This window comes from Anoplopoma fimbria, chromosome 19, assembly GCF_027596085.1.
Source record: "Anoplopoma fimbria isolate UVic2021 breed Golden Eagle Sablefish chromosome 19, Afim_UVic_2022, whole genome shotgun sequence".
NCBI classification, from domain to species: Eukaryota; Metazoa; Chordata; class Actinopteri; order Perciformes; family Anoplopomatidae; genus Anoplopoma; species Anoplopoma fimbria.
In genome coordinates this window covers 11,383,041-11,455,129 of record NC_072467.1, presented here as the reverse complement: position 1 = coordinate 11,455,129, position 72,089 = coordinate 11,383,041, and the positions used below count along the sequence as shown (strand labels likewise).

At 40.6% G+C, this 72,089-nt stretch overlaps 2 protein-coding genes across 3 annotated transcripts; both read left to right on the top strand.

Moving 5' to 3' along the window:
- Positions 1–18,792: 18,792 nt before the first annotated feature.
- n4bp1 (nedd4 binding protein 1) lies at positions 18,793–37,360 on the top strand. Its single transcript, XM_054620297.1, is given in 13 exon segments — positions 18,793–19,328; positions 22,091–22,318; positions 22,483–22,656; positions 24,677–25,206; positions 26,110–26,473; positions 27,024–27,359; positions 28,109–28,335; positions 32,682–32,812; positions 33,133–33,229; positions 33,844–33,951; positions 34,529–34,630; positions 34,815–34,933; positions 34,936–37,360. Coding segments are annotated over 13 exon segments (2,982 nt in total). The 5' UTR covers positions 18,793–19,016; the 3' UTR covers positions 35,190–37,360.
- Positions 37,361–47,695: 10,335 nt separating this feature from the next.
- On the top strand, positions 47,696–68,203 carry siah1 (siah E3 ubiquitin protein ligase 1). 2 transcript variants are annotated; one of them, XM_054620316.1, is made up of 5 exons: positions 47,696–47,841; positions 60,868–60,924; positions 65,298–65,479; positions 66,517–66,813; positions 67,235–68,203. In XM_054620316.1, exons 2-5 carry the CDS (start codon positions 60,915–60,917, stop codon positions 67,604–67,606), a joined length of 861 nt encoding a protein of 286 aa, XP_054476291.1. In that variant the 5' UTR covers positions 47,696–47,841; positions 60,868–60,914; the 3' UTR covers positions 67,607–68,203. The 2 variants fall into 2 exon arrangements, with proteins under 2 accessions (XP_054476291.1, XP_054476290.1); XM_054620315.1 differs by lacking the exon at positions 47,696–47,841 and adding an exon at positions 56,506–56,964.
- The last annotated feature ends 3,886 nt before the right edge of the window (positions 68,204–72,089 follow it).

Below are 72,089 nucleotides of genomic sequence, written 5' to 3'. Positions count from 1 at the left end.
AGAGAATTTTTTATGTGTTTTCTTTGTCAAAGCAAAGGTTAAATGAAAAAAAAGACTGTTTGAAAAAAGGAGAGCTTTTTAGTTGGCCAAGGTCATCAGTCAGTCCTGAATCTTTTATAGCACAGCTGAATGACCTATTGCTCTCTCACCCCCAGCATCACACACACACACACACACACACACACACACACACACACACACACACACACACACACACACACACACACACACACACACACACACACACACACACACACACACACTTCCTGAAGATGGTCCGTCAGACACTGTAAACCACAAGCACACACACCTTCCCACACACACTGACTGGAGATGGGCAGTCAATATAAATGGGCGTACACATACAGTAGCCTGCTGTTAGCCGCACTCACAGGTAGTCCCTGGTCGGATGGGCAATGAGAGTTCACCACACACACACACACCGACACACACACACACACACACACACACATAGCATGCACCCAGAGCGATAGTGCCGGTTTGAAGGGCAGAGGGGCAGAGTTGAGAGGTGACCAGTGTCCAGGTGTGCCTCTCCAATTATCTGCCGCTGCCTGCTCTCAAAACTACACACACACACACACACACACAGATGCATTTACTCACAGAAACACACCCTCCCATCTCCAATTCCCCTCTCATCTCTCCCCACCACACAATTAAAGCACATCCCCGCTCCAGCACCTGGTCTCTCACTGTAGGGAGGCAGGTACAGGAGGAGAGAGATCAATTTGATATCCTGTTTGTATTGCCCTTCTCTCTCTCTCTCTCCCTCTCTTGTCAGCATCTCAGGCTGTCTTTTATTTCTTCTTTATTTGAAGTGAGATGGCAACCTGAGTGAGGCGACCCGCGCGGTCCTATTTGGCATGCCAGTGACTGCTATTTGACTTTGAAAATATGGAATCCGTGAGGAACAGGGGGATACGGCTATGGAGGAGGAGGAGGAGGATGGGGAGGAGCGGAAGAAAAGATTGAGAAGGAGGGACGTGAACACACTGATGGGTTCCTGTGAAGAGGAGAAAGAGTACAGGTGATGGAAACAATGTGGAGGAGGCAGGAGAGAGAGAGAGTGAGGGAGAGAGGGGTGGAGGTGAACAGGGAAGAAAAAAAAGTTAAACAAACAGAGAAAGTAATGACGGGAGTTGAACGTTAGAACATTGTGGGGGATGAAAAGAAATGGGGGAATGGGAGCAGATCAAAGCGCAGAAGGGCGAGGAGTGAAATTGTGAGATGAAACAGGAAGCGGAGAAAAGACAGAGTAACAAAACAGGCGAGGCAGCATCTGGGGGGAGGCGACAAGAAGAGAGGCCGCTTTCCATCCACGGGGTCAGAGGTTACGATAGCACACACACTTCCTGAGGCCAGTGCTGCAAAGCAGGATCTGCGGTTAGCAAGTTTACTTCAGGTTTAACCCTGGCTTTTCAGTCCTCCAACGGTGGTTTACTTCTTATCGTGGTAGATCGCCGTGGTAACTTTTGCGGCAGACCTTTCCTGCTCCGCAGATAACAGATCAACTAGTTAGTTTTTCTAGTTTCAAGTCCTCTTCAATACAGCATGATGTTCATTCAGTAAATTATGATCCTGTTTAGAGTAAAATTGATGACTACATTGCTATTGACAGTTCGCTAACACAGCGTTGTCCTGTCTGGGAGTTGTCCGTGTTTTAGTCTTACAACTTTAAAGTTAATTGTAACCTTTTTGGTCCCTAAAAACTGTCTTATTCAGCTCCACCCTATCAAGTCTCTTCTGGTTGTAAAATACCAAGATGTCGACGGACAAAATGCCGAAACCGAGGCTTTGAAACGGCAGCCCACAAACCAATGGGTGACATCATGGTGACTACGTCCACTTCCTATATACTGAATCTATTTTAGAGATAGAGAGAAAGGGACAGAGGGGAAGAGAAGGTGGACTATTACACAACAAAGTTTCAGTTAATTATTCATAGCGGGTTGATTATAAATAATAATTTGAATGTCAACGTTATGAATATAGCTTCGAACTATTTGGTAGGCTGCAGCCAGACAGTGCAAGCCACACAAAACTGTTTTGAATTTGACAAATGCGGAATTTGGATCGACCCGCTTTATTTTCTTCTTTTAGACCGCTTCTTCATTTAACTTATTTTAAAATGATTTCAAATGCATTATATGGCTATTTAAAACATGTCCGACTACAACCACATTGGTTGTCAAAAAAAAAAGTAGTCATGAACCCCAGGCATGCCTTATACGTCTAAACGTTAAAGATGCCATATTGTGTGTCACTACTATTGTAATCTTTAATACAGTGTAAAACCCGGACACCTACGCACAACTGTGGCGCTTTTTTTGTTCTGACTGTCATGCACACTTTAACCACAGGGTGGTGCAATGATTAAGCAGTTGAAACAAGACAATCAGTAACAGTCTGTCATAAAATCTAAGTTACTTTTTTTAACCAATTAATTTCTTTAATTAAAAATGAATTATGTTCTAGCCCACCATCTAATGGTGAATGGTGGCCTTGCAGACCACTGCATTCAACCGTTAAAGAACATACATGCTAACACATTAGCATACACAGTGTTATGCTACCCTCTCTCTCTTCCTCACACATGCACAGCTGGTAGCTCCTGCAGCCATGGTGATGTGTGTATGTGTCTCTAATGTAAGTGTGATTAACAGTGTAAATCAGCCCTCTGATGTGGAGCGGTCCTTGTCGCTTTAAGTTATTAATAACAGACCTTAATCTTGGTGTCACGAGTGTGTGCATATATTTGTCTTTATTTGTCTGCCATCTGCAGTGTTTCTGAGCATGAACCGCGCGCGCGAACGCATGTTTGTGTGTGTGTGTGTGTGTGTGGGTGTGGGTGTATGGGTGTGTGTGTGTGTGTGTGTCTGCCCCCGGATGTGCGTAACGTCATTAACGATGGAACCGTCCTCTCAGGTAAGTGAAGTGGTCCATCTCTGTCAACTTAGCTTCTCACCTGCACCCTCCCCCACCACCCGCTGCTACACGCACACGCACACGCACACACACACACACACACACACAAGGAACAATGATGGGCACACGCAGTACAACAAAGAGCCGCTCATACATAAACACCGAGACCGTCATATGAGAAAGCGGGATTAATGAAATGAGCCTATGTGAATGGACAGATGCTGTAGTGCCTGAATCTCCAGTTGGCTCTGCTCACTTTGGCTGCAGATGTCTAACTGCACTCCAGTCGCAGAAAGCACATTACACACAGTCTAGTTTGTTGTTCCCACTGCTAAAAGATGTTGTGTATTTTTTCACCTATATTTTCACAGGCATCTGTTGAAAATGTAATTGTCTGATCTTTCTCCACTGTAGTTTTTTCTATTTTTAATCAATATTATATATATATATAGAAGATTTTGAAGTGGTGGTATACTTCAACACTGATCAATTTGATATTGTTACGGGTCTCTGTACATGCTTAATTGTTGTACCAGCATTTATTCTTTAGTTGTTTCAGTATAATTTAATATTTAATGAAGTGGGGTGTTTTTTCATCCTTGTATGTCTGTAGTGTAATTAAGGGTGTCGTGGTATATCGGCATTGACAATAATCGTGACAATTGAATGAAACTCTGTTATGGGAAATGCAAATCGTTAGAGACCAGTAAATAACCACAGGTTCACTCACAAAGTTTGAATGGTGTTCTGTACATGCACACTATCATCCGCTTCATTGTGGACCATGTATTTTGCGGTGAAAGCACAGACAGGTATGTGCCCTTTATGTAGCAAAGCGGATTGTAAGTGTGTGGAGGTCTGGGTGGAGGATAATGAGATTCATAAAGGAGAGTAGAGTTCATGTCCCGTCACAGAACTACAGTTACCATTTGTCCTTTTTATTAATCATAAACATGATCTTTCCCAACCATAAAAGCCCTGCAAACCTATTTTCCGGATCAGTGTCCAACGTTTGAATCTGAGTTTTCTGACAGTTGTGGGCTTATTTGCTGATGTCTCCAAGCATTTCTTTCCTAACTTTAGTTTGTTGCTCATTAAGTCATGACAATGTCATATGATGAAAAAAACATTTAGTTTTGAAACTGAGTTTAATTGGTGGAATGTAGTTAAGCACTTTACTCAAGTACTGAACTACACATTTTAGGTACTTGTATTTAACTTTAGTATTTCCATTTCAAGCTACTTTATACTTCTACCCACTATATTTCAGAGGCAAATATTGAACTTTCTTCTCCTTTGCATTTTCTGACAGTTTAAGTTACAACTGTTCATAACCTTCCTGTCCAGTAAAAACCAAGTGTCTCTAAATTATACAAATCTACCACAAGATTGCTTTTTTCTAATAAACTGAAGGATGAAGTGTTCCTTCTTAAGCTACATAAACTTTTTTTAGAAAAAAACATGGCGTTGAACGTCAAAGAGTGTAGAGTTTCTTAAAATCTTACAGTAAAGACATTTTTTGTATACAAATAGGGTTGTTTGTTGAAACATTGTGAGGCATTGTAGGTTTAGTTTTTCCATTCTAACACAGGACAAAAGAGATGTCATGCCGAATGCTTGTATTCATTATGAACGTCTGTCAAATCTGCCAATTATCCAGCTGATATTGTGTAGTCAGATCCCAGCTGTAAAGATTTATTTGTTCATAGATTTTACATCTTGTAAAAGGTAAAATAACATGGAGACCTACCATGGGCCAAAGCAATGAATTGCCAGAAATGTTAAATTGTGTTGCAAAAAGTTAAGCAAGGCTGAGACACTGTGCTTTTGTCGGTCAGAATGCACCCTGAACATTCTGGTTATATTGCATATATAAAGTGTGAAACAGATGCTTTGTAACTAAATGAAATCTTCACAGAAGTCTTTCATCAAAGAAACTTAGATACATATTTGTCTTATAATAACTTTTGGCATTAATCTGAATCTGACTATTTTGAAATGTCAGAAACATTAATCAGTTCTTTGTAATAGATTTCACCTGGTTTCTGTTCGAACATCCTGCAGCAGACACATAATATAAGGAGTTATATGTCATAAATTCTTAATGCGTGAGGCGAAACCAGACAGTCACAACACACATACATACACACACACACTGCACAGACCTCTGTAGGTCTTTACTTAATGAGCTTCATGCTGCTCTCCCCTACTGCGCTGAATAGGGAGAGAAAGATGGATGCATTAGAGAGGAGATGAGGGAGGAGGAGAGCAAAAGAGGGAGAGAGGGAGAGGTGGAGATGGAGAAGAGGTGTGGATGAGGAAAATGGAAGGAGAGAGTGGGGAATGTGATGTCTGAAGTGTCTGGATGAGTTATCGCCATATGTATGTTTGTTGGTCTTTATGTTGTGTTATTGTGAGTAAATATATTTTTTTCTTCTCTGTGGAATTTGAATGTCTCAGTATAAAGGATCTGAAAGGGAAGTATGCCGCGTACTAGAGTTCCTGTCATTTTTGGAGAAAGAAAATGCAATTTCACATCTGGCTTCACAGATGTAGATTAAAATCCAGGTGGAAATACACCATTGAATCCTGATTAGTTTCTGATTTTAAACAAGTTTGAAGTGTTATTACTATAGGTATATCTATATCTGCAAATGCACTGTACAACATTTTTGAGTTTTGGATCTTATGAGTTGGTTAATCATGGCCTGCATTCATTTTTTAAAACAGAGCAGCGAGTTTAAGTGACAGGAGAGACAAACACAAAATGACTGTAGATCTGTTTTAATGCCTATGTATAGTGACACTTATAACACATTTTAACTCAAGTTTATGTGAGTGATTCCCAAAGAGTTTGTCGCTGTCCTCTTTAAGTCACCCAGTGTTAAGCTCTGACACTTTGTTTTTCAGTTAACTAGAGTTAAAAGTCTCTCCATCAATTACCAAACCTGCCACCATGACAGCACTATGTCATTGCAACACCTTATTTTTCCACTCAGTACTAAAAAATAGCACGTGTAGGGTTACAATTTATTTTTATTAACATTTGACATAACATAGTACTCCCGCTCCTCTCAGCTCATGTCTGTTGGCATTGATTTTTATAGTTTATCCCATATGTGTTGCACAAACACATTTTATTTGTGTCAAATGATTCATACTTAAAAAATGGTGTTTGGAGCCAGATGTGTGTGGAAGTATACAGAACAAACAAGGTTACTATAGAAAAAGATCCTTCAAGGAAAAAGTTTACTAGCAAAAAATATTCATTTGTAACATAAAAGTGCTGGAAAACCTTAAATGTAACAATAACTGCGAGAAAACGTATTTTTCATGATGATTTTCTCATTATTACAAAAAGAAAAACTTAAAATATATGTCTTATAAGTTATTATTATGAATTGACTGAAATCCATGACATACTTGGATGACTATCTTTGATTAAAAAAAAAAAAAATAAATATATATATATATATATATATATATATATATTAATTGTAGCTATTGAATAAATCACTTTATTGTTTAGGCCGAACAGGTCCAGTATAATCGCAATAAACAAGACATTATAAATAAACAAACAGGAACAAATACAAAGTTATAATGTAACCATGAAACTGTAAAATTATCAATATCATGAAATTTGATGGTCCGTCTCACATTACTTGATCTATCTTGTTTTTTTTAACTTGATTAACAGAAAAAGACTGTGATTCAAGGTGGCGTTATAAATTAAAACAGGGTTGTTGTTTTTTATTTGGACTGACTTTAGAAAAAGGATGAACTACTATTATATATATATTTTATTACCGGTTATTAATACTGCAACAAAGAAACAGGATGAATGAATTAAATAAATACAAAAATGTTTTTAATAATTTCTCAATTCCATGCCTACAAATATGTTTTGTCTGTATGTATTAACATCAATCATTTTCTATAATGTCTTGATTATCAAATATTGAAAAACTTTGGTCTCCATTAGTTGAAAATACTTTGAAAACTATAATTAGGATACGACTATTGTGTCCAACTGATAATTTACACTTCAGTCAAACAAAGATTGCAAAAATGGCTCGATCTGCAAGCTCATGTTTGTTATGCAGTCTTAACTTTAGCTCTCTTGTTGTTGGTATTTTTCTCCCCCAGACTCGTGTCTGTAGCAGCTGTGTGACGCTCTCTGCCTCTTTCCATTTAACTTCCTTCTCCTGAGCTCTGCAGTTGCTGTGAAAATCACGTTGGCGCACCGTGGCAGCCTTGACATGCTCAAACACACACGTGGTTAGTGTGTGTCACTACCTTAGTCTCACTTCTACACACACACACACACACACACACACACACACACACACATTATGACCCATGTTCTCTGCTGGTCCTGGCTCCATCTCCAATTACCTGTTGGCTACGGCGGCAGGGCCATAAATGGGTTGTAGCACCGAGCAAGCATGTCTGCAACGGATCGCCCAGTGGGAGGGAAGGAAGACGAGGAGGAGGAGGAGAGAAAAGAGAATGCCGGGCTAGAGAAAAAAAAATGAAGAGTGAAAAACAAAAGGGGTTGAAAAAAACTGGAAGGTTAGACCGAGAAATACGAGAGGAGGTAGAGGAGAGAAATGCAAGACAGGTAAAGAGGAGGAGGTCCTTGAGAAGATTCAGAAGCAGGGCGGAGGAGGGGGAGGAGGAGGAGAAATGTGCCTCCCCCAGCAGAGAATTGAAGAAGAGGAGAAGACGAGGAGGCGTACAAGACGGAGGAACGTTGCAAATTTATCGAAGTTTTGTTTATTCTATATTTGAAACAATCATGAATGCAGGTTTGAATGGTGTACATGCATGTTAATACAATGATGGTGGTCGGTGTGTTTTATTCTCGTTCTCTCAGGTGTGACATCTTTGTATCATTCCTCATTTTTTCTCCCATCTCACAGTCCCACATTATTAATCTCTGTATTTTCTGTCATGCCCCTGCCATTCTGTATGTTTTTTCTCTAATGCCTCTTTTCTCGTCTCTACCCTCTTGTCTTTTTTCAGCGTGTGAGGAGGTAAAGGATAAAGGGAGGAGGAGGAGGAGGAGGAGGAGACAGAGGAGAAGGAAAGCAAGCGGAATAAAGACCAGGAGTGGGTGAGAATGAAAAGGAGCTGTCATTTCCTACCCAGCTTAAGAAAATTATCTTACTGGGCCTAATGCAAAAAACAATTTGTGTGATTGGAGGTAAAGGCAAATTGGCTTTATTGGGCTATTTTTGTAACCAAAAAAAAAGCGACATCAAAAGAGCATTATACTGAAAACCCGCTGGATACTTTCAACAATGTTAATATAACTGTAGCTGTCCTGCCTTTACAGCGATTCTGTTGGTTCCATTGAGAATACATCAAGAATTGAATTAGCTTCAGCCTCACAAAACAGCAGCATAGGTTCTCGAGACAGGAAGTTATTTGATAGGTAAAGTCTTATTTTTAATTGTCCCATTAAACAAAATGAAATTATTATATTTTAACATTACACCAATGTGGTTACACTTAAGTATTCATACGCTGAACACTTAAGGATATTTGTAAAGTGTTAATTAATATATTAACAATGAATGAACAATTGATAACACAGAATTCTATAAGTCACATAATACAATTTGATTATACCCAAATAATACAGTTTGTAACCACTTACTGCAGTTTCAAATTTCCAAAACTCAAGGTCCACTTACAACATTTTTGTGGGCTTTCAGTCAGATCTAATGGCTTTCATCAGTGGTCGGAATATTCTTGTTTGTCATGAAAAGTGGGAAAAAAAAATACATCTATAGATAATTCAATTCCTCATGATTAAATAATATCATAGATACATGTGACAAATGAATACATATTTCATATTCCATATCAATGTAAAATAGAAAGACATATTTTATGTGATTATCATATTGTCAATCACTCATTATCTTTTTCAGATGTTTCAAAAAAATGCACTTTAATTCTTGACAAATAGTAAATATCCTTATATCTCCTTATAATTACAGTGTGTAATAAACAATATAGTAATGGATATTTTCTGCCTATGAATGTGAAACATTGACATGTTGCAATTGAAACTCTCTGAGTTTGTGTGCAGCCGGTATCATGTCAAACATGTTATGTCAAAATTACAATTTCATTCTTTGTTATTTGTTATTCTTAATAACAGAGACTTTCCAACTGAGGCCAAGGTTGTTTTTTTTATTTCCAAAAAGCACCATCCATTCATACAAATCAGACCATTGGTGCGCAAGATTCCATCTGAACATTAAAATCTCTGCCGAGCGGTTATCAAGCATTCACAGGTTGATAGATCCAGGAACTCATTATTCAAAGTTAAGTGAAACGCGCGCTGGTGTAGCATCCGGTGTCTCTGAGAGTACTTTGTGTTGTTACTGCTGACAATCAACATTTTACATTTTACTACCTGCCATCTCTTATAAACTGAGGCTTGCTAAATTATGTGGTGATCTGTCTTGTGTTTCTTGGTTTTTATCCTTCAAACTGTGGTTTTATTTTAAATCCTTTTTTCTTTACATGGGCAATAAAGCTGTGTGTGTGTGTGTGTGTGTGTGTGTGTGTGTGTGTGTGTGTGTGTGTGTGTGTGTGTGTGTGTGTGTGTGTGTGTGTGTGTGTGTGTGTGTGTGTGTTTGTGTGTCCGTGTAGATATTTTTCACCCCTCTTCTACACTAGAAATATTAGACCTGTGGTGATTTTTAAGACAACATTAAAGTGAGGGCCGGCTGAGTAGTATGTTGGTGAAGATCAGGGTTATAAATTAATAAAAAATGTGTATGTGGTCCTCTCTGTGTAGTAAACACATAAGGTAATATAATGCAACATAGATTATACATTAAGTGACATTAAAGAGGACATCATGTGTCAATATAATTGCATCATTCAACTCATTTTAAAGATGTACAGATGCTGACAGAATTAATGGTGGAGAGGAAACAGGAACACCTGAGTCTCTGTGAAAAGTGTCATACACCGTAGTAACCAGTGTGATTTTTTTACTAAAATAAAAGTGACCAAAGATTGTATATATAACAGGATGCAACACTGTTCAGATGCTCTGATAATGTTGGAGGTCTGTATTACTTTCAGTCGTACTCAAGATACCTAATAACAGATGCCTGGAAATTACATTGACCTCAACTTTCTAGTGGCAATTATGGCATTTCCTATGTATCTGAAAGCTACACTGACTTGGCGGAAAATGTCTGACGTGTAAACAAACATGGGTGCTTCAAGTCATCATTAAAGGTACGACAGCCCTAATTTCATTACATTTCATTTCATTTTATCTTGAATAAAAGCACTCACAATGTCCCTTTTTATAGTATTATACATATTTGTGGATTGCTTTTATTATTGAAGAAACCAGTCCTCTAGAGGATATTAATAAATTACCTATCAAATAGAAATATGAACAACCACCGAAAATATAATGATATTATTGGATTACACTAAAAAAAGTGTTATTCTGGCTTTTAAGGACACTGAGGTCATGCCTTTGGTATTTGGTGTATTTGAATGTTTTATAAGAGTTGAAATATATACTTTCAACAAAATTTTAGGCCAATAATGACGTAAAAGTGTAATACCTGGTAGTGTTGAGAAGGCCTTGAGACAGCATTTCGATCTTCATCCTGGTACAGACCTGAATTTAAGTCATATAGAATCAAATCAAATTATTTTCTTAAAGCTGATACAATCCATATTTTACATTATCAGTGAATCAGTTTCCTTAGGAATGATCAACCCACAGAGAATCATCACCTGGCTGCAGGTCCCTCAGCTCTATGGGGTATTTTAGCATCTTTCTGCTGATTGTTCTGGTTTTCCAGCCCGCAATTTACTGCTGGTTGGTCAGTGAGCTCTAAAAAACCCACTGTGCAGTACCTGCCGAGCACCAAGCAGACAGACAAACAAAGTCAGCGGCAGGTTGCTGAACATAGTGGAATGTTTAGCTGCTAAAGAGCCAGATATTTCCCTCAGGAGTTGGTAGAGAGAGACACACACACACCAACACAGCTACTAAAAGGAGAGTGAACATTAGATTTAAATTCATCAGGCAGCTATGAACACGGATCCAAACAAATGCAAATATATCTCCATATCTGCAGGATGCGTTAATAAGCAATTGCTTGCGTACAAGTTGGCCGTATGAATTTAAAAGGTGATAAAATGTCAGCTTGTTTCTGCTTCCCCCATGTGGCCAAACAAACCAAAAACATCTCAATCAAGATGTTAAACTTTAGACCCTTTCTTCCTGTTTTAGTGGGCGGGTATGTACCCTTCAACTGGATCTACCTCATCAAAAGTGAAGGAGAGTGATCACAGTTTGATTTGTGGTCATGGTAGAAAAATAGATGCCTTTTTTCACTCTGCATCAGTTTACAGTCCATTTTGCCTTCTTACAAATCAACCTGTCACATGACACACAATTCATTCCTTGGTCAGTTTTGGTCACCTCTCATCCTGCACCCTCAGCGGTGCACGTAAGAGTTGCACGGGTCGGTTTTTATTCATCCTCCTCTCTGTCACACAACCATACTGTTTTTGACTCACAACGCTGCCACTTAATGTTCCCTCTTTCTTCTCTCTGTTATATCACCCAGTGAGTGTGTTTTTCCACGTCTCCATATTTTCAGCATGAATCTCTCATGTTCTTCTTTAGCACGTGTGGGCGGGTGTCTGTCTGTCTGTGTGAGTGTGTGTGTGTGTGTGTGTGTGTGTGTGTGTGTGTGTGTGTGTGTGTGTGTGTGTGTGTGTGTGGGTAAGTGACTGTTTGGGGTGTGTGTCCAACACCAGTCCCACATTCTGCATCACCATTCATCTCGATTTAACAGTGCTCAATGCGTGACTCGCCGCCGTGCATGTGCGTATGCGTGTGTGTGTGCGTGTTTGTGTGTGTGCACGGCCATCAGAGCCTGTAGATGTATAAATCATTGGTCGAGATTACGGCTGTTTTATTATTCATGATGCAGGCCTTTTATTGCCAGCGATATTTATCTCTTCGCTATCTCCCATGACCTGCGAAAGAAAGAGGGAGGAGGAGAAGGAGAAAGAGGGAGGCGGGGGGAAGTCGGTGTGTATGGAGGGGGTGGGAGGCTTTAGCTGAGCTGTACATAAATAAATTTGTTAAGTGGGCGGGTGTGGTTGAGTATTTGTGTGTGAGCATGTGTGTGTGTGTGTGTGTTTTTTGTTGTTGTGAGTGTTACCTTCGATTCTCCCACCATGAGGCCGAGAAACCACAGGCAGCAGTCCTGCATGACACATTTTGCTTTTCCCTCCCTTTCGCTTTTCTTCCTCTTTGCAGATGCAGTATTGTTTTTGTAAAAGAGATTTTTTGGGGGGGATGAATTAATTATAAGTGCGTGTGTATTTCCCATGTTGTAAGTGAAGGTGCACTGTTTAATCTGCTGTAATACAATCACTCATTACTGCATAATCCTTTTGTACTATTGTAATGTTGATCTGTTTCCTGCCTTTTCTTTCTTTATTCAGAGGTTGTATATGATGCGTCAATGTTTTACTATTTAGCCCCACTAGCGAGGCCTGAACTTTGCATAGTTGCTCATTAGTTTGCTCAGTCTATTCAAATCACTTTGGTCCAGTATTAGTCTTTAAGAGACGGCGGTGGGACGGTTTGTCTTTTTTTTCTGAACAGATTTGACATGAGCTCCAGTGTCAACTAGACATGACTGAACAACCTGATTGTGCATCAAGAATCTTTATATAGGATGATTCTGCAAAACGTTGGATAGAGTTCAATGATAATAATAATTCTTGTTTAGTCTCCATGCTCCATCACTGAAAACAGCAAATAGCATTGGCATGAATGTATAAGCTGAGTGAAAGGGAGTCAGGTTACAAATATAAATACATTTCAAAAATCCCAGCTGGCGTTATAACTTGTCATAGTTGGAAAAGTCCAGGTGATATTAATAGCATTAACTCTCAGTAAATCATGTACAGGGATGTGTCTAAAACCTGGCCCCTTGTTGTCTCACTCTCTGCTACCTGGGAGCCTAACGCAGGGTCAGCCATTTATTCAATAGCTAACAGTAAGTTGTGATTTCTGATACTCCTCCTTCCACATCCATAAAATGCGGCAGATTGCATTGTTGGATTTTCTGCAGAAAGAGTGTCAGAGTGTCAGTTTTGAGCGCTCTATATAGTGGACACATTTACGTATAGTAAATGTAGTGCACTTTATAGTAAATAGGGAGAGATTTCAGACACTACAAGTCTTTCTTGCTTAGGAAGATTCCTGACTGAGTGAAATGACCAGGAAGTGTCTAATTGGCAGCCATGAAGAGGAAAGATGCTTGATTGTTTCCCATCTTACGTCCTTTACCACAGGATACACTTGCTCATCCTTTTTGAAAGCTAAGGAGATAATGCTGTCCCACAATTCCTTCCTGCAGCACCATTAAAAGCGATGCACCATTTAAAATTTAAAATTTCCCCGCTGCGGGACTAATAAGGATTATCTTATCTTATCTTATCTTATCTTATCTTATTTTGCTTGCCACAACATCTGCTCTTGCTGTTCAATTGTACATTATGGCTAAATTGAGAATATCTTGTGTTAATTTCCTTTCCATTTCCAAACAGTGCAGCAGTGTTTCTATTGGTCGTACAAGCACATAAGAGTTAAACAAAGGGAAAGTCTGACCTGTGAAACTTTACTTAAACAGTAAAAAATATGAGACAGAGAAAATATTCGTATGCAAAATGTAATATGACCATGCCATAATTATTCCCTATTGCATGTTTGTATATGCCACTTTTTCCACCAATGTCTATCAGGCAAACACAGCCAGAAGATATCTGTTACCACATTGATCATAAATTAACTTTTCAATATGCTTGTAAAGCTCCTAAAATGTCAGCAAAGCAATGTACAGGTTCCACGAGTGGAAAGGTGGCTGCTGAAAAAGAAACTGCTGGAGCAAGCTGCTTCTGAAACACTTGGAGTGTTTTGATTACACAAATAAATATTGCCGGTCCACTGGGCTCTGAGTTCTTCTCTTTGGCTAAATTTGCTTTTTGAGTCATTGTCAAGCAGAATGCAATTAATAATAAATAAAGATGAAGGACCTGCTTCTGCCTTAACACGCTTGCATCGTCCTATGAAAATATTCAACCATAACTGCAAAATTCATCTTCGGTGGATTCTGCTGGGTTTTAAAGCCATTTGAACTAAGAGGTTCCCAAGATACTGTAGTCTGTCTCCCTACCTGAGTCTCTCTCTTCCTGTCTCTCCACCTCTATCACACTTACACAATCATACACACACACAAACACACACACACGATCACACATTCATGTGGAACTAAAGAGGAGCATGTGTCGCAGGTCAGCCTTTCTTTCACCTCACAGGTGGCAGTCACAGCTGTTCTTGCACACACACACACACACACACACACACACACGCACAAACACACACACACACACTGCTGGAATATGGAGCCCCCTGGTGAAGCACCAAGGCGATGGGAGAGTGTTCACTCTGTTTCACTGGAAGCCCAGTTTACTATTTAGACTCCTTAATATTTCCACTGACAGCAACTCAACTTGAATTTGACATTTATTATGTCGGTAAATGTTTGCTGTGTTTTCCTGTATTCTAGAATTTGAAACATGATGAGTTAATCCACTTTCCCGCCATTCTTTTGTCTGCCTGTCCACAAAATGAAGTTTAATGTCTTCTACACAAAACCACTGGCAGGATTTCAACAACTCTGTAGACTGAAAGCACAACACATCACAGGCTCACTGGCAGAACTACAGTAAAACTAGGCAGTGCAGTACAACAGAGGTTATTGCTGTTACCTCCGTCTCTGTCTTTCTCCCCCTCTCGCCACATAATACAACACAATGAACTTTAATAAAGACAATATTCCTTTGCTGCTGCGTCTGGACCTCAAATAATGAAAAATATTGATTTGAAACATCTTTAAGTCGATATTACTCTCTGCCATCAGGGAGCACAGACAGACGAGAGCTCAGTATCAAGTAGCATTCTGAAGCTTACAGCACCATCTAGTGGCTGCTGATGATGAAAGTTTGATGAACAGATTGGAACAGGAATGGGTTGTAGGACTGTATTTCAGGCTCGAATATCATATCTATGTATTGTATGTACTGAACTGTTTTTTAGGATTAAAGACAATTCCATTCTATTTAGATGCTTTTAGCGTCTAATGTGCGTATGTGTTTATTAACCTTCATCCTGCCAACATGTTTAAAATACAAGGACTAAACTACTGTAGAAGAACAACCATCGTAGCAATATGTTAACTTATGACTTCTCAAAATATTATTAGTTATTTAATTAATCTCATATGAAAAAGTAATAAGTAAAAGATAAAAAAAATTGAGAAGAGTGGTGCAGATAGCTTTAGTCACAATTCACTGTCACATGGTTGCTGTTGTTTTCAGGCCCTGAGCAGCAGTGATGCATATCACAGCTTCCTGTAGAGTAACCCAAATATGGAAAATTCTTCCAATCTGTCAGCGCAAAAATATACTGATGCATACATACTGCCAGTAATCAAACTCTGTATTCACATGGTGGGAACTTCACTAAAAGAAGCATAATACATTTTTAATAATACATAATGATTGAAGGGCAAGACAGCAATCCAGTCAAGGTAACTTTATTGATAAAAATCTTTTTATCTTATTTTATTCCTATTTTTATTTTCTATACATTTTTGAAGAGACGGTTGAAATTAACCTGCCTGACCCCTCAATTATTTTTAGACAGTCCATTAAGAACATTTACCCCAAAGTGTTTCAGACCTTAGCAGCAAATAAGGTCATGGCAACAGTAGCAGAGCTGATATCAACAGAAAGTTGACACTTACTAACTGTAACCCTACCACTGGTCTGAAAGCTTGACTTTATCATGAAATACTTGCATTGGATGTACATGTGCAGTTCCTTCCATTCTCCATGCTGCATGTTGTTTACTGACTTGTACCTCTGTTGTTTCATGAGTGTGATGATCTTCTCAAAAAAATGCAAACTAGATTTCAAGCCAGCAGGGTCAAATGTTCCCATGGCCCCAAACGTTTCAAGAGTGATGGTAAGGGCGGAACAAGGTGGGTGAGAGGCTCTGAGTGTCGGCCTACTGTAAGTGTAGGTGCAGTGGAGATGATGAGCTCTGACTGTACTTAGTGGAGGATGTGGGTTTTCAAAGCATTTTTTTTTTTTTTTTTTTTGTTATTCAGCCTTTTGTGATATTGTGTACCTGGCTGAATAAAACCCGTGGGATGGAAGTCACCAGCTTGGCAACTGCATGCTTTCACTCACCCTCCTACCTTTTCTTTAAAGTCAGAGAAAGTAACTTTAGAGTTCAGTAAACTCATGGATGATGTCATCAAAGCTTTACTTGGTCTGGTATGACCAGTAGCTCATGGATTAATTTGCATGTTTCCATGGTTCCAGCAGGTGATAGTCAGGCGACCTGTCCAGGGTGAACCCTTCGCTCAATGTCAGCTGGGATCGGCACCATGCAACCCTAAATAGGACAAACGGTTACAGAAATGCAGTGATTCCCAAGGTGGGGTCCGGGGCAGTCTGCCAAGGGGTTTAAAAAAATAATTAGTTATGAACCATAAGATTGTCCTGGTCATAGAATGAGACCATTTGCACCAAAAAACAAGCATATTGTGTCCATAACTCCCAGTAGCTTTGGGCTCGCTCTAATACAAATATTCCAGTCAGAATGTTCTCAAGTAAAAGGCTTAATTATTACTAAGTGTTCTGTAACACTGTTATGAAAACTTCTGTTGTGATTTGTTTAGCATTTTCTGCCAATTATTTTAATAAAGAGTAATATGTTGATTATTTTCAAGTTGAAGCACTTTTTAGTTTAAATGTCTGGATTTATTAGGACAATGCCTGTCTTACAACATTTTCTAAAAGCTTTTAAGATCAATTACTTGAAGGTATAGATGCTGTCTAGTTGATTCCAAATGCAATTTGAATGAAATGACCCTCTGTTTAAAAGTGTACAAGCGGTGTTAACATGATTCAAATTGAAATGTGTTTCTTTTTATCAATATGAAACAGGTCTGAAGTATTAAGGTTGAAAATTTTGGAATACAAATAGTTCCAATAGGCATCTTATGTTGGATTTGATTATTAAGTCACATGACTAATTGATTGTCCGTAAAGAAACCAATAACAACGTCAGATACAACCCTGATGAAGCAAAGCTTACTGAGATGTTTAATTTTGATACGCGTACATGCAGGTTGGCTAGATTTAGTTTCCATTAATGAGGGGAAGTACAAAACATCCACATGGTGATTGGGTTACAACACAAAGTTATTTTACTTTGCCAATGTCATGAAATCTTATTCCAGTTCGATCATTCAAACTGCTTGATTTCAACTTCATATTTGGTTTACTTTAGAGAACATATTGTCAGATAACAAGGGCCTTTGTCTACGTTTATCATTCTTGCTTGTAAAAACAAATAAGGGATGAGGTTGTTATGACAAATGGTGTCTTATGTTTTAGAACTGCAAAAAAAAGAATTATTATTAAATTGGTGCAGATTAGAATTAGTAATTATTTCCAGCAGCATTTATGTTCAAACATTCCATATATAATGTAACACTCGGCTTAAGCTTAAGTTGCTTTGTAAGGTGTGAAGAGTGTTACCATAATTGACCATCAAAAACGGCATGTGTGAATGAACTAATTAAACTGATTTAATATTAGCTTTGTTCGTTATTTGAGGGTGGGGTGTACTTGATTTATGTTTATTAAAATTAACTAGAAAAGCACTACATTATTCCTAAAAAAAAAAGATACATTTGACTTACAATATACTGCAAAAGGCCCAAATACACTGGATGACAACAGATCTATCTTTTCGCTCACTTTTTTATTGTCTGCTTTCTACACATGGTTAGCAAAGTAGGATCTATATGGTGTCACGTTATGTACCCAGTTCATGGCCATGTTTAACTTAGTCCACATTCAGCCATTTTTTAATAAAGTTAATATTTAATTAGCTTAACTGGATCTATTAAAAGCCTCTGTGCTCTGATGTTTGCAGTGTTTGCTGTTGCAGTATATGTATATGCTTATACCCTTCTTATGCAACAGTTCCTGTAGTCTGTAGGAACTACTAAGTTTTGTTGTGAAATATTGTAAGTGATTGAAAAACAGCAACCTCATGCTCTAAATGCTGTTGATGAAGGAACGGTAGTGTTTCCACAAGCGTCAATGCAACAAAATACAATTTTGATGCATGCACACACTATAACTAATATTGTAATTTAATAATACATATTTGCAAATAATCAAATTAGCAATATAAGTGACTCTAGGTGTTTTTTTTGTATTGTTTGTTTTCACATCACAACAACAGATAAGCAATGGTGGAAAGAAAATAAGTAAGCTACATTTACTCAAGTACTGTATCTCCATTTTCTGCTTCTTTATACTTCTGCTTTACTTCAATTATATTTTTAAAATATTATATTTCTATATTATAATTATTTTCCACAACTGCATTTTGATAACTTGAGTTAAATTCAGATCAATGTAAACATTATTGCATCAACAATCCTAATCCAACAGTATAATATAGACCTACATTATTCTGAAATGGGCTACTCTGCTAAATAAAGACTTTTACTTTGGTACCTTTAGTATATTTTGATGCTAATCTTATGTACTTTTACTTACAATTTAAAATGCATGACTTTTTTTTTTGCAATTTTACGTAAAAGATCCGAGTACTTTCACAACTGCAGATAAGCATCTTAGCCGTGCCGTGAGGAGCTCCACTGTCGGGTTTTGATGACGCCATCACTGGGACTTTCCGGATACGTCATTCGGGGCTTCCGAGTTATTAAGCTAGCTCTACCTCTGTGTTCATGTCGTTAGACACTGTAAACGTCGCCTCGCTGCTCTGGAGTACATGCCAATAGAGACCATGAAAACGCCAAAGGCTCCCTCCAGCGCCGAAAGGTTTGGATATTGAAACGTCGGTGTCGGGAGCGACGGTCGGACCAAGAAGCGGAATGTCAACAACGCGGCCCCTCCTCGGGATGAGACGAGTCACCGAGGTAACGTGCGCTGAGCAGCCGACCAGCAGGCTCCCTACGTCGGCCGGAAGGCAGCTGGTAGAGGGCCCCACTGTGGACGAGTTTACGGTGCTAGAGGAGAAACAAGACGAGCTGATATGTGCCAAGCCTCGAGTGGAGCAGGTTTTTAAAGTAACATTCACCATCATCGGTCTGTTGGACCACACGGGACAGCCGCGAGGCAGCAAAACAACACGGCAGATATGGCTGCAGCTCAGAGGAAACAGAGACGACGTGTCAAAGGCAAAGGTGAGGGTCTTGTTATACCGTTTCACTTGCATTTTCCCACTGTGACACACAGTTGTTGTTGTTGTTGTTGTTTTTAATCTTAAGATAAGACTGAATAATTGGCACTGGCAGTACCGCTCAATGTCTGATGAACAGGTGTATGGGTGTTCCTTGACTGGCACCTGTCTGCTCTATGATCACACTCCTCAACACCAGAAGGTTCACTGTTAAAGCCCCAAAGCTGGGAGATGAAGTGGTATTGAGGCTAGGTATGGTGAAGATAGTTTGTTGGATGTTTTTGTTTGTGTTTTGCTGGTCTCCAAAGTTTGTTGTATAGCTAAGAGATACAGTAAAGCATTTATGTCACCATGACATAATATCAACCACCCCTTGTTTGGATCAGATATTAACTGAAAGCAACAGTACTCATACCATTACCGATATAAAACCTCACTGTTGACATTGATTTTGTATTGTTGGAGAGTTGTCACTGGCCATCAGTTAGCAAAGAAACCACCAAATGATGTTTTGAGTCACACCCATGGACATACACAGGTCATTTCAGTTTCGTAATGTTTCTGTTTATCATGTTGCGTTTGTTTGTGCTGAAAATAATTCAGACTCTGACCAGTTTGCTACACACTCATTTTGGGGAGACATTACAACATACTGTATGATTCTCTTTCTCAGTTAGGATTTCTTTTATTGTGACGATGTTGATATCAAGGACAGTGTATTGTAGTAATATCAGTTATACAACCCTTATTTCTAAATTAAGGATTTAGGATTTAAGGTCCTGTCGATGTCCATATGGGAAGTGTTGTTGCTGATTTATTGTAGAATTACCGGTATATCTGACATCTAAGTAGGCTGATGTATTGTCAGTACAATAGTCATGTAGTCATGTATACACACAATTCCTTTATGTCTTTTTGTGTTTCATACACTAATCAAATCATCATGAAATGAATGCATTACATTCATTAATTTCCTGAGGACTATCTCAAATGACTTCAAAGACTCTCCATTCACAACTTCACAACAACAGTCAATTTTAAAAGGCACCTGGGCCTTCAACGCATTTAGAGATTATACACTACACTTACATATGCAAAAGAGCTGTCAGCACCTGTGGCATTTATTTATCCCCGTGTGATTTCCCATGAATCCGTCACACTTCTGCATCTCGTGTCATGGGTCCCTTTAGTGCGTAAGCTGCTCCCCCCCCATAACCAGCTGCTCCATGCTCTGTCAGTCAACCAAAGAATGCTGTGGAAATTTTAACTTTGCTGTCAGGCTGTCCAAGTCATGATAAGAATGACACAGGAGTCATAAATGGCTTCCTGCCTAATCATACTAAGGTGGTGGTTCCTCTAGTTGGGAAATCACTGCCATTATTCCCATGACAACCTTTCTTGTAATGTAGTTTCACCAGTTTGAATCTCACTTTAATCACGAGAACAAACGCTGCACATGATTGAAAATACTCCCGTGTGTTACTTTCTCTTTCAATAATTTGCCACAGCACTAGCGATGAAACTCTATCTACTTGACTTTTAGAAGGTGCATTACAGTTTGTGACTGACTGTAATAAGTTTAGTATGGCAGCCAAGCATTTGCTTTTTACATGCATATATCATATGTTGCTTTGTAGTGTATTTTGGCTTTGACTTAACAGAGGCAGACTTTCTGTCCAATTAGTCACTTTGGTTTAATGTTTTGAAATTAAACTTGAATGTTGATTCCTTGAAGTATAACTCCACAGAAAGCCACTCTGTTTCCTCTCTATAGCCGTGAAATGTCTGACCAGAATTTAATTACCGGAGCTTCTTGCATCCTGTTTGATTGGTGTGTTGTGAGCTTTACTAGAATAGTCCCCAACTGTTTTTAGAAGAATATACATTTTTTTTTACCATTTATTTAGCACTCTGTTTGTAACAGGCAGATGCCTGCCTATTTGTGCTGCTGTTTAATATAATTTCCAATAAATGGTTGAAAGTTGTAGGGTGAGCTTTAAGGTAAAATACCATGGCATACTTAAAATATTTAATACTGCAGTACTCTTAAAAAATCAAAGACTAGATTTATTTTAATAGTTATATTCCAACTACAATATCGCAGCCCATTTGGAGGTTATTGCAGAAGGCCATACCTATTTAGAATCTCGACTCATTTCATTGGTTGTTTGCTTTCGAAAGCCACGCCCAAATATTTGTGATCTAGTTCTCTTTCAAGTCTGACGTCCTTTCTTTCTTTCTCTCCCACTGCGTCACTGTTGAGTCATTTTACAGCCATTCTCAGTATTGAGTTCTTTTTTTACACATTAATGCTAAAGCAATGTGACACAGTATCTGTTAGGCAACCGCACCCACCTACAGCTGATTCATCTGGACATTTCCCGTAGCCAGGAGATTCCCTGAATCAATGACAAGTGTTTAGTTTTAGCGTGTGTCAGCTCCACTGCTCTACAGTAAAGTGTGTGGGCGTTTGTGTGTGCTCATGAACTGAGGAAGCACATACAAGCAATTGTGGCACAAATCTTATAGAATAAATGTTTATATTTAATTTTCCTTATATGCCTTATTCAGAATTTTTCTGAAATTACAGATAGATTTTTAGATGGATGTGTCTCAAAAAGTCTTGTATCGTAGGAGCACTGTTCGACTTCTGTTTTGATTTTTGTTCCAGGTTATTTTTATTAGCCAAAGAGTGCTTGTTTGTGGAGCTGCAAAAAGCAATACAGTCACATATAATCACAGTATTTTCCTCTCCTTGTCGTGCAGGAATATGTTCGAGGACTCTGTGACCCAGAACTACAGAAAGAAGAGAGGTACCCAGCGGACATGCACTGTATTTTTGCTGGTGCCCGGGGCCTCTTCCTGGACAGGCTCATACGCGACACAAGTGCTGAAGTTGTGGTGCCTGAGCCGGGCCGCCTGCGGTTGTTGGGCCGGGCTGAACCCGTAGTGATGGCCCAGAGCAGAGTTCAGCAGTTTGTAGCACTATTCCAGGTAGGGGTGCTAATGACCTGTGGCTTTACTACACAGTAGTTAAGTCCAGTTGTTGGATAGACATTTCTGTTAAGTGCACAGGGGACTGTAAATCTAGTAGTTGTAGAAGGCTTTCCATCAACTTTCCTAGTCGAATTGAAAATCTGTGTTTGTGATGTATCCAGGAAAAGCAAAGTCTGCCAAGTGACAGAGAGCCCACAGTGAAGCGAGCGTTCAAGTCCTTTGTGGAGGAAAGGGATGACAAGTACACTATGGAGCTTCTTCTGCTGCCCAGTGCCCTGAAGGAAGAGTTACTGGGACTGGCTCATAGCCCCACTACCACAAACACATCCTCCCTGGTTGGTGTATTCCTTTTATTTCTTTTTTAAATATGATTTATTACAGTTCAGCAATAACCACTGTGTCCAGCTGAAATTTCTCTAGAGTGTCTTTGGATAACTATAGAAAATTAAGAAAATAGTGGCTGGGTTCCAAATCGCTTATAGTACATACTTCAGCTGCCATTGCAAAGTACATACTGTGGCAGGCATTATGCATTCAGTTGGGACATACATCCTTATAAGATCGCACCTTGAACTTTGACGCTCATAAAGCCGCTTTCATACTGCAAAATGCAAGATAAAGTAGAATATCCCGGTATTTTTGGCATAAGGCATTTGACATACTGTGTATTTGGACTTACAAAACCTTTTTTGGCATACTAATAGTGTGGTAGTGGGTATTGAAGCGCACAGTAAAATGTACTTACTATTCTTCTTTTCTACGTTGCTGGGATTGTAACCTCGTACTGTGTGATTTCCCAGTGGGCTGAGAGATTTTTGGTTTTAAGGGCAAAGTGTCCCATTCCTGTCTGGACCATTGCTGCACTTCAAATTGTGGCGATATGTTAAACCCTTGGGCACTATATGCTGTTCTGCCACAGCTCAGTCAAAAATCTACAAATTCTGGGTTGTAAGAGTGGGGGAAGTTGTTGAATTCCGTTGGTTTCAAGACAATAATGACGTGCAAAGGATGTCCATTCATAAATATCTTACCCTGACAGAAGGGAATTTACTTCCTGCACTTGTTGCCGTTGCAGGTGCATAGCTAAGGATATGTCTTTGGATAGTCCCAGCCCAAATCCGTGGCCAATCCTAATCCCAATCAATTATATTTTTTTGTATTTTAACTGGTTGTGAATGTGATTCGTTTTCCAGAGAGGCCACCAATGTATTTTGCAGCATATGGACTGCAGTCTTCAATCTTTTGATTGTCTGACTTCATGAAGTCCAGAGATAAAACCGATGGTGATATTGTCAGAGTCCTCAAGTGCTCTGAGTGATGTAGTTTACCAAACATGACCTCACTGGGATGTCACTGCCTCACAGCTGTGGAAATTACCTGTGAAACTGACAAAAACATAAGGAAATCATCAAGCATCAAGATCAACATTGACTTGCATATGTGGAATAGTATGCTGAACAGACGCCAAGTGCATTGCGGAGGCTGTCATGTCAAGCCTGTTTTCATGATCTGGTAATAATATTGATTCAAAAAATGAAATGTTTACATTTGATTTAATCTTAGTACACTTTGGATTGCAGGATGATCATTGAAAATGTTGACTTTAAAAAACGAAACAAAAATACCTCGTCCTGTGCAGTATTACAGGCCTTCCCAAAAGTTTGTATGCCTCCACGCTGGCAACAGCTGTGTATATCTCAGGAACGCCTTGAACAGATCTCGTCAAATTTGGTAACAACATTTGCTTGGTCCCAAGGCTGAACTGATTAGAACTTGGTGCTCAAATGTCTCTGTGACCTCACAAAACACGGTTTTAGCCATAACTCAAGACTTGATATACCATCATGACAATTTTCCCACAAATGACTTCTATGATTAGTGACAACATATTGGACGGACAGGGGCAAAAACTGCGAGGCGTGTTTGTCCTTGGCTGTGGGATACCTTTACATATTAGTCAAAGTAAGGCAGGTTGTTACTGTTCTTGTTCTACAGGACGTGCATCTCCAAAAACTAAACATTTCTGAGACTAAACAAAGCTGGAGACGTGTATCTCTAACAGCTGCCATTGTTCTTTCCATGTTTTAGCCTAGACTCACGTGAGTTTGTCCAATGAGAACGTTGAGTATTCCTGCTGGTCTTCAAACTTTTGTGATTATGCAAAAGTGGATAATTTCTCAGTGACAAACCAGGCCTGCCTCAGAAATGTATGATCCAGGTGGGCACTTTTTGCCATGCTTCTTTAAGTTTTGAAAGGGCAGTACAATTTGAATCATGACCGTGGTGAGTGTTTGAGGGGAGCTTTGTTCTGTCCGTCTTAACCAAGGTGATTCGATGTTGTGTCCCCTCAACCAGATGCTGCATCCCAGCATGGCAGAGGTCGACCAGGACCGCTCACAGAGCAGCACCCCTGTGACGGAACTCTCCAACCGCATACTCGGCACCAGCTTTGAGGAGAGAGGGAGCGGCGCAGCATCTGTCGGCGGAGGTGGTAAAGCAGGAGCAGCGATAGGCTCGGGTCCCGAGGCCGTCGTGCTCAACGGCACTCGGCCCTCGCACAAGCGGCGCTCGTCTGAGAGCGAGACTCGCGACACAAAGAGACAGTACTCCCTGGAGCGGAGGGACGAGTCGCCGGAGAGAGCGAGAGAGAGGGAGCGACAGAGGGACAGAGAGGGCCAGGGGGGCAGTAGCAGCTGCAGATCCAAAACCCCCTCGGCTTCATCCTCCTTCTCCTCCTCCTCCTCCTCCTCCTCCTCCGCCTCCTCCTCGGGAAAAGCAAACACAGTGGTCGGTGCGATCATGTTGGACTCAAGTGAAGGAGTGTCAGACGACGGGGAGGCAGTAAGCCCGGAAACCAACCTCCGCTGCTTGGTCAATTTCTTCAGGTAAAGGTCGTAATAGGTTGAAATGTTTGCAAAGGAATAAATCATTATTACATAAAGCCTATTGAGGGACTTTACTTGGTATCCAGATATATAGATGTAGTCAAGTATAACATGGGGAGTTTGACTTTGTATTAACATTTTATATATGTGGTTTTGTGTCAGTCTCAAAGGTGTTCTAGATAACTTCATCGTTCATCTTTTGTTCGTGTGTTTAAAGGAAAGGTTTTCATATTTTAAGTCTGTACTAAAACAGTGCTCATAACCCCATATGTGACTGGAAAGACCCAGCTGTTGCTATAATTGTTCCTCCTGTCCTTAATGGTCATGAAGACATACTTTCCTAATGGGATTTCAATATAATAGGTGGATCAAAATCCACAATCCAATATCTGAGCAAAAATATATTCTAATGTTCAGATTAGGCTAAAATGAGGCTTCGGCAGACTGAGTTAGGGAAATCAACTGTATTTCCTTGCTGAGCAGCAGTGGTGGGATAGTGACAAAAACAAGGCTATACTTTGGAAAGCACTTACTGTCACTTCTTATTAGCATTGGTTGAATTTTAGAGCACACTTTTTACAAAATAAAGACTGTAGAACAGAGGCTTAAACCTTTTTCGGGGATTCTTTTCCTGTGGGATTAACGCGGGATGGGAGTCAATTTCACTATTAATCACGTGACTGGGAAGGGAAAGGGAACAAAGTCAACTGGAGTGTGCGGGACAGGAATCATAACTACGAGAGGGTCAGTTCTTCAGAGAAGAAGAAGGACAACAGCTACCATTAACCCTTTTCAGTTTGCATATGGGCATGTCAGCATATTTAAAAAAAATATATATATAAACCCATCCTCAACACCTTTCTTACTGTCAATTAAAACAACATTGAAAATCATTTTCTCCAGAACCATGGGTTACCAGCAGGAAGTGGTGGAGCGCGTCGTCAAGGAGACGGGACAGACGGAAGACACCTTCCTCGTTCTGGAGAAAATCGTTGAGGAAACCAAACGTTGTGAAGAGGGGTCAAACGGAGGGGAAAAAGAGAGACGATTGAACTCTGTGCGCTCTCCAGACACTCCCTCCTCATCGTCAACCTCCTCCTCCTCCTCTATGGCCTCTCGATTCAGAGAGAAGGAGCGCGAGCTGAGCAGAGTGTTTGTAGACCAGGGCAGGTCTAAAGAGAACATTAAGCCCAACCAGCGTGGAGGCAGTAGCAACGGTCTGGGCCACCGAAGGCAGTGCAGCGGCAGTGAAACCAGCACTCAGCAGGTAACACCCTTTCAAAAATAAAAAACATTGTTTCTTATCATTGTTGCGTTTCATCTGATAAAACACTCAAATTCAAGCGAACCTCTTGGAACATGACGTGAAGGGAAGACCAAATCTCCATTTTTAAGTCCCTGACTAATTTTAAATGTTTTTTTGCTTCTTTGCATGAAAAATTTCAGCTACTATCAGTTAATATAAGACAACGTTCTTAACCTCTGTACCTACTCTCACATGTGAAATCCTTCACCCCACATCACATTTCCAGCTCTCATATCTTAACTCCCATGATGCATTCTGATGTTTTCTTTAAAGCCGCCTTGTCATCATTGTATCTTCTCTCCTGCACTGAAAGCTGATTTATCCTGCTGTATAGCTGTGGCGGCTGTGCTTACATGTCCCAGGATGCATTGCATGCAAGCTCTAGGAACTACAGTCCTTTGCATTGGCCACGTCTTGCCAATTTATTTTAAACGCAAGGGGCCACAATATATTGCACCCTGATCTACTCCCAAATTAACAAAGAAATAATTCATACCCAATCTCATTTTAGGCAATCACCATCAAGAGGAGCTCTAGTGCTCAAGGAGGAGCAGGAAATTACGAGATTATTACCATTGACGACGACGATGACGTCGTCCTCATGAATAGCAAAACAGCGGATAGTCGGACGTCCCGGATGATGACAGTGCCACATCTGGACACCCAGTCCGGATCCAGAACAGACTACTTGGCGCGGGGAGGCGGCGGCGTCTCACAGAGGGACTACCTGTCGAGGGGTGGGACTCAGACTTTGGGGGGATCAGTGAAAGTTGAGACTGTGACGGCGCTGCGCAGCACGCCTCAGTGGTTCACGGCCACCACCACCTCGTTAACTTCGACCCCCAGTGTATGTATTACCTTCAAGTCCACTCATAAATGTGCTTTTTCTTTTCTTTACGTCTCTTGGTTGTTTAACCCTCACTGTGCAGAATGATGTTAATCCAATACACAAATGAGATGTGAAAACTTGCTCACTGCAAACTCACTTAGTGAGGTAGGAGACTTATTGTGTCGAGCAGTTAACCTTTGTGAACATTAAACGCACAAGTTTAGTATTACTATAAGAGTATTTTCATATGTCTTAAAGTGTGTCTAAAGGGGAACCACAATATACTGGCTGGGAAAGTCAGGGAAGTTGACGAAACAGTAGAAGACTAGATGTTTCAAGAACCAGTTTTACATCTGGATGAAACTGATAAATAATGAAACTAAATAAGACAATAATTTTATTAAATTTTGTCTTACACAAAGAGCTGACTCCCCAAAAATCCCCAAAAGAAATCAAAGTATTTATCGATGCATTTTGTCTGATCCCTCATTTATACAGATTTTAATTATGTTGAAATTAGTTTGACCAACCTTGATACTTGATGTACTTTTAAATGATACACACTTGTAAGGTAATAAAGAAAGTCTACGTGTAGCAGTGTATATTTTACGACACTCAGCTCCTTCCCACACACATGTTGCATTACAGAGCTTGGAATGTAGATCTTAAACGTGCCCACTCATGGCGGTTGTTCTGATTTTATGTCATGAATCACCTGCTTGTCTTTCTGTTATTTTAGAAGTCATTTTTTCTGTTTTCCTCTTCAGTCAGCTCAGCCCATCACCCGGCCCTTGGCCTCTCCCTATCAGACCATCAGCCACATGGGGTTCCATGCCAGGACTCCTCCTGCAAACGACCCCCCCGCGCCCCCCGTGACCGGTTTATCTCGTTTCCATCAGTCGCTGCGGACTCCATACACTCTGAAGTTGCCGAATGAGCCGGGACGACAGGAGCTCAGACACATCATCATAGACGGCAGCAACGTGGCTATGGCGTGAGTCTGCGCCACACACAAGCAAAAATAAGCTGGTGTCTTTGCCCAAAAGCACTGCAGTGCTATAAAGCAGGATCTGCCATTACATGGATGTATGAGAAGGATATTTTAGTATATTCTGGCCTTCACAATGGACTATCCACACAATTTATTCTTACTAAATTTGAAGAAATACTTTAAAAGGGGTGTATTTAATGGTCATTGCATACCGAGGAGAAACTTTATTGTGGCAGAAAAAATCAGAACCATTTTTGATTTCCGAAATCCTTCAGATACACTTCAGATTCAGCAACTAAACATTAAGCATACAGTTATATTTCAAAGAAAACATGCAAATGACATTTCTATGATTTGACAGACTGAGCCCCTCAGAGGGAGCAAAGTGTTGTGTCATCCTGGACTACAATCTGTTAAAATCTCTCTAATTTCACTTGCGGTGACACAAGTGTCATTCTGACAGCATTGTGGCTTTTGGTCGGGGAATTTTTTTGTTGAAGTATCTGCCTGCAGTGCACATAATATTAGTGCAACTTAGATGATATTGCTGTCACTTGTGGTACTTAAAGACTTTTCTTCCCTGAAGCCATACGTTCTTAAAGTAAAGTCAAAATGAACAAAATTTAGATCCAGATCTGATGTAGAATGTTTACATGAAAAAATAAACATTTAATAATGTTTATTTTTATTTATGTTACCATATCGCCATCAGTAGGATCATGCGAGTGGTCGTAGGGGTGCCCACGTTCATGAGTGAGTGTGCACCTCTGTGTCTGTCCACAGGTTGAATTTTGCTTCAGCGGACTGCATAATATTTTGGGTGCCCAGTTGTGGCTGTGCCTTGCTACAACTCAGCAGGGAGCTTGTCCAGTTTGGTTTTGTTTTTGGCAAGATTTTATGAAGGGTATAATTGCAAGTTTGTATAAAGTGTATTATGCAACAACTTTGAGCCAATACATCGCCGATTGTTTTTCAATGTTTGACGTAATTATGTTTTATGACTCCTTACAGCCTATTGTTTGGGTACATGACCGGTTATTTGTTGGCTCATTTTGAGTTTTTTGATAGGTGTGTTTGGCTAGCCGCTAACACCTAACCGCTAACGGAACTACCAGTATACACACTGCCTGTTTTTGGCAGGATTGTATGACGTGTCTTATACGACGACTTTGAGCGGATCGCCTACCTTTATCACTGCTTGTTTGAGTTTGTGTGTTTTACAATGCACAACAGGCCTTTGGTATCAAGGCGGGAGGTTAGTCAATTGTAGGTTGTGATCATTCAATCACAAAATACAGCAAAGGTCATTTTAGACACACCTAGCGGAGATCCGCACTCTACTAAGTGCACCTTTCTAGTTTATTTGTTTATTATGTTATCTTGTATATTTGCACTTCATTACTGTGTGAAATCGTTATGAAATAGTTTTAAAATGTTGGGCCTGCTGTTTAGAAATCAGGATCAGAACCAGCATTATTAAGATTTTTTTTTTTACTGGTATGGGTGTCAAGATCTGTAGTTCCTTAGATGACTTTGTAATACCACACCTGTAGTAGATGCACCACGTTTTTTCCTTTTACACATGAAGCCATCACCCTTCCCATCAACATCGCAATCATCATCAGTTAAGGTCTCACACACACACACACACACACACACACACACACACACTCTCAGTCATACTCTCAATCTAAATGAGCCACCTCTTGGGGTGTGTAGGAGGCAGCTACAACCCTTATTGTGTAGGTGCACCAAAACTTAGCCCACAGATTCACACAATGTTGTTACTCATCACCTTTGTGTGTGTGTGTGTGTGTGTGTGTGGGTGACCCCGGCAGAGCGAAAGCAGTTGTAACAGATGATTTGATGAGTGGGGAGTACTACGGGGTGTTTTGGGGAATAAAGGCCTTTTCTGGTAAAAATAATATGTCTGTATTATCCAGAAATTGTGCAACGAAGGAAGGATTGAGTGCAGCGTATTGTTAAAAAAACTGTACTCACTCTCGGCTGATGTGTCATCACAGTCTTCAACCCAGGGTGACTTTGTCTTGACTTCTCACTTTTGCTACCACTTCCTTTTTTTTTGTGTCACTCCCACTCTCCCTCCCTATTCCCTTCAGTCCTCCCTGCCTCCTGTCCAGAAGTATGCCTAAACGGAAAGCTTTGACTTGACCGAAAATGTGTCATAATTATTGTTTTTATTAGGTAATGCAAAGTCAGAGACACATTTATACGTCTGGTAGCTGTTAAACCACAGTAGACAAGACAACAAAATATTGGAAATATTATCATGGATCTCATGAATCCAGTTATTTGTAGTGTTCAGTTTTCTTTTTGTATTTTTATTTATTATTATAAACAAAAGGCCACAACTGCTCAATATGATGTCCAGGTTTCCATTGTGATTTTATTGCATGCTTAATCTCTTCCTCCTTTGGTGTCCTTCATCACTTTCTTTTTCAACAGTCGCTGGAACTTCCCATGAGTTTGCATTGCGGCTCTGACCGCAAGCTGAAAATTATCTTTATATCTAGTGTGTGTGTGTGTGTGTGTGTGTGTGTGTGTGTGTGTGTGTGTGTGTGTGTGTGTGTGTGTGTGTGTGTGTGTGTGTGTGTGTGTGTGTGTGTGTGTGTGTGTGTGTGTGTGTGTGTGTGTGTGTGTGTGTGTGTGTGTGTGTGTGTGTGTGTGTGTGTGTTTGCATGTCTGTGTTTGCAATGCAAAGTCACACAAAATAGGTTTGATATCGGTAACATGTACAGGGACAGTGAGTGGAAAATACATCAGTGTTGTTTGTGCATCACTGTTTGTGCCTGGGGAGTCGTACCTACGCCACTTTGCTAGAGAGACCTGCTCAATATTATGTGTCTGACCAATATGTGTCACAAGCAGCAACACGGACCGTTTGCTGTGCGTCTCTGCTTCACCACAGCTCATGTGAGGCCAGATTGATGATTAAGTTAGTAACCCAGAGTGAAAGGAAGTAGCCAGTAGTGACATAACTGACAGAAATGCGCATGACAAGCGAAAACGAAAAAAAGAGTGAACAGAATGCTCCATTCATAAGGCACCAGTTTGACCTATCAGAACGGTTTTGTAATTATTTTTCTGAGAACTTCAGTTTGCAAAATACTCCTCCAGCACTTGCCCTTCTTGCCGGTAGGCATTTCTAGTTGGCCATTCAGTCATGAGTTGTATTCCATCACAATGAAAGTGTGAAACTCTAGTGAAGAAAACATGGTGTTGAGACAGCTTTTAGATGGTTGCAATAGTCTTAATGTACTGCAACTGTTATTTCAGATGATGCACAGTCAAGAAGAATTCTGTTAACATGTAGATTTCGAGAACACACACACCTTAGACCATCACAAAATAACATATATAAACATATAAAACTCTTAAAAACATTTTTAAACAAATCATTGCAGTGGACGTCACTAGTGTTTTGAAGCTGTGGCTTGCAGCAGCAGTCGGCTTCCTGCTCGGCGAGGCTGGCTGCTCTCGGGGAGTTTCTCATCTCTGTTGGTGATTGTTGTTTGTGTTGTTTTGTGGTTTTCTGGCCTAGCGACCCATTTGTTGATTTACAGCTGTCTGACGTGCGCGTACATACCGTGCACGTCAACAATCTGGGTCAGCTGATGGTGTGATGTGCAGTGTGTTTTTATTTGGGTGCTGTTTTGTATGAAGTACTACTTGAACAACTGCCAGGTTTGCAATTGTTTATGTTGCCGGGAGACCATTGAAACCAGTTTGACAGTCATCCGACCTGGTAATAATTTAAATATTCAGAACTACTTTCACTTGGCCGCATCCATAAGACATGGTTTTATTTCAGTATTTGCAGCATTGTCTTATTTGCCTAAATAAGTTTATTTCCAAGTTTCTTCTAGTTTTTCTTCCTTATTCTGATTCTACAATGCAGGTGCAGCAATAATGCAGCTGGCCACGCTTAGCCTTTTTGTAGCTTCAAAACATCGTTGACTTGTGATGATGTAGTATGTAGGGATGGACTGATCCAACTTTTTCTTTGCCTTATACAATTCAGACACCTCAACTCGTATTATCTGCCAATGCGAGTGCCAATACAATACCAGTGCTCCCTTTCACCCATATTTTATTTTAAGTTAAATGTTATCATTTTCTAGTGATATAAGGCCAGAATTTTCTTTGGCACTATAAACTGTTTCTGATAGCTGAAATACAGAATTTTTATAGTGGCAATGACAAAGAAACTGTTTTTAATGTCGCTCAGTTCATGTCATGGCCCAATACCCAGTCAGCTCGCTAGGGTCAGCATTCACATGTTCCTCCATCTCACTGTGTACCTCTCCTCTTCCTCCCCATCTCTCCAGTCACGGCCTTCATCGGTTCTTCTCCTGTCGAGGAATAGCGCTGGCTGTGGAGACCTTTTGGAGGCGGGGTCACAGGGAGATCACAGTCTTTGTCCCCCAGTGGCGTCAGAAAAGAGACCGATTCACAACAGGTACACATGTTCATACGGCTGTACCCACTGTCCTAACGCATTCTTTTACATCACTGTATCATGTTAAAAGTGGAAATCTAATTTCATACGTATTCATTTCAGACCTTGTGGTGATAAAAACTAGACAATTTAAGATTACGTTACACTTGAAAGCCTCCTTTGCCATGGGCTCCAACCCTCCAACCAACTTTTCAAACTATATCTATATGAATACATGTTTGAGCACGAGGAATTTAAAAGAAATGTGTGTAAGTTTTCTACTTTTCCCCATTTAATTTTTTTTATCATGTCATTTTAATAGAATTATTATGTTATTACAGAGCAACATTTTCTAAACCAGCTAGAAGACCTGAGACTGCTCTCCTTCACTCCCTCCAGAGAGGTGTGTGGCCAGAGGATATCCTCACATGACGACAGGTACACACACACACTTTTCTTAAACCTTTTGCTTAAGTCAGACTTCTTGGAGGAGAGAGTCCACCATTTCTTTACATCCACACAGCAACATGTAGACACAGGGGATTCAGTCGGCCATGCTTCTCCAGACCCGGGGATTGAACCACTGCGTTATCTCTGGGCATTTCGGTTTCATTATGAACTTATCGCTTCTTATGCAAATATCTAACCTTGTGTCCTTTACTCTCACCCCACACATCACCAACTACAGTCATACAGTATTTTCATAATAGAGATGAGCAATCTCATTAACTAGAGGACAGATTCAACGGATTCACCAGCCAAAAAGTGGTTCAATATGATTTGAAAATCTGCAATAACTGCTCTGTAATTAAAGCAAGATTGTGAGTTTTGAAAGCCAAATGTCTTGGGACCTTAAAATGGATCAGCAAATATATCAGTTCTCACAGAAATATATGGTAATTTGTGTTCAGCAATCCTCTACCGGTGGATTCCCCTCTGTGTTATACAGCAGCCAAGCCGGGAACGAGCTTCTGACCTTTTGATCAAAGGGAAAATCCATGGTGTCTAATCTAAACACACACACACACACACACTCTCTCTCTCTGTGTTAGGTTCCTGCTCCACCTAGCAGAAAAAACAAATGGGATCATCGTAACCAATGACAACCTGAGGGACTTTGTCGACACCTCGGACACCTGGCGCAAGATCATTCAAGAGAGGTGATTTTATGCTACATATACACAGCAGCTCGGTCGGTCATTCACTTCTACGTTCCGTTACCCAACATGGTACTGGAAAGTCCACCGAGGCAGACTGCCAACTGGATTACAAATGTTAAGGGCTTAGTTTATATTTCCTGCCAGTTTATTTACATTTACTAACATTCTTGTTGCGCTTAAAGGAAGAACAAACAGAACATAGGGGGAAAAAAATCAGAAGTGTATTTGAACTTTGATGTGTAGATAGATTTTTGTGGGATTTCAAATGAAATACCCCCCAAAAAACCACTAAGTTTTTGTAGTTTCATTTTGATTTTACATTAAAAAAATATGAGTTTGATATTGGTAGGATAATTGATTTAAAACGCTCTACTGGTTTAACGCTATTAAACTGCCACATTAAAACAGCTCATAGTTTGCACTAAGGAGTTCAGATGAACCAAATGAAAAGACTTGTATTCCGTGCCGTTACCCTCTAAGGCCAAAATTTGTATTAGTTTAGAAGTTTTAGAAGACAAAAGTTTCATATTTGTAAAACTTTGTGAATCAGGCCTATTTCTTTCCTGTTCACTGATAGGTTGCTGCAGTTTACTTTTGTGGAGGACCACTTCATGATCCCTGATGACCCTCTGGGGAAAAACGGACCTCATCTAGACATCTTCCTGCGTAGAGACAACAGGTGTGTTTAGCCTGCACATGTTTGTGAGGTTAGAGCCCAGAGGAAACCTGTGATATCTGTCCTTTTTAGGATTGTAATGTTGTGTAGATACTTTAATTTATGATACGATGACCTAATAAACGTTGAATCATTGTTGTAGCAGTGTTGCACCGTTCTCACCCCTCTCTCTATTTCTCCCTGTCAGGAGGGCTCCAGTCACTCCTCCCCCTCTGAGACCCCCAGACTTCCGGCCGTCCTCCCAGCAGCAGCAGCCGGTTTACGTCCAGGCCCTCCACTCCGCTCCTCGGACCCCCGCCTCCATGCCCCGCCCCCTCAGTCCCTGACGCCCAACCCCACCGCACACTGGCCCCATTCCGGACCCCCCGAATGGCACCCGCCCCGCCGCTCCCCTTCGCCCTCGCCATCGCCCCCTCCCCAGCGGTCGCCGGGGGAGACGTCGGAGCTGAAGAGAAAGCTGTACGACATCTTCCCCGACCAGAAGCAGCGGATCGACCGCATCCTCAGCGACAACCCGTACATGAGAGACCTGAACGCCCTGTCTGGGCTGCTGCTGGGATAAATATCTGGCTCTATGACAATCGGCAGACACAGACATATGAACACATATGCAAGAATATACGTGTCGGCATAAAAAATATTTATTTCACCATTTCTTCCAGCATGGAGGTCATGCGAGGATTTTGAATTTAATATTATTTTCCAATAGACTGATCGTCAAATCGTCAGCTGCTATTCAACTAGTATTTTTCTCGCCCTCCTCTTTGCTCTCAAATTGATTAAGGTGAACAACACTGGTATCTACAGAAGCAAAATGTTAACAAATTGCCATATTTGTCAAGCAGTAAAGTCTTTTTTGTTCTGATGATCATAAATCATTGCAGATCCTTAACAACAGTCTGGAGGTTCCTTGAATGTAGGACCAGCACTGGGAGAAAAAATGTTTTGGACCAACAACAGTGAAACTGGTTATACTGGTAACAGTGGCTCAATTTCAGTTCTTGACGTGTTTCCTTTAAAAAACCTTGTTTACCATCAGACTCTAACACGTCTCTGAATAATCAAGCTCTGAGATTTTTATGGATACAAGTTGGGACATAGACGGGTTTTGCATGTTTTTATGTTTTCAACACATTAGTTATACACTTGTTTTGTTCTGTAACCGTGATGGGCAGTACCAAGTTTTTGAACTCAATGTCAGTGAGCAGTTTCAGCAGCCAATCGTCGACAGTACCACTTTTTTTTTGGCAGTGTTCTACCAGGAAACATGATGAGATCACTAGCTTTAGCATCATAAAATCACCATTAGTGACAGGTATTGTTGGACAGAAATCCCCCAAAGCCATATTTGGATATATGACAAAACTTAACACATTAATGAAAGACCTCTAGGCATGTGTAAGGCCAGTTTTGTGAGGCTATATAGATTGGCAGTTATGACAATGTGTAGTCCTCTCATTATTTCTGATTTAGTTCACTATATGTTTTATACATGATGTGTAACTACAGGCTGATTTATTCTCTATCCCTTTGAAATGTTACCTTTACATCCTGGCCTTCACTCCGAATGATGCTTTCATACATCACCAATTTTTTACCAAATGTCAAAACAATAACGACTAAAGAAAATCAGCATTCTTTTTCAGTCTTACATCTTGTGTTTTAGATTGATATCATTGAGGATGCTTTACTATAGAATGTCATTTGGCAGAAATTGGCTCAATAATCGGAAGGAAATTCTAGCGTGTTTGAGTGCCATCACTATGACATAACCTCGATCTCAATGTCAACAAAAACATGTTCTCTGGCAGCCCTTTGATGCTGCTCTTTATAGATTATCTCTGAAAATCTGCGGAAGAACTTGGGTGCTGAAACTGCATTTGCTGCTCTGATTTTAAATTTGATTGAATCTGTCCCCATCATCAGTTGTTCCAGTTGGATACTTTAAAACATGCATTTTCAGGAGGATGCAGTCACTAGTTCTACATAAGCATTTTGTTAGGAGGAGATACCTGCCTCAGCCTTTGGGCAATGCGTTCATCAACCACACTACAAGAGTTTGGATTTCTCTTTTTTATCCTTCATTAATTGAGTTAAATTACCCACTTTATTTTGAAATCTCACACCATACATCTGCTCACCAGAAGAAAATCTTGCAAAGACGACAGATATTCTTATGTTACATTTGTAATTAGTGTTTAATAGCTAAATTGAATGCACTGAAGGTAAGTAATGGTGTAGTGAGTAATACAAGGTTTCATTGATGAATCGTCAGAGATCTTGTGGTGTTTTTTACCCTCGTACAACCAGAGAATGCGGGCCGCAGCTTGCATATATTTGATGTGCATCTGAGTTTTGTAATATACACACACATTTTATCTCCTTGTAAGAAAAAAAATCTCTGCACAAACATTTTACAAGGTGTCAAAAATTACATTTTGTTCGTTGTAAGTTGTTGTAAGGATTACTGAAGGATTTTCTCTTTTTTTTTGTATTATAATTCGTTTGTGTATATCGGTTTTTCTTTTTTGTAAATACAAGCATTTTTGGCTACGGTGCACATATGGTTTTATGTATGTGGGGAAAAAAGGAAATAAATACGGCAGTCCCCATAAAACTCTTTTTGTGAGTGTAGTTTTGTGTTTGTTCACATGTTCACTAATCTGCGATGTTTCAAATAACTGTTTATTGTATTCATTTTTCAGAGGCTACAATACTGTGATGACCAAAAGTTAAGAATCAACCATATAAAAGAAAGTTTGCAACAAATTGGGAAAGGCCCTCGTGTGCTTTCTATCAGAGAGTAAGATTAAAAGACTGATATCAATCTTCTGGACAAGAAATAGTTTTGCACATAACCATCAGTAAAGTTTTTATACAATGTGTTAATTAGTTAGCTTTAGAGGTGCTGGTAGTATGATTTAATACCTGTGACCAGAGTAAGGACAGCTGTTTCCCCGTTCCCAGTCTTTATGCTAAGCTACGCTAACTGGCTGCTGGTGGTAGCTTCATATTTATCGTACAGACATGAGTGGTATTGACCTTCTCATGTAGCATGAAAGTGAATAAGTGCATTTCCCAAAATGTTGAGCTATTCCTTTATTTATTTTTTATCGTATTACAAGTTAATTACATAATGTATTCACCATCAAAATACTTTGAGCAACATTTGTTTTTTGTATAAATTGGCAGATTTATGTTCCTGCGTCAGGATGTTTTTCTAAATATATTTTAGTAGATAAGATAAGATAAGATAATCCTTTATTAGTCCCGCAGCGGGGACATTTACAGGATTACAGCAGCAAAGAGGATAGTGCAAAACAAGAGACATAGTAAATAAAAATAAAATAAAAAACACAAGATCAAAATAAGTATTATAAATAAGCAAATGAGCAATAAAAACAGTAAAAAACAGTAAGAACAGTAGAGATCCACAGTAAAAATATATATACAGACAGAAATTATTATAAATGTTGTATTGCACAGTGTATTAATGTATTAATGTATTAGTGTATTAGTGATTTAGTGTATTAGTGTCATGTGGTCTGCTGGGAGCAGAGCTGGTTGTGCAGCCTGACAGCAGCAGGAAGGTTCACACACCAGGGGTGAAGCAGCCGGTGGCTGAAGGAGCTGCACAGAGCTGCCAGGGTGTCCCGCATGGGGTGGGAGGTGTTGTTCATCAGGGATGACAGCTTGGCCATCATCCTCCTGTCTCCCACCGTATCCAGTGAACACCCCAGCACACTGCTGGCCTTCCTGACAAGTTTATTTATTCTCTTCCTGTCGGCTGTCGAGATGCTGCTGCTCCAGCAGACCACTGCATAAAAAATGGCTGATGCCTGATAGCAGTTGCCTAGTTGCCTAAATGGGATTCATAGTATGTACAAAACTTAATGAACATCCTTCCAATAGTTATTCAGATATTTACTCCTGGTCCAAAGTGGCGGACCAGTTGCGTACCAGTTGCGGACCAGTTGCGTGACAGGCCGACATTCGCATCCAAAGAGCCATGTCCTTAAAAAGTACAATTCATATGCAATGAAATGCATCTGCCCTGGCTCTCTCATCCCTTTAAACTACATATAATAAATAAGAAACTCTCATGGGCATTTTCCTGAGGGAAGGAATGCTAGGGAACCCCTTGTTAATACATGATGTCATGTGTCCATTGAGACATCCAAAGACTGTCAAAATGAATAACTACCTAAAAGAACTGCCATGAACATTGATTGGTTTCACAGTTTCCAGATGAAAAGCTCTGTTTTCATCAAGGCGGCACCCCCGTTGTCAACATCGTGAAACGAGTGGTTTTCGACTGAATGGTTTCAGTTGTGTGTGTGACGATACACATGTTGAACATATTTTTCTTATGGGAAAATACATGAGAGAAATAAGTGAATAAGAAACAGAAGTTCTCCATCCTGCTGTTCTAGCTTTATAATGTTTTAAAGGTGACCACTTTGCCCTCCTTTTCTTTGCGTGTCTTTGTGCCCTGGAAAGGCCTGAGTGCTTTTAGTTTTGATGGTTTGCGTAAATGTGTTTCAAGTTAAGGGCATGACCTTTGGATTGCAGTCTGTAAGGGTTCAAAAAGCAAGAGAATGGCAGATGTCAACTTGAAACAGAATTCCACATGCTTCTCTGCAGTAACTCTTGCAGCATTATACAGCATTATGCCTGATTCTTTGTTCCTGCGGCTACATGTGCGTTCTGTGCGAGCTGGTGTGAGCACCTTGGGATTGCACTTATCATGTATTTTAAATTTGATTTGGACCTGTTATCAAACCCTTTGTCAGGCAGAATTCCCACCTCCTAGCTCTGATTTCCAATCAAACTTCTGCAGCTCTGTTTAAACTCTGCGTGACATTTTCTTTAGGAATATAATTTAGGAATAATCCTTCTGATATTAAACATATTAACAGTGTTTCTAGTAGTTTCTGCTGGACTACACAACTCTAAATGACAATACAAGTATTGCATCCCCTGGTTCATGTTCACAGAGCCATAAGACTGCTGCAGACACTGTTTCAGACTCTCCCACTGGTCTGCTGGTGAAACTAAATACAGCAGCTTGTGAGGAAAAAGGCATTCTGATGCATATATAAAAATGAGACTACTTGTATTTTTTCCTTCACATAAATGCTTTGCCACAGTGCATAGTGTACAGCCATCCTCTCATGGTCATGGTTTTTGTTTAGCTGCAGTTTAGATGCGTGCATTTCCAGTAAAATTGGATTTTTTTATGTTAAGACTGAAGATAAGGAATTTCTCGCTTTACTGCCATTACAAAAGGTTTTAAAACACACTCATCTTAATGGCAAAGTGTTGCCAAATTATTAATAAAACAGTGACATTGTTTTTTGCATTGGTTAACTCTGCATTTGACTTTCTCTCTCACTTCCTCACACTGCTTCAGCATTCAGATTGAAATCGTCCTGACGAGCTGTGGTCTGAGTCACTTCTGCAGATTATTCACTAGGGGTCAGTGTGCCATGCGATATGACCACTGCCGTTATGTTTTCTCTCAGCTCTCTTTACAACTTCTGTCTTCACCAGATGTCATATGTATATACATGTCCCATCTGTGAACAGACATTTGGCAGAATAGCACATGAAAGTGGACAGATTGTAGAGCCCCAACAGAAATAATGGATCCGCATGCCATCTTATCCCAGCAGGGATGACGTCTCTTTTCACTATTCTTCACTGCAAAAGAAGAGATACACGCATGGATGGATATTTCAAACTCTAAATTGATCTATTTGATTTGAGAATATGTGACATACAATATAAGCATTTTATTGTTGAGATGGTAAAGCATCCTGCGGTATAGCACCTTTTAATCTTCATGAAACAGTGGTTCTGCCAAAACTAAAGAGTTTGTTTTAGATAGAGTAGGGTTCACTAACTTTTGATGTTGATATGGTTTTGTGGTGGGACATTTTATTGGTGTTGTGTTTTTATTTGAAACGTGGTTTGTGTTATCTTTTCACAGGTAGAGTACTCAGTGCTGCAACAGGTGGTTAGCTTCATGGTACACATCTAAGTGGCGGTACGACTGTCTAAGTAGTTTTAGTAGATGTTCTTAATGAAATGACCGTTACAGCAGAAACCCCACACTGACTGTTATGGCCTCTTTATAAAGCCCCTGTGTCTCAATAAGACTACTAATACCTTTATTTTCTTCTATAAGATACAAATAATTAAAACAGTGTAAGAAAACCTTTAACTTCTGAGAGTGAAAATAAACTTTTTTTTTCAGTTGTGAATGACTTTAAACTTTTGATGCTTCAGCACCAGCAAAGTGGAAGAGGCATTATGCTTCCGGGTCGTCTGTCCGTCCATCTGGTCCAATCTCGTGAACACGATGTCTCAGGAAAAGCTGGAGGCAATTTCTTTGGCCCAAACGTCCGTCGGAACTCAAGAATGAACTGATTCGATTTTGATCGTCAAAGGTCACTGTGACCTCAAAAAACACCATTACTAAAGAATGAATATGCTAACTGTGACAATTTCACACAAACGCCTGATAGGGTAACATGATGAGGTGATGATGTTTCAGACAGACATGGATGCAAACTGCAATTTGCCTGGTTGTCACAGGGCATACAACCACTAGGAGGTAATTATAGATTCGTTTTTAGCATGTTCTTTGTATTTTATTTGTAAACTCCTTAATCATTTATTGTTATTCCAATGAAGACAGCAGACATGCACATTAAGATGGCTTAAAAAAATAATTTTGTTGCTTTTTTACCAACTGATTGAAGTCTTTAGTGTTTTTTACACTCCATTTTAATGATTGACTATTAAAATTCGTAGTATCTGTTTTTATGTCTATTGACGTATTCAGTTTTATTCTTGACTTTTCCAAACATTTTGTCACTTTGGGGACAGAAGCTGGCTGACCGTCCCATGTTCAGTAAAATCAATGGCTTGGTTTATTGTAATAAAGGCCAGATGTTAGTAATTATGAGGACTGTGACTTTAATTTCATCTCCAAATCTACAGGCTGCCATCTTTTTGAGCTCTTTTATGAACATTGTTTTTCAATTAGATTTATTACATGGCGCGACTTTGTGAGCGATGTTTATAGTGTGAAATTCTATTGAGACACACTGTTTGCAATTTCGGTTTCAGTTGTAGGGGGCTAAGAATAGAGGATGACTTTTTCTTTACAATGTCAAAGCACCCCGATTAGCTGGTTTTAAAGTTTTGCTTTCTCTTGTGTGGTTTTTTTTTCATAAAGGTTTTATTTTTGGGATAATCACTTTAGTCTGGCAAAGAGCAGTTTTGACTAAAACAGTGGTTTTCATCATTTTAAAAATGGCCTTTAAAACAATTTTTGTTTTTAATATTTGTCCAAAGCCCAAACAAATGTCCTGATTAGGCTCCTCATCACCTGAAAATACTGAATATTGTTTTACCACCTTGATAGTTCATTAATCGCTTATAAACCTTATATTGAGCATATGATATGATTCAAAAGTCAGCCACAGGAAACAAGACCCAAGCTGGGAAACATTAAGTACAATGGATTTTAATATGCTCTATGTTTGTGGTTTGTGGTGGCAGAACTTGTTACACACCACTAACCCTTTCAAAATCGCAAAGATTTCTATTTGCGTTTCTGTTATTAGAGTTTCATAACATTCAGAAGAGGACTAGGTGTCTGTTTTGACACTTTACATCACTATATAGGATAACACTACATTTACGTGCATACATTTAAGCAAACAAAATTAAAATGATTCAAAGATTTTCATGTTTATCCTCAGAAAATGAAACGCTGAAATCTTTCTGCATTCGATCAACTCATTCATTGCTACTTTCATTCACTATTTTCATTGTCCTCCTTCCTCAAAAAGAGGTTGTCCTTTTTTTTTAAAAAAAAAAAAGCTCTAAAGCACCTATACAGCCATTAAAACTCTCATACATGTTTCATGTGTGGGTGTGCTGTGTACAAACTGTGCCTTTCCTGACTCTCCTGTTTGGTTTGTTAGGGCAGGACAAAACTTCCACTTTTTGCATTTAGTTGATCAGGAAACGCTCAGCTCCACCCAACATGAACCTGAGCAGAGGTCTAATGAGCCTCAATAACTGAAAACATCTGTTTGGTTGTGAAAGTCCTTTGACCAACTAGCATCCCCCTACATTCCACCTCATATCTGACATACCACATTGCAAAAATACTTTACTTTATATAGTAAGTAAGTGAAATATATAGCTGATATGGTCTCATTGTAGTAGTCTTTTTATTGGACAGTTTTCCAATTTTTTTTATTTTTTTTTTAACAATTTCTATTCTAGTTAAATACTTGTGTGTCTGTTTTTCTTTGCCCAGAATAATTCCGTTTTCTTATGAATCTCCTAGTTTGAGATCCACATTTTCATACTATCACTTATTCTATACGTTAATTCATTATCTCTCAGAGACACAAGAAACTCTCATGTACTAAAGCAGAACAGGAGCAGTATGACGTAAGCAACATGCTTCTCGCAAACCTGGGGTTCATTATGCAAATGCAGGTGGCTTGTGTTTTCAGGCAAAGCCACGCAACGTGTGAGTCAAGAGATTACTCCTCGTTTTCAGTTAAAAAAAATACCAATGCTAATCATGCAGGCCTGCTTCAGCCAAAAAACTGGCCATGGGGGAATTCCCCGCAGGCTGAGGTAGTCTAATGTGGGACAGATTTGGGGGTGCTTGTTGCATGCAGTGTTTACTTACTGCACAACTTTGGTGGTAGCACTCTTTCACTCAGGATTACAGAAAGAGCAGAACAAATATTGTTTTTGTCTCCCTATGATTTTTTAGCATTAAACCCTTAGACTACACCGCTCTTTAACAAGTGTTTTTGTATTGATTCTTTTTAGATTCTATCTTTTGGTACATATGACACCCCTAAAGGTTGGTTCATTCTAAAAACCTTTTTTTCTTTTTTTATATTTCAAATTCTTTTTAATGAGCTCCTTTGAAAAGCATTAATTGTTTTTTTTTAAATAAAGATAATCATGACCAGGATAATAACAATACTTTTTCATAAAAAAAAATATATATATATTAATACAAATCACTTGAAACCCTACGAAGGGCGACAGGGTATAATTGGTAATGGCCGCACTCACACAGATACAAACGCACACACAGATACAAGTAAAAATTGACCTGGCCTGGGTTTATGCTGAATTTTTATCTCAAATGTGTTTTCCAATGTCTTGCTGTCTGACATCCCTTTTCGTTGTCAGACACTATGTATAGCAAAAATAGGAGTCTTTCAGGCTTGTGGGTGCAGGATGTGATTGTGCCTCCTACAACCACTTCTAAGCAGAAATGGGGAAAAACTGCTGTCTATTATAGAGCTGTGGCTTTTAACCCACTTGAATCCAAAATCCTGTCTGTGCCACTGTTTCACTGTTTTTCTGAGTCAGACGTTTAATTGCCCTTCTTGCTGCTCCGTGGTACTTTATGTGTCATACACAAACCCTTAGTTATGGTTAAAAAGACACAGACAATGCTGTTTGTGCTGCACAGGCGCTTTGATCTCTGCCCCACGGTCCATAATTTAATAGCCAGATTTCATAATCACATAATCACATTAATCCACCGTAAAGTTAGTCGATGCCCAGACGACTTTAGGCTACACGGCGAGCTGGTGGGAGGAAATACATGACGTAATGAAGCCTGGGGCAAGTTTCTTAAGCCATAGAAATAACCTCTTCTTGAGTGTGTCATAACTCTTTTGTCCTCATGTGGGAACTCTCATGCAACAGCAATGTCATGTGACACATTTTGGACATAGGCATGTACTAGACCAGACTCATAACTGTCACAGAGAAAAGAATAGTTTGACATTTTGGGAAATATGCTTATGCAGAGTTAGATGAGAAGATTGGCATGTCTGTATGGCAAAAAAATGAAGCTGCCGCCAGTCAGCTTAGTTTAGCTTTGAATAAAGACAGGGGGAAACAGCTAGCTTAGCTTTGACCAAAGGTAACAAAATATACCTATCCACACCTCTCACTTATTATAATATCATGTATTTTCTTTGCTTTTTTGCATTTTTAAAGATCCAGCGAGCTGGTTCCCCTTCCTTACCACTTTCTTTCACATGCTAGGCTAACTAGCTGCTAGCGGTATCTTCATATCACTAGAGTATCCATTTGACAGTTTCACAATACTAGCTGCCACAGCAAGCGTAATGATGAATAAATATGATAATGTTGGATAAAACATTATAGTTTCAGACAAACATATTCCGAGAAAGATGCTCTTGCACAGTGGCACATCAGCAGCATCCAAACACTAACGCATCATGCACATCCCCGCTCCAATCAGCTGTCTGCCTTAAACTTTGCTATTTCCCACGTTTGACCTCTCCCGTCGCAGTCAGCATACTTGAGCTGGAGTTTAAAGGACGGGGATTCACAACCAGTCCTGTCATGGTTTCCCACAAGAATCTCAGAAGTAAACAAGTCCTGAGTGAGAATTCTGAGAAACCCACAGCTAAGAATTTGCATTGGTTTAGGGAAAAGCCCTGCCAAACATCTTCATGTCTGGAATTTGCTGATGAACATTTCTGCCTGCTCTTTCTTCCTCTCGCTCGCTCACTCTCTCCTTTCTTTTCACATATCTTTCTACTCCACCCTCCGTCTCTGCTCTTCTCCCCCTTGCCTCCATCAAGTCTGTCTCCTCACTTCCTTCCTCCCTTTCTCTCAAACTCTCTTCACGGCCTCCCCTCTCCTCTTCAAACTGTCTCCCTTTCACACTTTCCGTTTCCTTCTACCTCTCTTATTGTCTTTTCCTTTTCATTTGGATACGAATAAAAAATAAATTGTATAAAAATCTGTTCTTATGTCTATCCAGAAATTCAAATTCCAGCAGCATACCAACGCAGTTTAACATTCTCTTGGGTTTGGATCACCCTACTTCCTCTCCCTTCCTTCCCCCAGCCCCTCTCAAACATACTCCTTGCGGCTCTCTCTGTAGTTTCATTCCTTCTTTGTTTGCCACATCGTCTCATCATCATAAGGAAATGGGCTCATTTCATCCACAATTGTGGAACTCTCATTCAATGAAATTGATTTTGAAAATTGAGACATTTAATTATCACACTAACAAATTAACTTTATAAGCATCAATAGAATTTTGGATGATGAATATTTTTTATTCTATATCCATTTATTTATCTATCTCATTATGTTTTTGTACCAATGGCATTGTTTATTAATCTGTAAAGCACATTGTGAATGTGGGAAAAGTTAATAGCAATTAATAGCAGAAGTAGTGTAATTTGTAATATGTTGAGGAGGCGTGCATGCTGTAATCATGATACGTGGGGTTGAATAATGTTTTTTGAAGGGAAAATATTGGATAACCAAGACAACCAATTTGTAGCCATGCTGCCAGTTCTTTGACAGTGCTTTAAGCTAAATAACCTGACGATGGCATTGTAATAGAAAGTAAGTGGTATACCAAAGTTATTACAACATTCTGAAGGGGACATGGATGTCTGTACAAAATGGTCCAATATCAAGAAAATACCACAAATGTCAACCACTATGTGGTGCTAGATGAAAAGTCAAGGGATCACCAAGAGCACCAGGACTAGTCCGCTGTGCACCATGAATACATCCACCAAAGAAATAGTAGTAGTAATCCATCCGACAGTTGTCAAGACATTTCATTAAAAACCGTAATGCAATGGTGGCGTTAGAGTCAAGGGATTACCAATAGTATTATGCTCCATCCTCTGGAGACCATGAATGTCATGGGCAAAATGTCATGGCAATCCATTTTACAGCTGTTGAGATATTTTAGTCTGGAGATAAATAGTGGACCGACTGTTTTTGCCATCCCCAAAACCCAACGCTAGCGTTGTTTAAAATATGATTTGATGTTAAGCAAACACCTAGCATATTCTCATAGTAAATGGTGTATGCAATTTCTCCAGAAATTATTCAAACTATAACTCTTGCAAAATGTGCTATATATACTTTTCAATTTGATAAGGAGGTAACATACAGTGGAGGATAATAACAGGACATACCATTTCCATCCAGAAATAGAGGTGGTTGTATAGTCTACAGTGGTCTACTTTGTACTGTTCACAGAAAGAATTGGTGTACTCACTACATTCAGAGAAAAATGTTCCTACTCTGATCACTGTAAGAAGTACACTCACAGTCCCTAAGCCATTGTTGACGATAGGATAATTGGCTTAGCCCATATTTACAAAAGTATGTTATTTCTTTGACATCTCTTGCTGTCTGAGTCTCTCTCGCCATCCCATGAGCTCAGGCTGCTGCTAGCCCACTGGGACAATGCACTTACATAACCAATCCCTCTCTGTAATCCAGCCTGTGTAGCCACTCCCACCCCCTCCCCACTCTACTCCCTCCTCAAATCTCTCTGGTGGTGGTGGTGGGGGGTGGACTGGGACTCCCTTATGTCCAGATTACTATGGAGGAAGCACCATGACCTCTTAATCTAATCTCACCCAGTTACATGTTTAATTATCAAGGCTGAGTCACATGGCTTCATTCTCAAGTGCTGAACCACAGGAAGTGTGATGGTTTCAGGCTGTCACCTTATTGCTGTTAAGAATAAGGGTAGCTGTCCAAACTCATAATAAAATGTCACAGGGGGGGTTACAAGATATGTGAAGGCCCTTGTCTCAAGGTAAACGGATTTATTTATTGACTTTTTGATCCAATATTTATTTTCAGATATGTTTTCATATCGTTTTTTATGGCTTAAACACGTGATCTTTCGGATTGTGTATAGGAGAAGTAAAGGCAAAATGCGAAAGTAATGAAACGTAAACAGCACTGCTGACTGCCAACCTCCACTCTGCGTGCATATGTGTCATGGGCTTGGAGGGATTATGCATAAATTAATCGATTATCATTTTAGGTGAATATTGTAAAAAAACAACAAAAAAATATGAAAGTAGTGAACTGAGTGTATTTTTTTAAATAGTTCCTTTTAAATTTGGACCAATTTGTACACTGAGCGATTCGTGCAGAGCGCGCTCCCGCGGCAAACTTCAACAACTGTGCGCGCTCCGGAGCGGCTGGTACTTAACGCCTGGCGTCTCGTCTCTGCTACAGGAGCAGTGTGAATGTGTACACCGAACTAACGAATAAAACACCATTAGGAGGGATCCCGCGTCTTTCACTCATTTAATTGCAGTGAACTGAAGGATATTTCGTCCGAGGTAAGCGGATGTGCCACACGTCGGATGTTCTAGTGTAGTGTATGTGGGGGAAACAACAGCCCTGCTGTAGCAGACGTTAGCTTCCTTCATTAGCGCGATGCTAACGCTGGCTCTACGCTAGCTGGGCTTGGGGGAGAAAAAAAAAAGCTGGCTAGCCGTGTCGGTAACCCAGCTTGTTTGTTGTCGTGACGCTTTTAAAATGCACACTTGTCTGCGGTTTCCAGGCGATTGGCAAGCCTGCTGAGCAAACGTGGTCGTCCCGGTCCTCTGAGCTGCGCGTCGGAGACGTGAAGGTATCAGTTTATCGGCTTGTTCACACACTCGCTAAGCTAACAAGTCACCGATCCGGCTAGCTAGCTCGTCTGCTATGGGCCACTGCTTTACGGCAAGACGAGGCCTTGTATGTCTGCAACAGTGGATGCTAGCTAGGCTATGCCGTTGTCTGAGTCGCCAGACAAGGCCATGTTGCTTTCAAAGCAGGTTAGTTCAGGTCAACAGAAACCCTTCGTGGCATTGTTTTAGCGTAGCGGCGTTACTGGTGGAGCCTGCTGTCGAGGAAGTGATGACTGATGTTTACTCAAAGTACCGACTGCGGCTGCTGTCAGGGACCCACCGGCACTGTGTGTGTGTGTGTGTGTGTGTGTGTGTGTGTGACCTGTCTAAAAGGGGAGGACGAGTGAATGTCAGAGTTTGATTGTTGTTGTTCCTGTGATCGTCCTGATCCTCTTAATTAAACACGCTCATCTGTGTGTGCATGGCGAGGAGAGCAGATGAGCAGGTCGCATTGTGTTTGGCTCACATGGACACCTGTAGATGTGAAATGATGGCTATGCTGTCAGAATCCAAACTAATGGTATCTCAGTATGACCTCATGTTTAAGTTTCTGAAGTCGAGTAAGGGGAGCCCCATTTAAGGATCACTTTTGTTTGTTGTTGTTCTTAAATGATCTGCTCGGGTTGAGGCGGGATGGATCAATGCTGGAATTAACGAGAGGTCACCAAAATAACAGGTTTCATAAGAGAGACATGGGCTATAAGTTCTCTAGGGACACAATGTGAAACCGCAGTTTAGTACCTATTAGATGTGGTGCAAGTGACACCGTTATCATCATCAATTCAAAAGCTTCAGATATATAAATACATTTTTAAAAAAAACTGCTGCAAGCTGGGGCTTTATTTATGTATTTGTTTTGTTGACAGGTTCCATTTAAAGCCTAATAATCTGATGCATTATACATAGACCTAGCTAAAAGATCATTCTGTTGTTGTGTGTGCTCCCTGCAGTGATTGCAGATGATATACTTACACATAGGAATATTGAATATTGGAAGACTTTAAATATGTTATTGTGTTAGAAGTCACATGACACGCTGATGAGCCTGGTTGGTTAATGTTTTGAGTCACTAAATGATGACTATGCATGTGAGAGGGAAAGTAATGTTTTAAGGGCAAGGGACACACCGTATGTGGTCTTTGCTGCCATAGAAAGACTTCTCAGCATGTGCGGTCACATCATAGTCTTACTGCATCTCATCAATGGAAAGTGCTTGAATCTTAAACCCATCTAGCATATTTCACAAACACATAGAAGCTGTGCTGTGTCAACAACAAAACAGTTAGTCAGAGAACAACGTCAGAGTAAAAACAAAAGCCCCTGAGTCAATCTGGGATGACTACCTTCAAACTGTAGATGAAGAACCATGATGTCATCCCTATATTGCTGGTTCCATTGCCGCTATATATGGCACAAATTGTGCTTCTATTAATTAGATAACTACTTGCAGCCTTCTTAGACAGCTTAATGAAATGGGTGGGAAATATTAAGGCATCTATTTTGGATATATTGAACGGACATACAAATTCCATTGTCCATCATTTTGTGAGTTAACACAGCAGCCATCCGTCTGCTCAGCAGCAGCACGGTCACCTGTCCTGTGCATGATTTAAACACCAAAGAGAGAGATTCAGTCATATTCATTCCTTTAAGCTCAAGCCAGGCTTGAGAGCTGCATGACATTGATAAGGTGGTCCGGTTTGTTATTTATAAGGATTGGAATTGCAACATTTCTGCCCAAAGCTTTAATAATTTCTACATGCAATTTAACTTGTCAAGTGCAGCCAGGTGGTTTATTTTAAGTAATTGCATTAATCCCAGAATGTAAACGATGTAAATCAGCCCTTTTTTGTACCACATCAAATAAACACCAGTGATGCTATGATATATACATAAATATAAATCCCCCTGTCCACTCCGACTACAGGGTATGGGTTTGATTTGAACAACAAATCTGTGTTGAATTTTAAACCCAGACTCTATTGCGGCACTTAAATTCACCAACGGGTCTGGTTTTGTCAAATAATATAATTTTATGAAATTTGAGCAATCAAAATGTTAGATTTTTCTTAAAAGGAAACCAAGTAATTGTTCCGTCTAATTTTCAGTTTTGTATATTTACAATTGCTCCTTAATAAGGCAAAGGTATCGTTTATCTGAATAAATGCTAGAATACTGAATTACTAAAATAATCGATAGCTGCAGCTCTAGTCTGCAAATGCCCTTGCAGTCTGGAGATGAGGTCTGATGAGCTAAAATAGGCAAAACACACACACACACGCAATTCAGAGGGAAAAATTGTCTTCTTGTCTTTTGCTGAGTGTGCACTGCTCTGTACAGTGTTGGTTGTTTGTAATACAGCAGCAGAGATGAACTTGTTTTGACCTGAGGGTTTACGTATCTTTTAGAGAGGCTTAGTTGTTTGGTATTGTACCGGGTCCGTTCTCATATGTGGTTGGATGTTGACAGATGCCAACATGACACAGATTTGTCTCATGAAATCCTCATACTCATACATACAAAAAAATAATGGCTTGCTGTTTCATATTTTGGTTAGCTCAGTTGTAGAAGCTCATTCTCAGTAGCTGGTTGTCGTAAGAATGTAACTGTTTGCAAAGATCATGGTTTGATGCATACACCACTAGTGTTTGGGACAGCAGGGACAAATGAGATTGAAATTCTTTTCAATTATAGAGGAAATACATAATGTAAACAGTGACTCATGGGTCACAGCTTTTGACCAAATTATTCATATAAGGGCTGCAACTAACATTATTTACATAAAAAAATGTGTCTGCTGATTATATTCTCCGAAATTGTTTGCTCTGTAGAATATCAGAAAATTGTAAGAAATGTCTGTACAATTTTCTAAATTTCAAGTTGAAACCCTCAGATTGTTTATTACTTACCCATACAGTCCCATATTCATATTTACTAACATATATGATAAAGAAAAGCTGCATATCATCACATTTCAGATGTTTAAACATGCCGCTAGAAAAATCCCACTATATTTTGATTACCAGATATCACGATATAGCATGTTTTCCATGATGTGTTTTCATTTCTCATCTGTGTTAAATTTAATTTACATTGTGAGTATTGCAATGAGGATGATGTCACTGCAAATGTGTGCTGATAGTTGAGATTGCAGTGGCAATAATGGTTCAGACATCTGCCGCATCAACCAGAGTGGCTTGCCATCAGTTCTTACTGTTGTGCCCTGTTATCTCTATGATATGATCTATTTCTTCAACATGCAATTTTTGAATGCAAGTCTGTTTTTGCCACTACTTTGCAAAGAAAATATGTGCATGCCCAGTGTCACATGGCATAACAGTGGATTTACTCCACAGGATGTGTTTTGTTGTATGTGGAGTTTGTAAAATGAAATATCAGAAATCTTGACGTAATACCTCAGTTGTTAATCATCCTACTTGCGTACAAACCTATATGATTGTATAATGGTGTAAGGATTTAAGCTGAAGATAATTTCTTTTCAACATTGTCATCTTAAGCTCCCTATAGTGTCCCCGATAGAAGTGTAACTTTTAAACTAGCTGGACATTTCTTGCTGTAGTTCACCCTTGTATTCGTTGTTAACATATACCTTGACATTTTTATATACACAAGCTTAGAATACCTTTTGACTTTTTATCATGGACTAATATTTCTTAAGCAGTGTTTCGATGATTTAACCAGGAGAGATTAATCCTGATTCAAGCCGTAGAAGAGCTCCAACTGTGAGTCATGTAACATTGTATATGGGAAAATGAATGAGACTTCCAGAAAGGGAACATTACAACTCTACAGGTGCTGTCAGGCAATATTGAATGTCTTGAGTGGCTGAGCTGCTGTGTGTTTGTCCTTGCATGTGTCTAAGACCTAGCTTGTCAGCAGACCTTTTTTTTTTTAACTGTACTGGCACAACATCAGCAGCACATGTGCAGTGTATAGAGCTCAGCACTAGCAGCTGTTCCTGCAGGCCGATCGTGTGTGTGTGTGTCTGTGTGTGTCTGTGTGTGTCTGTGTCTGTTTGAAAGCGAGAGAGGGAGACAGATAGTGACTCATAGGCTCAGTTTCAGTGAGGTAATTCTAGATCTGTTACTAATGCCAAAGGGAGTCCCTGCTTGCTTTATTGCTCTCCGTGTGTGTATGTGCTAGCAAAACCAAGGTGTGAGGCTTTTTGTGTGTGTGTGTGTGTGGGTGTGGGTGGGGGTGGGGGTGGAGTAGGGTTTTTCCTCTGCCCTGATATCCCAGGTCTGCATGGCTTCTCCATGGTAACCAGCTGCTGAGCTGCACTGTTACTCAGTTGTTTTTCCTGCTGTGGAAAAGATGTGACTGCCAAAGCAGAATACATTTCTCAAGTTAAGTTAGCCACGAAATGCTCGCGTGTCGTTGTCGTCAGTGTACATAAAGCAATTATATTCTGCGACACACATTCCCAGTGATATTCCGGCACTTTTAGCGAGGAAGATGTCCTTCGCGTGGTGCTCTCAAGTGCAACCTGAGAGGACAGCAGAGGGACAGCAGACTACAGTTGGTAAAGAAATTGTCATTCAACCAGTTTACAAAGTCTGCAGTCAGCAAGCAGGTCTGTTCTCCTGAAGAGGCCTACCATCAATCAAGAACCAATCTAGAAATGATCATTTACTCAATGAATTGAAAAAACTAGTACCTGACTCAAAGGACTTGTTTTTGTCCCTGCTTAATGTAAGGGTACTTCAGAAACAAACACCAAGACCTGACCCAAAGAGAATTGTAAATGCACCTCAGACTAAACAAACTTAAAACCACAAAATGTGGGTAACAATACCACTTCCTGATGCACTGCCTTCTGTTTGTTTGTGAGTGGTTTCCTCTATTACCTCTATTCTAGCTCTGAGCCAGATGTGAGAAACCTCACATTTAAAAAAAAAAGTTAGAATTGACTCCTAACTGTTCTCTATTGGAACAGTAACACTGACAGTTTAGTAGCTTCAGAGAATGTGGACCAGGGAGTCGGGTTGAGGCCCCTGATTTTTGGGCCATTTGGCCTGCCGTAGATTTCCAGATATGTCTAACGTGCTAAAATACACAGTCTTTTTGCTCTTATGTGCTGATTTTACATCCAAATGTTATGTCCTGTAGACGTTGGTTCAACGCAGGTGTTGGTTAGGCCAGTAATCTGCAGGTAAAAGATTGTAAATGGACTTTCCGTTGTTGTCCCCCGTTGACCTATACTGCAGGGGTCAATCTGTATTAGGAAAATATTACTTGAGACTGGTAACTAATGTTAAATTCACCTTTTAGAATCAGCTGCAGGATGAAGTCAGCAATGGTGAACCTATTGGAACCAATGATCTAGTGTGATAATCACATCTTCCAAAGCATTGTTAAATGGCACGTGTTTGGCAAGTGATATTACTTTGAAATGCAAACGAAGCCTTAATTTAATCAAAAAACGACCTTCTTAACAGGTAACGGAAGAGAAAATATTTCTGCTTCAGTGACTCGCATCAGATTAGTACATGCCGGACCGCCAAGCAGCAGCAGCAGTCATTTCATATGGAAATGTAGGCTTATACTCGACTCTATTCCAGCGTGTTTTACAACCTCCCCGCCCAGGCGTGCTTTTTTACATCTCCAACTCACTTGTCTTGTTGTCTCTCTTGCTCCCTTAATTTCAGTTTCAGTAGCGCTTTATTTGCATGACAAAAGTGTGTTGAAGATGTAAATAATCTCTCTCTCTCTCTCTTCCCCTTTTGTGAACCCCTGGCTGTAGGTGATGAAGTGTAAAGGTCTCTGGTGATGAACTGCTGCTCGGTCCAGATGGCTCATTGTTGTATCCGCGGCCCGGCCCCTTTAATAACAAACTTTTGGCATTAGCTAGTGTCACTTGTGTCGTTTTTATAGCTCACAGTGTGAGTGTATGTCACAGCGGGTTCTCTTTGTGCCCATATTTTTTTCTGCTGCTAGATTTCTGACTGCATTATGTTTTATATTGTCTGGTGATAATGTGAACAGATGCAGTGTAACGATGTGGAGAGAATACAGCAGAGGGTGTGCAGCAGTATGCCTCCTGTCTTCTCTTTTAAAGCTGAAGTTTAAAGGAGCTTTCACACTGTGCATTGTACTGCTTTCTCTGTAAGAGAGGATTAGCATATTTTCAGATATCATAGGGAAAAGGTTGGTTATTTGTTAGAATATTTACAAAAACATATACACAACAACAATCCCTCTCAACCTATGACCCACTAGATGTGTGTGTCGGTGTCTGTATCTGCCCGTCTTTTCTTCTTATTTTGCTGTGTTCGGGACTCTTCCGGGCGTCAGCAATGAGCATTTGGAGCCAACATGGGGGGTGTCACCCCAAGCCAATAAGCAGGGTGTGCAGCCCATTCTCATTACTATGTCAAGCACCGCCGCTTTGTCACGCCCCTGGTGTTCCCCAGGCTCAACGTATGTGGCCCTGTTTAGCACCCGATACAAAGCGTCGGCACACGGGTTGTTACATCGCTGTGTGTTTTCATGTGCCTCTGTCTGTATTCGTTTCCTCTAGGGATGGACCGATATCATTTTTTTCAGACAAACTACAAGTACTTACCTATGAGTACTTAAAAAATACCATGACAGGTATGACGTCTTTGAAAAGGAGCACTTTGCTCTCAAAGTGCAACACTTTGATGCATTTAACTTTGAAATGAAGAACAATTTCTTCCAGGGAGTCTGTCGCTGGACCCCCCATAGAGGGTCTGAGGTTCAACCACCATAGTATCACAAAATCCTGTGGGAAGCACTTAAACCGTTACTGGATTAATACAGATTTTGATATTGGGGAATAAAAATATCTATCAATACGACCTCAGGAAAAAAGAGAAAAGTATGTGCAGCTCTAAGCTAGCTGTTATTTTATTTTCTACTGACAGATTCTGGCTCACACTGATATTGTGGTTTCACTTTGGCTTCTTTTCCTGTGTAGCTCAGTTTTGTGTGTGTGTGTGTGTGTGTGTCTGTTTGTGTGTTTAGAGAGTGAGGAGTGTGAGACGGGAGTGTGTGAAGGATAGTGAGTCTGCAAAAGGAAGGAGCAAAGGCGGGGTGAACATTTTGCACAGCTAGAATGATTCTAGAAAGTAGTTGACAGTAACATTAAAATCATCACGGTGGATTTAAGAAATAAATCACATTGAATTGATATGCAAATTCTGGTTTATGGGTTATTTTGCAAATAGTGCTAACATGCACACTACACTCTACAAAGTTCCAACTTCTTATTTTTTTTTTTTTTTTTCCAATTCAGCAGTTTGAATTGTGATTGAATGTGATAATTACACCTATTACATTGTGGCAAACTGTGAGAGGGGAAGTCAATAGAGGGGCAGAATGAAAAGGAAAGGAAGTGAGAAAGTGAGGTATGGTGTCAGTGAGGGCAGCTGGTGGTGCAGCCTCCAGCCAGCCAAGGCTGAAATCTGAGACTTGCACAACCCTCAGAGCCGGGCGGAGGGAGGGGGCAGAGAAAGAGAAAGAGAGCCAAATGTCCACCGTGGAGAAAGAAGGGGGAAAAAAATGCTGGTTTGGGGCAGAGTATGCATGCAGGAAATTGTGGGGCCGACAGAGGAAAATGAGGCGATACTGACATGAAAGATTAAATGTAGCAGTGTGGAGCAAGAATGGAGTCATGGTCTGTGTGAAAGGAATAGGTTGTGGAGAAGAAGGGGTTATGTGTGTGTGTGGTTAGAGCTGACGAGAGAGAAAGGGGAAGGGTGTGAGTGAGCTTGCTCCGATTGGACTAACATTGGATGCTGGCTTAGCCTCTCTCTCCGTCTCCGTACAGAAAACACACCCAGCAGTAGTGACACCCACCACACTCCAGGGGACAGAAAGAACATGGCTTGAATACAAGAAAAAAAGTGAGAGGGATAGTAACTTTGCTCCGGACTTTCCCTCCTTTTTGTTTTTTTCTTCTCTCACAAGCTACAGCCCTCTCTTCTTCCACCGGGAAAGCAAGAGAGAGCAGGGCTTTGTTTTCCGAATCAGCAAAGGATTGTTCTTCCAGAAACTCCTTTTTTAACACCGACAACATTTGTTTTTCATAGAAACCAGCCCTTATTTTGCCCTGGGAATTGTGCTTCTGTGCTGAAAACCTGCAAGTTTGGAAAATGATTTTGGAAGAGGATGTACCTTTTTATTAAGCTGTATTGGTGCTGAGCCAAAAAGACCCTGAAGTTCTGGCACCGGGAAAAAACTTTTGTAAAATATTAGTTATCCAGTGACGGAGACAATCTACAGTGACTTGGCTAAAACCATCTGATGTTGTCTTTGGTTCCTGGTGGCTGATTGGGAGGGGCCAGGGAGTGGCAGGTTGACCACACACTGACAAACTGCTCACACACTTTTGACTAAATTTGCTTTCAGTGCAACAGAAAGCAAATCCGGGATCGGCAAAAGCACCTAGCGACCTGCTTGGTCTTCGTTCTTATTTTTGCATTCAGTTTGGCCACAGCCCTCGTTCTTTTCATAACAGCTTTTTCCCCCGGACCCTCATGAGCTTATGCTTCCTAAACGGGGGAAGCGGGAGGAAGAAATGTGATCCTCTGTTCTGTGGTGTGTTTTGGGCTGCGGCAACAGTGTGGTTTCCATGGAAAAGGCCAGAGAAATATGACGACGAGGGGCTGCGTGAATGCTTTACCCCTATGCCTCTGGTCCAAGAGAAATCCAAGCCAGCTAGCGTAGCACTGCAAGCTCCGCCCTGGAATTCCTGGTTCAGACTCTTCTCTTGTGTAGCCACAAGTTGCGTGCACAGGACTAAAGGTGAACAAGCTTTTTTTTTTTTTTTTTTTTAAAAAGACGATGCACATGAACGCACTGATTTCTGGGAATATTTACACCTTTTCTCATCATCGGCTTAATGCGTTATGTACAGCTGTTCTTGTAGCTGCAGCTAAGGTGTCTTGTAAAATGCTGTAAATTCCTGTGCTCAGTCCAGTTGTAGCTCTCTCTCTCTCTCTCTTTCTCTCTCTTTCTCTCTCTCTCTCTCCCTCTTTCTCTCTCTCTCTCTGTGTGTGTGCCAGGTTGATAAATTGATACTTTGTGTACAGGGAGCTTGATAACAAAAGTGTGGGTACTGTGCGTTGTGACAGAATGTGTGTTGAATAGCTTGTCTGGGGTACAGAAGAAGCTTTAAGCATGCGTGCCTGTGTGCATTATGAATTATATGAGTCGGAGTGTATGTGTGTGTGTATGTGTGAGACTGAGAAAAGTGGGCTATGAGTTGAGAACAAAGAATGGCATGTTTGTGTTGAAGCCCAGCTTGTTTTCTGCCTCCCCCTCTGCTCATGCTCCGTTCATCTGTCTCCTGTCTCTTTCTCATGTCTTCTTCCATATCCTCTGTACTGTAGCCTTATCTTTTATCTGTTTGCCACCCTTCCTTTGTTGCTACTTGTTTTTTCCCTTTTTCTTTTGAGTTGTATTCTCCCTTTTCCTGGCTTCACTGTCTCTGGATTCTGAACATTTGCCTCTTTTTGTATACATTTTTCATCTGTTTGTGAATGTGTTTTTTCTAGTTGGCTCTTGCTGCAGGTTTTGTTTAGATGGACTGATGTCAAACTTTGCCATAAACTCTCCCTGGAAATCTGTCTCTGTTGTGAAAACCACAGATTCTTTGCATACTCAAAGAAATTCCGTCTACTGAAATAGAGATTTGTAGAAAATGGGATTAGGCCTGTGACAATAAAAACTTTTGTTGGACAACATATTGCCCCAGAAATAAATGTAATAAACTACATAATTGTCATTTTATAACTATTTTATGCCACTGAAGTAATGATAATATCATAATAATGCAAGTATACTCCTTCATAGAGCAATGAACCTTCAATTTTTCAGAATATTTAGACATTGTAATTGAAAAAAATATTAAAATGTCCTAAATAAATCAAACATAGATAAACCAAAATTAAACTCCGAAAGAGGGAGCAGCGGAGGAGGGGGACAGAAGCAGTGCGAACAGAAATAAAGTTTGAGTTGAGGTTTTTTTTTCCTGTTTATTAGAGTTAGGCACTGAAAAAAACTCTTAGGTGCTATGCCCAATTCTAAAAAAAATGGTAGGGAAAACCCTGCTCTTTACTCTGGCATCATGTTGACATACATGCATGTTAACACAAAGGGCAATATCGAGGTCAGCGAAACGATAAGTTGATACGTAATGGTTCTGACTTGCTTGAATGGGATCCTTGTTGGTGCTTGGTAAACATCACATGTAAATGCATCGAAAACCGGTCTCACTTTCCCTCCAGTACAGATGCTTTTATGTGTGCTGTTCTACATGACAACTACAACAGCGGCTATGTTTTACATGCACTCAATAATCCAATTCCCCAATTACGATGTTAATGCGTTTACACACGTGACCTGCACATATTAACCTAAAGACAGGTTCTACTCCCTGGTATCATTCATCCTGTTAAAAGTGGATGTAGATCCTTTCCTAATGCATTTTCAGTGTAAGCCAAGGGGTCAAACTTGCAAAATATGAATTTAAGAGTTTATCTGAAGCTCCTCTAAATTGGATGAATCAAGTGCATATCTTTCAATATTAAATACATTTAAGTGGATGTTCCCCTCTGGACAGTGTTTCTTCGTTGAGCTGCAGTGGAGCGATAGTAACAGAAGAAATTGTACATTTTGTACTATGAGGGTTGTAACGTTGGGAGATATCTACTATATTTATCTGACTCTGCAGAAGCTTATTAACTTAAGATAAACTTTTGGATACTTGACAACGAGATTGGTTCTCACAGATTATATAGGAAACATTGAGTGATGTAACAGAGGGGGAGAGGGCTGTTAACCACACTCGTGGGTTCACTTAATATTATTGGTCATGGTGGGGATTTTATAGATATTTCAATACTTAACATGGTCGAAATGCTAATTTAGATTTTAGTTTTTTCTGACCAAAAGCCGACCGTCGTTAACCCATTAATAACCATTGAACTACAATATTAGTGCCTTGCATGCAGGGTTGCTGTGGTTGAAGTTCCCTACTAACCACTCAGCTGCAAACAATAACCAATGCACAAGCAGGTTGAATCCATCATTTATCACTAGCATCTGAGTCCCCAGTTCACAAAGGTGTTTCTCCTTAAAAACATCCCCTTCTTTATAGTGCAGCTTTAACCACAGGAAGTTTTTGTAGCCTAGAGATAAGACATGAACGAATAGAGAAGCTGTGCCTTCCCACCGCTACATCTTTGACATGTGTTGGCAAGCAGTTTGTTTGTCACGTGCGGCGAATAATCGGCATTGGAGTTGGATTGAGCAAAGATGCTTTTCTTTTATGTTGCTGATATGGAAAGTCCCTGCATATCGTTCCATGTTGATGCCTTCTCATTATGCAAAACAAGTATGCTCCCAAAGGATGTGTGTTTACATTGGCTCCACCTTACTGACATTACTGGCTCAGTCACGACTGACCATTTGTGTGCATGTAAACTTTCTAGTTGATGATCATAGGATTGAGTCTTTATTACTGAGTGACACGTCATAGCGCTTCTTAAATGAACGTCCCGTCTCCTCCGTTTTTCCAGCAACAAATTGACTTCAGAAGACATGCAGGTACACACTGTTTAGAAAATATACTTTGTCTGCTGGGTTTTCTTGCTGTGTTGTGTTCTAACTCAGAGAAAGGAGAAAGGAAACTGGCGGTTTCCGTCTGTTGATGGTGTGCACATTATCCACATTTTAATTAGTTTTCATATACAAACCTTGTCACAATGATCTTATTCTGTGGACTGGATTATAGGTTTGCATTTGATACTAGGAATCGATCATGATTGTGTTTTTAACTATTCAGAAGTGATCTCAATTCCTAACTCGGATGTTTCACCGGCAGTATTTCACGTTAAGTGATAACTTCTTTCAGTTGGGGGACGGCTTCTCTACACCAGGGATAAAAGTGGTGATAGGCATTGAGCTGAGTGCGCTTAAACATCACAAATCATCATAATATTTTAAGTTGCTATATTTGATTGACAGACATAGAATATATTAAGGTCAGGATGACCTCTTCTTTGGCAAACGGTAGCTATGTGGTCAAAAGTTCTTAAAAAGGTGTGTTGGAGTTCTGCAAGCTGTTCGGTGGCTTGTGATGCATCAGCATAATATGATCCTGACACAGCAATTAGGCGCCACAAAATGTAACTTACAAATGTAACTTTAGCTGCTTTATGAAAAATGAATTAACAGTGCTGGGAAACCAGTGTGGAGCCAACAGACAGCGCAGCAGGACCATTTTAGAAGTCTAGTCTAATGTACGTTGCATTAGCGGCGCAGTAAGTGGCTTAATGCCTTGAATGAGCATCGCTCAGTGTATGAAAGTGCACAAGATGGGCAGTGCCTTTGCTGGTCTCTTATAGGCTGGTGCCAAAGCAGAGATGGCTACCATAAACATAAACCTGTGTCATCATGTCAATCAGATCTCGTTCCGATGTGAACTGATGCCCACTGTCAGAAAATGACAGAACCAGGTCATCACTCTGTGGTAAACTGACATTACATAACTGGCTGTCTGTTACTTCATTGTAATTATAGGTCTACTGTTGTGGTGTTATTTATTTTCTTGGTATGATTCCCAGCCTGTATTTTCTAGCTTTGTTACTCAGTCATGTTTGTTTACCCTCTTTTTTTTTTCTTCTTCTTCTTCTCTCTTTTCAGAGGTCCCCACATTTCAAGAGCAGACGAAAGCCTTATTTGGAAATCTTATGGACGAAGGTTGGTATTTATTTCTATCAGGTTTTTTTTCTTTCGACCCTCTGATTCCGTCTCTCTGTTCGTCTACAACAGTGTTTTGCTGTTTCCAGCAGCCTTTTCTGTGGACAAACTTCCCAGTTTGCTCCATTCCTGCAGCACCAGTTACTCTTTCTCCTACATAGAGAGAGGTGTGCAACATGATGTCTCTGTCTGCTACTCGCTTTTCAGTTTGCCTTTTTGTTAGAGCGTGCTGTAAGAACAGTCACAACCTAGTTCATGCTCAATCCTTTCCCCCTTTACCGTTATGTTGCTGCTGCTGAACAGAGAGGACTGTTTGTGTTGGCTCTTCTTTCTGTCATCATCCTTCCCCTCACCTCCTGACACGGAGCAGTATTGCCCTCATTGTACTCTCTCTGACTGGTTAGCTGACTCACCCTTTGTCTCCCCAGCCTCTTCTGAACTCATGATTTCACCTCCTTCTCTCACATAGCTTCTGTTGAATGTATTTCATTTTGTTATAAATGTTCTCTGGAGAAGGATCATTTCCTAACGTGCTGATGGTTCTACTCAATGTCAGCATTGTAGAAACCGAAACCCAGAACCACTTGGACTGTAAATTCGGACTGTAAAAGCCTTTTCTAAGCCACCTGCTACCAACAAAAGGTTGCTGGGCCATGTGGGCCCTTACTCTTGTCTTTATCTTGGCAGTGTCTCTTCTTAGCACCCCCATGTGCATCTGAACAAGTGACACTCTGTTTATCCCCCCACTGGCCCTCTTTAGCTGGGCTTGCTGCTACTTGTTGTTACTTTATATGCTGCCAACTAGCTATCGTAGCCGGTGTTGGCCAGGGAAGATTTGTGTCAGTAGTAATGTGTAATCACCACGAAAACAATTCAGCATATCTGTTTTACAGTGAGGGGAAACTTGTTTTTAATCTTCTCATAGCTGTTATACCATCAGCCGCTTTGCTGTTGGTGGCGTTTTGTGGGGCCCAAATCCCAAAAGTGTGTGTGTGTGTATAGCTCAGCCAATCAGAAGCAATGTGTTAATCACATCAGTCACAACTGAGCTGGCTTTAGCAAACCTTTCTGAACAGTGACTGATGATCTCCTTTTTAGAATTGCAATCTTAAATTGGCATTATAATATCACATTGTTGAATTAAAACAATGCATTAATTCACTCTTATAAGGATTGGGTGTGGCAGCTCAAACGTTTCTCAACTCTGGGACTGTAAAACTGGCCCCCTTTCCTGGCCTCCAGTGTTGTTCTATTTCAGTAAAGTATGTTTAGCCATACAGTTGTTCTGCTGACTGAGCTGCAGTCTGTATTCTTCATGTTGTAATAACTGTAACCCATTCGTCTCTTGGAGGCTACTTTCGCCCGATTAAGACAAAATAGGTAAGTTAGAAACTGAGCTTGCTATAAAATATTCAATTAAACCACAGTGCGTGTTTCCAAATTGGATGTATCTAAAAAAATAAATAAAAAAAAACTACTCTTATTAACCCATTTTTATATAAATGCCTTGAATTTGAAATTGGATGTCTCATAAAGCGTTGCATTTACAGCAAATTGCATTGTCGCCAATTCTGATCATAGCATTTTCTTCTAACTGTATTAGTAAGTTAGAGACTGCCAGTACAAAGCTACAGTGCTAGTAATTCCAATCTTGCATGCTAGCTGACAATGACCCTGGCCTTGGCCGAGCTGAGTGTCCTGAGCTAATTTTGGTCCCACTGCTCTTAGCGCTGCTGCTAGCATGCTAGTATGCTAGCCAGCTAAGAAGATCTATTAATAGCTGCCGAGGCATTATCTCCACCACAGCAGATGTGTTTACAAGCCGGCAGACACAGTTACAACTAGCTAATACTCTCTCTCATTAGGTCCAGTTGGTACCTCCTTTAGTTGGCATGTGCGCACGCAGAGAGGCCTTACCCAGAACAGATGCACTTACAGAAGCGACACGCCCGCTGGCATCTTGTGCCTGCTACCAAGCTAGACTTAAAAGGGAAGCTTAATGCAAAAGTAGTGACGACGTAGATAAAAGCATCACTTTTGGTTAAAGGGCGAACCCAAAAACCTTCTGGGAGCAGTCAAAAGTGTCAACATGGAAATCATAAATCACTGAAATTTGAAGGTTTTCCCCAATCGGAGCACTAGAAGGAACTACTTACTTTATGGTGCTGTGTTTTAGAAAACTAAAACTGAGCTAACTGTGCTTTTTAAAGATTTTTTAAAAATGGTTGATTGCTAAACGTAGAAGTAGCAGCATTAAATCACCAAAAAGAGTTAAAAAGAATGACTTGCATTCACCCGAAGGACCCTTGTATACATGCAAACATCACCCATGATGTTCACCGACTCCTACAGTATCCTCTATTTAACACTTTTGAGTTTTTTTTTTTTTAATTAGCTAGGATTGCCAAAGCCATTACCAAAGCTTTGGCAGCATTTTGACCGTGGGTGTTGATTTCCAGCTGTTGAACTGTCTGTGTACATATTGCTGCACTGTCTCACCACCCGGTTCTCTTCTTTTGTCTCTACCTCCCACTCATACTATTCCTCTCTCCACTCCCACATTTCCTCCTCTCCCTTCTGTGTCTCCCCCGCGCTGCATCCGTCTGTGGGTTAGGGCTATAAACAGGATGAACTCTGCCAGGTAGCAGAGTGGGTGGGGGACAGGCATGCACAGTCATCCCACCCAAAACCCTGTACTGCCCAGAAAAGACCTGACAGGTGAAACATCCCCCTTATCCTCCTGTCCTTCCTTTTTTTTTTTTTTTTTTTTTTATCTCCACACCCACACGGCTGTGGCCACTCTTTGCGTATTTGGACATTTTTCTTTCCTCTTCTCTCCTCCTCCATTGTCCTCTTAACCCACCTTCAGTTCCTGTAAGGGTTCTAGCGCTTCTGTCCTCCACTGCTGTACTTACCCTGTACAACACCCCCTCTTTCCTTGTTTATCATCTCCTCCCTCCCTCCCTCCCTCCCTCCCTCCCCCTCGTCTCTAATAGCTCTCCTTTTGCCCTCCTTCCTCAACACATACCTATTCTCCTGCCCATCATTTTTACTCTTATTCTCTCTACTCACTCCCTCTGCAGGCCACCCCACACCACACAAACCTGTTACCAAGGCAACCACTCAGCAGGATAGGAAACAGCAGCTACACACACACACACACACACACACACACACACACACACACACACACACACACACACACACACACACACACACACACATCTGAGTTCACTTTAGTGTCTGCTGGTTCTTTTTTTTTCTGTGTATGTGACCGAGACAGTCTGTGCAGCTCCGACTTCTTGCTGTGACAATAATAGAAATGTTGCACGTGGAAGGCTCAGACCACGGAGAGACTGAGAGAAACGGACAGAGAACCGATGTGTTCTCTGCTCATTCCTTTATATAGTGGCGTGGAAAAGATGGTACACCCCACCCCCCTAAAGAGAATGCGGATGCTCCAAATTAAATCCACATGTCTGCAGTGTCTTGACTCCCAAAGGCAACAGTCAAATGGGTTTGAAGCACTGTGGTTACAAATATGACGTAACCTACTGCAGCCACACACATAGGAAAGTGTGGTAGGTTGACTAGGCTACAGATTTTGAGACAAGTGGGTAACCACACTGATCGCTTCTGTGAAGCAGTACAGCAAGTCTTTGTAGGAGTATGATGATTGATTCTACATTTCTACATGTACTGAGAAATGTAGTCATACCAGCAAAAGCCACATTTAATCACAGCTATTGGGTGCTTTATTCTGAAATGTGTGAGTTTATTGTTGATTGCCGAGCATGCAGTACATGGGCAACACAAGCAATGGACTCTGCTTCTATTGTTGCAAGAGCTACTAAGCATGGTGAGTGTCACGGACAAGATGTATGTGATCATGTAAACTTAATGGTGTAACTGGTGAAAGCATACAAGGAGGAGGGAAAGTGTATTTCCCGAGGCCCAAAATGTGTTCATTGGGGGCCAAATGAAAACGGTAATCTAGAATGAGCTAGGGAACATTTGTACAATACAATATTTATTCACATAGGTTAAAAAAAAAGGTGTTTTATTTTACAGAGGAACATGAAATGAGTAATCAATTTTAATGTAACAGGCCAGCTATGAGAACTCAGCTGAGTTTACCACGTTGTCAGGCTCAGCCTTCTTTTCTCACATCACTTTTTTTAGTGGACTGCCCATCAGCTTTGATGTCGAGGTGTCAGAGTTATACAGCCAGAGACTTAGAGGTCATAACTCATAGATGTGCTTTAAGGAAAGTAAAGAGAAAGAGTCTACAAAACTGGCCTCCTTCTCTCTGATCCAAAGACTTTGTATCTCTGATCTAAAACATGGCGCTATACCTCTCTAATCCTTTTCAGAAATGAGTCGCCAGACTGCCACCGCGCTGCCCACAGGAACCTCAAAGTGCCCCCCCTCCCAGCGTGTGCCCACCCTGTCAGGCACCACTGCCTCCAACAGCGACCTGGCCAGCCTGTTTGAGTGTCCTGTCTGCTTCGACTATGTGCTACCCCCCATCCTGCAGTGCCAGTCTGGACACCTGGTACGTATCGTCCAGCCTGGACACTAACCAGAGCCGGTCAAAATGAGTGCCACATTTGGTTTCGTTTTTTTTCAAGTTTAATGGAACTTTATTACAGATGTATTAATGTCTTAAACTGTTTTGATCATGAGTAGACAAAGCAGGTAAGACTTACAGTGTTTTTGAAATTATAAAGTTGTCCTTAAAGATGCTTAGATGGCACAAGATGCAGATTTTAACAGCTCACAATGGCTGCCAATTAATGGACTGACTGAACAGACTGTATTTGTATGACTTATTTTGACCCAGAGTGTAACGCAAAAAGAAAATGTTCCAAGTGACAGCCTTAAAATGTTTGACCTAAAACTGGTGGCACTAAAACGAAAGTTATAGTATACTGAGAAATTAGTTGTTAGCCAACCAGAACACAAGTTGTATTTCTGTGGTAATTTATTTTACAAATATTAGAGAACACTCAAATCTATGTATCCAACATGTTTCCAAGTGTCTGAAGACTTACCAATGTAGGAAATGTATATAGCTCTTTGTGCTATATAAATTGAACTATTCACATTCTTACAGAATCTACTTACAGCCTCTCCTGTCCTCTCCTCAATGCTCTCTTTTCAGCAGCCTGCAGTTCAGTCGAAGTTTCACAGAATTTTTGTCACATGACTGTTGGTGTCAGCCGAGTCAATCATGACTTCATAGTTGCGCTGAGGAGCGCAGAATTGAATGTTTTTACAGTATCTGGTTACTTCAAAAGGTTTATTTGGGACAAGATTTTAAATAAGAAATTTAGAATAAAAATGTTGATGATAAATCATGATTTTTAGGCTATGTTTTGGTTGCTTCTTCTGACAGAGGCGTTTGTCATGATGTGTTCGAGGACTGTCGCAAAGGTGAAAATCTGACGATGATGACGGTTTTCACAGCTTCTGGCTATGACTAACAATGTAGTTTTCAATCCCGCCAGCAGGTTTTGGCGTTCAGAGGGTTAAGAGAAAAACATCTTTCGGAGGACAACCGCTAACTTGTTTCCTGCGTCCCTTCCACAGGTATGCTCCAACTGCCGGCCCAAGCTCACCTGCTGCCCCACCTGTCGAGGCCCCCTGGGCTCCATCAGGAACCTCGCCATGGAAAAGGTGGCCAACTCTGTCCTCTTCCCCTGCAAGTACGCCTCGTCGGGCTGCGAAGTCACCCTGCCTCACACCGACAAGACGGAGCACGAGGAGCTGTGCGAGTTCCGGCCGTACTCCTGCCCGTGCCCCGGCGCCTCCTGCAAGTGGCAGGGCTCGCTGGACGCCGTCATGCCTCACCTGATGCACCAGCACAAGTCCATCACCACACTGCAGGTCAAACATTGACTCCTCTCCTCAGCTGCTTTTTATGAACTAAGCGTAATAAGAGTGTACAGTGACGTTTGTCAAAACAAAGGGAAGTCTGTTGGACAGGTAGAATCCCAGTTTGTTTACATTTGGGACCATCATTTTCACATTCGTCCCTATGACATCACCACATTTGCAAGTGCTTAATAAAGCTAGCTGTGTGTGTTGATGCTCCATGATGAATAACGGAATGAGAAAGTATTTTAAATTGTCCTTTATTTTTGTTTAGTGATAGCTTATTCTGGAAAATGACTACTTTTGATTAAAAAGTATAGAAATAAGCATTCCCTGTTACAGTGTGTGGGTGTGACAGTGAGTCTTGTCATTATCCTTACAACATAATGATCTAACTCTAACCTGTTTGACCTGTGTCTGTGTGTCTGACCAGGGGGAGGACATTGTTTTCCTGGCCACGGACATCAACCTGCCGGGCGCAGTGGACTGGGTAATGATGCAGTCGTGCTTCGGCTTCCACTTCATGCTCGTGCTGGAGAAGCAGGAGAAGTACGACGGCCACCAGCAGTTCTTCGCCATCGTTCAGCTCATCGGGACGCGCAAGCAGGCCGAGAACTTTGCCTACCGGCTGGAGCTCAATGGGCACCGGCGCCGACTGACCTGGGAGGCCACGCCGCGCTCCATCCACGAGGGCATCGCCACGGCCATCATGAACAGCGACTGCCTGGTGTTCGACACGTCCATCGCACAGCTGTTCGCGGAGAACGGCAACCTGGGCATCAACGTCACCATCTCCATGTGCTAAGAGCTTTCAAGAGAAGAGGGTTTAAAAAAATAAGTTACAGATTGTCAGGGGGGCATTTTTTTTAAGAGGGGGGTCAAGTCCGTTGTGACCTCACAGCGCCCCTCCCCCTCCTCTCTGCCTCACCCCTTGAGACGTGGAACTGGACTGTCTGATCAGGCAGCCGTGGAGGCCCAGGGGGTGGGATGGATGGATGAATGGATGAGTGGAGGAATGAATTAACACAAGGACATTACTGTGTAGTGATGGCTATAGACTTCTAAACACAAACACACACACACACACACACACACACACACACACACACACACACACACACACACACACATAAACGTATATATGTGAGACTCATGCACGCACATGAGGTCTCGCCCTCTCTGTCATGAAAACACGGACACAAACTGAAACGCTGTTCAGTCAAACTCGTCTCTTCACGTGATTTCCCGCCACTCTTATTTCAGTGTCTCTCTTTCTTCTCTCCCCTCCGTCATCCCCAGACATTTCAGACACTTCGGCTCTGCCCTGACAGCTTTACACTGGGGGAGCCTCAAGCTATATTTCAACACGGACTCCCGGTCAGTGCTAGCCCCCCCCATCCCCCATCCCCCATCCATCCCCCATTTCCGTACTGTTTGTAATCCACCTCAGAACCCCTCCGACCTCCTGGATTGACCGGTTGACAGCGTGGCTGTGGCTGGGTTTAACCAGAATGGGCGTCTCCATGTTTAAGCTAGCTCAGACTGGATCCCAGAGGCCCATGAAGTTCCTCATCGCAGATTTTGGTATTTATCTTCACCTGCGACTGACGTGGCTACCGATGGCTGGGACTGGAACCGCCACCCACAGACATGGACGGCTGTAGCACCCAGAACCATAGACGCCCAGTTATGTCCAGGACTGCAGTCTGTCTATCGGAACAGGCTCATCTGGTCTCCTTCCGGTCCACATGGGTCCACCCAAGGCTAAAGATTGAGCATCGGAAGCTCTTTAAATAGTTGACTTGTCGTCGTTGATAGTTCTTAGAACAGACTCTGCTCTCATACTGTATGGATTTAGGAAAAGCGCTCAGCTACAGCAACCCCGGATTTTTTTTTATTATTATTATTTTTATTATTATTATTTTCATGAAGTCTCACATTCACAAAACACACCATGCATTACAGACAGGTGTGCGTGCAGGTGAAATAGTGGATGAATTGAGTGCGTGTCAGAGCGTTTTCCACTGCGTATTAGAGGGGGTCTTTTTTCTTTTCAGAACAAGGAAAAAAAAAAATGCATTTCAGTTGAGTCAGTTTTCTTTTGGGGTTTATTTTTTAAGTCCGTTACTTTTTAATTATTTTAGTTGGTTTTTTTTGTATGAGAGGAGGGAAGAACTCCTGACATGTATGCATGTTTGTATGTATGTGTATGTATGTATGTGTGCGTATGTGTGTGCGAGATGGACATGTGGCAAAAAGCCTGCTCATTCTCTTCCCTTCTCTCTCCGCTCTTCTTTCGTTTGTTCTCTGCCTCCGTCTCGCTGTCTGCCAGCGTCGGCCTCAACCACTGATTGACTGATCACCCAACCAGGAATGAGGGACAGTTTCTACGGTTACAATGTTGCTATTGTTATTATTAAATGGAGATTATCATTATTATCTTATTTTGTAATGACTTTTAAAAACAAAAATTTAAAGGCAGTTGTAAAACTTGTGGCTAAACTTCAGTGTTTGTAGTTAAAAAGCAAGTTGTGTCGTTCTTCTGAAGGTTTGTGTTTTTTCCCCCAGAGTTGGATTGTTTTTCCTCATCTACTTGTCTCTCTGTCCTCTTGTTTGTGTGGTAAGTCCTTTCTTTTTATTTTTGTCTACGAGGAGGGAGGGAGGTCAAGCCAATCATCTCTCCCTTGCTCTTCATGTGGAGTCTCAGTAATGTTGCTGCTCTCCCTCAACTCCTTTACTTTTTTTTTCTGTTTTAATTTGTCATTAAATAAATCTATCTTTTTCATACCTGGTGCCTTTTCTTCTTTTCTTTTACCATTGGCCTCAGATCCTGGCTGTGGCTACATTATCTTAATGCAATACTGACAATACTAATTTATTTGTCTGTATACTTAAAGGAGTTTTTTGATTACTTGTAGCTCCACAGGGAATCTTTTTAATATTTTTATTAGAAAATGTTCATACAGTCCCTCTAAGGTATTCAGATAATTGAGCGCTCCGTTTGTCAAGTCAGACCAATCAATATACGAAATGTCCAAGGAAAAGCAATCTCACCTCAATGTCAAATTTTAGTTTTTTTTTTCTGGGTTTCAATCAAATCACACGATCTTCCTCAGCAGATGGAGTTTGCCCGGTTGTCATGGAATTGTAAATGTTTTAAAAAGGGGGAAAAAATCAATGGGCCTTCTCGTCCATGTTTGATTAAAATTGCGCTTCAAAGTTAATTTTCATGTCAGCTGGGCAATGAAATGCCTTGATTACAAGTTATCAAAACTGCAATAGATTTCTGATTTAAGTACCGGAAGTACATACTCTGAAGTATACAATATTCTACCAGTGGAAGGTGAGAAGTGTGCACACCTTGGTTGGGTACAGGAACGGGACAAGAAGCAGTAAACGAAGAAGAAAACCTCTTTTACCTGAGTAATATTGTATCTATAAAAATTTAGGGAGCTTGCAAATTTGTGTTGAATGACATCTCCTTTTTTAATTGTCGTCTCTCGTTTCTGTTCACAGAAAGGTAGAAGGTCATGCTGCCAGAGGAATAATGTCATTCTGCAAATTCATATTTTATGTTTTCTGTAGAAAATGATTTGTGACCAGTAATTAACAGGTTCTGGTCCCAGTCAGAAGGAACCTAAACTGAACTGTGTTAAGTCCAGGGTTAAAGTGGTTATTTCCCACTGTGCCTCCTTTTAGCACAGTCATGCTGTGTGTGATTGTGCCGGGAAACCCCCAGGTGTGAATCAGTGCATCTTATTACCTCATCGGGGGAAAAAAAAGAGTCTCTGGCTAAAATGTTGACACTGCTAATTCACACTTCAAGGCCTTTCATCATGATCCACGTTTACTTTTTCAGCTTCTAATTAAGGTCAATTAAGGTCAAACTAGATCAATGTTGTTTGATTTTGAAGTGATAATTAAGTCTGCAACATAAACAAGCAGAGTGTAGTGTTGGTGAAGTGTAGTAGCCCAAAACTCTTAAGCAAAGAGCCAGTGATACTGTCCTCAGTGCATCTGTCGGCCTCCCAAGTTTATCATTGTTAAGTAGGTCTTTGGATGTAGGGCAGCCTGTGAGGTCAGATAGGTAGATCAGACAGGCAGCATGGAACACATTAATAGTATTGAGCATAAGAGCTCTAGTTTTTTTGCTCAAAATCCCGGAAGAAATGTTTGCAGAGATGCGAATGCTTGTGCTGTGACATGTTTTCTGTCTGCTTGCAGGTGGCACAGTGATCTCTGTCTGGAGGTAAGAGACTGGACCAGATTTATTTGTGGTGATGAGAGGTCAGAACAGGTGGATGGTATCGTAATTTGTCTTTTTTTTTTTTTTTTTAAGTATTTTGAGATTCAATTTAAAGAAAGAGAGATTGTTACATCGGAAAAGACATGTACATATGATAATTTAGCTTTCCGGACGAGGGTTAGACAAGAAAGAATATACTTCTCTCATGTCTATACGCTTAAAGGTAAAATCTGTAGCTTTTCAACCTTATCTATCTGAGTTGGGGATGTAGTGTAAAAAATGCCTGAAGTTTTCTGGGCTCAGCTGCTAAATCTGGTCTTCCTGCATTCAGTCACGTCAAAGTGATGTCGTTAGGGGCAAGGAAGAATTGCATAGAACTACAACACTAGGACAGAGGTGTGCTGGAGACCTTCAGGATCCAGAAGATAAACTGGAAACTGGAGTTTTCCCCTGCAGAGAGATTACAGCAGGGGAAAACTGCCATATTTTCACGTTTTAACTCAGTGATTTAAGGATTTACTTTTGACCAAACCAGAGTTGCCGATATTTGGAACATTGGACATTTTTGGTGAGTTTTATTTTGTTTGTGTCCCATTTGATTGAATTTTTTAAGAGTTAACAAGGCGTTCAAGACCGTCTTACTTCCATTTAAGAGAGAAACTTGAATTCGTAATGTGTAAGCTTTTGTTTTTCTGTTTTGGTCTAAGAAGATTTCCTTCATTAACATTTTTTTGTTTAGTTGTCAAACATAGCAAACTTTTCTCTCACACAAATGCATCGTGAAGGCACAGCCGGCACAGCTCCGCAGCAGGAGAAATTTGCTTTCTTGTAAACATAACATGCACTGAGGAATTTATTTCTTCACTGGACTACATTTACCATAAACACGGATTGTAACCAGCAGCCCCTGGTTCAACTTAGAATAATAACTGGGAACGGGAACAGGCTCCATTGAAGGCAACACATCTGCTTATAAGCACACCTAAAGCTCACTAATTAATTATTATTTGTTTTATTATGCAAAAAACAAAAGTGTAAAGAT

Bases quoted from the DNA above. Each gene is read 5' to 3' on its own strand.
- siah1 (XM_054620315.1), top strand. From the start codon at position 56,697: ATGAGCTTATGCTTCCTAAACGGGGGAAGCGGGAGGAAGAAATGTGAT. The intron at 56,965-60,867 runs GTGAACAAGCTT...CTCTCTTTTCAG, and splicing joins TTGCGTGCACAGGACTAAAG to AGGTCCCCACATTTCAAGAG. The intron at 66,814-67,234 runs GTCAAACATTGA...GTGTCTGACCAG, and splicing joins AGTCCATCACCACACTGCAG to GGGGAGGACATTGTTTTCCT.